Source organism: Arachis hypogaea, chromosome 4 (genome assembly GCF_003086295.3).
Source record: "Arachis hypogaea cultivar Tifrunner chromosome 4, arahy.Tifrunner.gnm2.J5K5, whole genome shotgun sequence".
NCBI classification, from domain to species: Eukaryota; Viridiplantae; Streptophyta; class Magnoliopsida; order Fabales; family Fabaceae; genus Arachis; species Arachis hypogaea.
Genome location: NC_092039.1, coordinates 39,197,677 through 39,269,765, shown reverse-complemented (window position 1 = coordinate 39,269,765; position 72,089 = coordinate 39,197,677). Strand labels below are relative to the sequence as shown.

At 32.1% G+C, this 72,089-nt stretch overlaps 3 protein-coding genes and 1 long non-coding RNA gene across 4 annotated transcripts; all 4 read right to left on the bottom strand.

The window, feature by feature from the left end:
* Positions 1-14,734: 14,734 nt before the first annotated feature.
* LOC140184114 (uncharacterized) lies at positions 14,735-15,322 on the bottom strand. The gene has a single exon (XM_072234401.1). The coding sequence runs from the start codon at positions 15,320-15,322 to the stop codon at positions 14,735-14,737; it is 588 nt and encodes a 195-aa protein (XP_072090502.1).
* A 10,171-nt stretch (positions 15,323-25,493) lies between these two features.
* Positions 25,494-35,690, bottom strand: LOC112796710 (uncharacterized). Its single transcript, XM_029297849.2, has 9 exons — positions 35,668-35,690; positions 35,409-35,598; positions 29,815-29,974; positions 29,099-29,182; positions 28,665-28,719; positions 28,078-28,528; positions 27,553-27,825; positions 27,157-27,348; positions 25,494-25,896 (listed from the first exon to the last, which is right to left on the bottom strand). Exons 1-8 carry the CDS (start codon positions 35,688-35,690, stop codon positions 27,175-27,177), a joined length of 1,410 nt encoding a protein of 469 aa, XP_029153682.2. The 3' UTR covers positions 25,494-25,896; positions 27,157-27,174.
* A 3,824-nt stretch (positions 35,691-39,514) lies between these two features.
* Positions 39,515-40,418, bottom strand: LOC112794829 (heparanase-like protein 1). Its single transcript, XM_072234400.1, has 4 exons — positions 40,405-40,418; positions 40,163-40,288; positions 39,974-40,073; positions 39,515-39,790 (listed from the first exon to the last, which is right to left on the bottom strand). The coding sequence occupies exons 1-4, from the start codon at positions 40,416-40,418 to the stop codon at positions 39,515-39,517; spliced, it is 516 nt and encodes a 171-aa protein (XP_072090501.1).
* A 4,186-nt stretch (positions 40,419-44,604) lies between these two features.
* Positions 44,605-46,957, bottom strand: LOC112796709 (uncharacterized). The gene is made up of 6 exons (XR_003199339.2): positions 46,734-46,957; positions 46,533-46,656; positions 46,339-46,407; positions 46,032-46,106; positions 45,263-45,943; positions 44,605-45,095 (listed from the first exon to the last, which is right to left on the bottom strand). It is a non-coding gene; the product is annotated as an uncharacterized lncRNA (long non-coding RNA).
* Between the last annotated feature and the right edge of the window lie 25,132 nt (positions 46,958-72,089).

Sequence of the window (72,089 nt, the reverse complement as noted above, 5' to 3'; positions counted from 1 at the left end):
AACTTGCGGTATACACACTCATCTATGATATTCACCTCAAAACCATATGAGATAATGACTTGATGAAACTTATGATACCATTGACGGGAAGCTTGTTTGAGACCATAGATGGATTTCTTTAACTTACAAAACATGGATTTTGAATCACCTAATACAAAATTTTCTGGTTGTACCATATACATCGTTTTATCAATGTCACCATTGAGAAACATTGTCTTTATATTAATCTTATATAGCTCCAAGTCAAAATGAGCTACTAGTGCCATTATGGTTCTAAAAGAGTCTTTCGATGATACTGGAGAGAAAGTCTCTTTATAGTCTATCCCTCTTTTTGAGTAAAGCCTTTAGCAACTAGACGAGCTTTATCTCTCGACATTACCCTTAGAATCCCTTTTGGTTTTAAATATCCATTTACAACCAATTGGTTTCACACCTTTAGGTAATTCTATGAGATCCCAAACGTCCTCATCTTTCATAGACTTCATCTCTTCTTTCATGGCATCGATCCACTTTTCAGAGTTAGAACTTTTCATAGCTTGAAGAAAATTGATTGGGTCATTTTCTGTCAAACCAATGCCATCCTCATTTTCAGAGTTAGAACTTTGCAGTATTTCATTATTATAGGAATTTAAGTCAAGCCTATATAGATTATCCACCAAATGACCAAAGCAAATATTCGTATTATAGAAGAGACTGACTTTATTGTCTCCGAACGAACAAAAATAACCTCATTTGTCCAAACGAGAAATAGAAACCAAAGTCCATCTAAATGACGATACATAAAATGTCTCTAATAAATCCAAGTAAAATCCACTCGTGGAACATAATCTAAAAGTTCCTATAGCTTTGACTGCAACTATAATACCGTCTGCCACATAGATGTATCTTTTAGCATCACTTGGCGGTCGGCTCCACAGGTAACCTTGCATAGTAACACTTACATGAGTAGTAGCAGTAGAATCTACCCACCAAGTATCAATAGGTGCATAACTTAAACTAGCCTCGGAACAAACGAAAGTAAAAATTATACCCTTCTTTACATGTCAGGTGACATATTTGGTATAATTCTTTTTCATGTGTCCCACCTTCTTACAAAAGAAACAGGTTAAAACTTGATACTGTTTCTTAGCCTTTTTCTGCTGAGAAGGCACATCCGTAGTAGTATCACACTTTCTTTTATACTGAGAAGATAAAGCCATATGAGCACTTTCAGTCTTATCTTGTTGTAGCCTCTCTTCTTGGACACAGTGAGATATAAGCTCATTTAAGGACCAAGTGTCCTTCAGAGTGTTATAACTCACTTTGAATTGCCCAAAGTGTGCAGGAAGAAAAATCAAAATGAAATGCACGAGTAAATCTTCAGACAACTCTAACTTTAATGCTTTCAATTTTGAAGTAAGATGAGACATTTCCATAATGTACTCCCTTATATTCCCTTTACCTTTATACCTCATGGAGACAAGTTTGCTCAAAAGGCTACTTGCCTCCACCTTTTCATTCTTAGCAAAGAATTTTTCAACATCATTTAGGAACTGTTTGGCATCTTTATCCTTAGTAATTGAGCCCCGAAACGCCTCGGGAATTGAGCGTTTCATGATCATAATGCTCATTCGATTGGATCTCTCCCACTTCTTTATTTTAACCTCATTGAGGTTTTTCGGAGTGCAAGTGGGTTTCTCCTCTCGAAGAGCTATATCTAGATCCATACAACCGAGGACAATCTCCACGGTATCCTTCCAAACTTTAGAGTTTGAACCATTCAGCATAGGAATACTGCTAATTTGTGCAGAAATATTAGTAGCTAAAGCCATAGTTTCTGGATTAGAATAAAAACATGCAGCAAACATTAGTTAAATAATGGGAAAAATCTAGATTGAGATATCTAGAACAACAATAATTTTCAATTTTTGGATAGAAAAATTAACTATAAGTGATTCTCTTATTGCAGTAATCAAATATTGTCAAAATTTTTGTCACACATTAAGCCTTTCTTTGGACCGACTTAATGCGCACATGAAAACTTAAACTTTGCAACCTATTTATTACCGCATATATTTTCTATTAATTGGCCAAACAATAGCCTTCCTTTGGGCCGATTATTGACCGCATAATTAATAAAAAAATAAACAAAAGTGTGCAATACTTATTATTTGGCCAAACAATAAACTTCCTTTGGGCCGATTATTGTCCGCATAAATAATAAGCATTACTTTATTCTTTATTTGTTACCCGGACATGTATTTACCATTAATATGTGTATGTAATTCGGCCAAATATAGACCTTCCTATGGGATGACCAATATTCGCATGAATTACATATTACCATATTCCTAATGTTTTGAATAAATCAATTTTCACAAAAGAGGCTATTTTGACAGTATAATGTTTAATCAATTTATTTTTAAACCAAATCTTTATAAAATTAGTCGGTATAATAATCCTTATATCCCAAGAGAATAGTCTATTAATTTTATACCAAATTAATGGCACACACAATTAAATATCAATTATATACGGTTACAAAAATATATGAAAAACACATGATAAAAAATATCTATTTGACCGTATATATATATATAACTGAGACAACATTAACCTTTAAAAAATAATTACATGTTATATATAGTGAAAAGTTGTATATATTATCTAACGAATAATAATATACATATGCGTAGCATGTAATATATGTATATCAGCGCGAACCAATACGGCATAGAGGGAATACGTTATATATATATATATATATACGTATTGATGCAGACACATAACGGGAATAATTTCATTAAGTGTGCAACAATTTCATATCTAATGTAAACAACGCATATGTATATATACTAGCTGATAGCCCGTGCAATTGCACGGCATCAAAAAGTATTTTTTTATTATATTATTTATGTTCTATAAAAGATATTAAAATGGTAACATACAATATTAACTGGTTATTTGTACTAACAAAAAATATTAATTATAGAATAATTAGAATATTAAATTACAGATATTGTATATTATGAATAAAGATCACAAGTTAAATTATATTGACAGTAAATTCCTATATATTATTCAACTTTATTAGATTTTCATATAATTATCTATATTAGAATGATTTTGTTTTTTAAAATGATTCTTTAATATGTAACTAAATATATCATTTTTAATTTGTCTTTAGATACTAATTGATTTTTTTATGAATAATGCGGAATAAATTGAATAAACATTAGATTGATTATACTTGGATTTAATAATTGTGGATCATTTACACAGAACTCTAATATCACTACAACAATTCCTTAAGATAGCGACGGTTATTTTGCGGCGGTTTAAAATTGCATTTAATCATGGATGTAAAAGAAGAAAATATAATAAAATTTTGAATTTATAAAGTTAAAATAAAGTTCTACATAGCATAAATCAAAGTTACTCCTCTTTGAAGTTATGCCTTACTAAACCTAAATCAAGAAACTCTAAAAGTAACTAAACATGTACAACTGCGACCCAAATTATTAAACTAAGGGAATCAACGTTATAGTTACAACAAAAGATCAAAATTTTTTTCCAACATTGTATTGACCTGGCAAAAAATATTATGTCAAGAATCTATGGGCTTCACGTTTTAGAGGATCTGATATTTCATCTCCATATCATGCCATTTTGTTCAGATCAAAGCACATTTTCTTAACATGTATATCATCTTGTTTATCTGGTTGGTCTTCTAAAGTTCACTGTCTTCTTCCGGAACCATATTGAGATCAAACTGCATAGATCTGTCGACTGCAACAAACTGGTAAAATTTTGCAACCATCAAAATTATGACGATATAGTTTTAGCTAGCAACTTAGGTTTAGCGAATTACAGTTGATATGAAATTTAAAATGGTTTGCAAAATATAAAAAATATGTTTCCTTCGCTTACTGTCATAAGGGAAATTGTGACGAATAATACTCTCATAAAATCCAATAATGATTTCAATTTTTATTTTAAAAGAAATTATAAATTCAAATCAATAAATTATATTTTATTCTCAACCACTTTTTAATTTCGCTTGAAAGATCCCTTACTGATTCAATTTGGATTTATCGATCATTAGTTGATTATCAAACATTATACATTTTTTTGTTAAATACCATTTTTAATTATACTTTAACATATGATAAATTTTTGTGATTTCCTCCGTTTGAAATAATTAATAAAATTCAGCGTTATACAAAAATTAAAGTTTTTATTCATATATTTAAACTAGAAATCTAAATTTAAGAGTTGAAATTAAATTATAAAAAAATAAATAAGTTTATGTTATCTAACTTGTAAATAGAAAGGGAGAGTATTACATGTATTCCGTAGAACAAAAAAAACCGATGACAGTATAAGTAATGTGAAAATAAAAAATATTGTGAAAAATGATAATTACATTTTTTACCAAAATTTAAGATAATAGTTATAGTTATTATTGTTTAGTAATGGGAACAAGATGTAAAAGTGAAAATTGGACACCAAACTCTCTTAATCCCTTTATATATTGTGGTAGAAATGGTTTCAACAACCAAAAATTGAGCGAAGACAATATTTACTAAATTTTTATAACTTGCAAAAATTAGCAATACCATATAATAATTAATAACATAATTTTATAATAAATAATGCTATTAATATTAAAATATCCTTATAATATAATAATGTTATAGGTTATAAATTAATATACGGATATTTTAATAGTTATAAATTATAAGCAATTATTGTGATAAATTATAATTATTATAATATTTATAATTATATTAATAAGGATATTAATAGTTATAATATTTATAATAAACATTATATAATAAATTATGATCATTATAATATTATGTTCATTAATAAGGATATTATTTATAAATATCTATAAGGATATTAATATCCTTATAAATATCTATAACTATTATAAATTATAGCTATTATAAGCAATTATGATTTTAATATATTTAAAGGTATTATAAGTATAATAATAGCGATTTATAGTATAATAAATATCATTAATTTATAATTATTAATTATTTATAGGCATAACATAATAAAGATTGCTAATTATGTACATTACTTACATGGATATTTTATTAATTTTATGAAATCTTAAAATTAATTTCTATCATTAATTTTAGTTTGCCTGGTTTGAATAATCCCCCAAAACATTAATGTTTTGATTTTTATTAAGGAAAAAAAAACCATAAACTTAATGGACTACCCACAAGCCCCCACTCCTCCTAGGCTCCAACTCATCTCCCCTCTTTTCTGAAAATTGAAATGACAAAGAAACAAAACCTAGCAGTCACTGCCCTCTCTTAACCCCTTCCACAGCCATCGCCCAGCGCAACCACTGCAGCCCCCACCGCTTTGCAGCATCGCGTCAACCTCATCGCCGATTAGGTTTGGATCTGTGTTCGTCGGCGTCGTCTGGTCATCGGACGCATGGTTGAAGATTCCTCACCGTCGACATTGTCAAGCTCTCTCTTCTCTTTGCCATTGCCGCCGAGTTCACTCTTCTCGTCGCCATCAACGCCGAGTTCTCTCTTATCCTCACCGTCGCCGTCGAGGTCTCTCTTCTATTCGCCGTTGCCATCGAGCTCACTCTTCGTCACCGTCAAGCTCGTTCTCTGTCTCTCTGTCCCTTCCTCTGGTTAGCTTAAACACTGCTTCCTGAGTTTGGTTTTTCTTGTTTTGTTGATCTATTCTTAATAATAATGAATGCTGATTGAGTTACTGGGATAGTTCACTGAAATTGAGTTGCTGAGATTTTGTTATTTTCTGCGTATTGTGAGTTGCTGAGATTGCCATAATGATATTGTTGAGTGTTTTTCTGATGCCTCTCTGTCCCTACCTCTGGTCATCTATTCAGCATTAAGCATTTTTTAAAAAATTTGATATTGACTTTTTGCTTGATTTGTTCTCTTAATTTGTTGTTGATAATATTGTTTGAGTTGCTGGGTAAAGGTACTGATCATGAATTGCATTAGATTTTGTGAATTTTGTTCATTTTTATATGCTATTGTGAACAGGTTTTTTAGTTATATACTTTTTTCGGTTAAAGATTTAATTTTTCAAGGGGCTTTTATTTTGATTTAGACTGAAATTAGAAAAACTATTAAAAAACGGTTTTAAATAGTACATACATTAGACGCAGAAAAACAATGTTACTTACCTGGTAAGATCCATATAATTGGCTTTTGGTGTGAAAATTAAGGACTTCAACAAACTGAAAAATAAAAACCGAGTTTCATCGTGAGAAATCAAAACAATTTAATGTGAAACAGTTCAAGGTTGCATATATAAAAATATTTACAGAGAAACCTAAAAAGAGGAGAACCAGATAGGTGTATTTGGCTTCAGAAATAATTTGTGCTAAACTTGTGTAAACTGATTGTATTGCTTATTAGTGAAATTTATTTAATTGAATAAGCACGTTTATATACCTTTGAGAATCACAGATTTTTATAACTGATTATTTCAATAAACTTTTGAAATTAAACCAATATTCTCTACTTTTTTGTTATCCTAATCGTTTAAGTCCATTTAAATTATGCAGGTGGTTCAGTTTATTTTTTTAAAGAAGCAATATTTAACTTGTTTAAGTTAATACCGTAACTTCATAACAGATTTGGTGCAACAATGAAGAAACAGATACATTGCATAATACAAATTTAAAAGTGATTTGAAAATACATGAACAAACTATTTGAAATTATTAAGTTAAATCAATTTGTCAAATATTGTTGTGATCTCCTCCTATTTCTCCTCATTTTTCTGTTTTATCCATACACCCCAAAATTTCTATATATCTCAAACTCTCACATCAGTTGCACGTCCTTCTCAGCAGGTGAAAGACTTCTCCATTTCAAACCAGTTACGTGAGTTCAATTCCCTTTTTCTTCGAGAGATTTTTCCGTTGCTGGTTAAACATAAGATTGTCTTTCCACAGTTAAGGTGCATTGTTTTTCTTCTTTTGTTTATTTTATTTTGGGTTTCATTTACATATCATTCAGCATTAAGTAATGTATAGTATCCAAATTACTCAAATTTAGCTCTATGAACCTCTCGTGTTACATTTCTGAATTGTTAAACTTTTTTTTGTAAGATAAAAAATTCATTTTTTTATCCTTAACTTGTATTAATCTTGTCCACTATTTTTTGGATATATTATTACTTGTATTAATCTCATATTAATTCGACTTTCCATAGGCTACGAAGGACAAGAATATTGATTTCTGTTCATATGAGTTCATGTTTGCGGGGTTTTTTTTAATTGATTTACTTTGTTTAGGACATTTTTTGTTTTAATTATTTAAAGGGGACCAAATTTGATAATTTAATTTACTTGAGTCTGCTCTCTCGCATTATGCCTAAGTTCTGATGACTTTTGAGTGTTCTATTGATATTTATCTTTGTACATTCTTTATGTTTACACAGTGCACCCGTGTTTTATCCACTTCTGTGCCAGCTGAGATTGCTGCAGAGCTGGTTTTTTGGGGCGGTACACCAGACTCGTCAAGCGCAGGGTCATCTTCATCTGGCAATCACAACATACAACAAAAATTTTGAATTTCAATTAATGTTCTTAGATACTTTTACATTTAAGTTGGTTTAGTCCTTTATGCTTATTTTATTCAACTTAAGCATTTTTACTTTATTTTGGATGATGTTATGACAATTTCGTTATATATGTTTTGTTTGCATATATGTTTAATTTGGTTTGTTATGTTAATTGAGCTTTTTTACTTGGTTGCAATTTCTTTAAGTTAATTGAAAAGTAAAAAAAATTAAAGTTTAATAAACATACTTTGTCAAAATAGGTAAAATAATAGAAAATCTAAAATTTTAATGGGAAATTTGAATTTGGCGGCGGTTTTAAAACCGCCGCAAAAGGATAATATGTTGTCTTCCTGTTCCACATTTAGCGGCAGTTACAAATCGCCGCAAATTGGGAAATAGCAATTTTCCTCCACATACTGCGGCGGGTGATAACCGCCACAAAACCAAAATTGCATTTTGCGGCGGTTATTCCAGCAATTGAATAAAATAGCCGTTATCCGTTTTGCTGCACCCTATCTTCCAACGTTTCATTAAACCGCCGCGAAATATTTTGTGGCGGTTTAAAACCTCGCTAAACGGCTCCAGGAACCGCTGCTAAATGCCGCTTTTGTTGTAGTGTATAATATAAAAAAAAGAATAAAACAATATTAATAAAACTTTAATATACTAATTCATAGTGAAGACTTACTTTGTCTTAATGAAATATATCTATACAATAATACTTTTTCTTAGAAATAAAAAAATCAAAAATCTAGAAAACAAGTTAATTTAATTGGTTAACCGTCAATTTGACAAGTTCTTTGACCAATTTTCTCCAAGCAAATTTTCACTTCAACTTAACTGGCCAGAAAGCCAATTCAGATTTAATCTAGTTGAAGCTGCCAATTTGGTTTCATTTTTAGAATCATGATGATGATCATGAAACCTAAAAAATACTAACAGATTCGAAAAAAATATGGATTATAATCTAACACGAAGACTGCTAAATAAAGAGACAAAATATAAACACCATGAGATAAAATAGTAAAATATAACTTTGTCAAATTTAAAAATCTACAAATTTGATGGTTACATTTATGTTTATTTTTTTAAATCATAAATTCGAAGATCAAGTTTGTGTTTATAATTTTTTTAAAGCACAAATCTAAAGGTCAAAATTTTGTTTATTTTTTTTAAAATCATAAATCTAAAAATCAAATATGTGTTTGTAATTTTTTATTTTATTTTTAAATCACAAATTTAAGGGTCAATTTTGTGTATTGATAAATTTTCATTATAAAATTGACTCTGAAATTACTTCACGTGAGAAAATACACACTAACAAATAACAAATCATATTTCTCCATCTTAAAAAAAACTATCGAAGACATAACATAAAAATAGTAATAATCCACAACTCAAATCCTCATTTTTTTTTCTTTGCCATGTTTTTCTCATTAAAATTGATAATTAAATATGGGGCTCTAAAAAACCAAATATATCGAGTAGTGTAATATGTTAAATTTATTAATTTTATTATTTACTGTGTTTCTTATAAGTTTCGTTATAGCAATAATTTTTAAAATATGAAACAAAAACAAGTATAACATTTAAAGAAACACAAACATAAGAATAAAATATTAATAACATCAACAAAAAATAATTAAATTTTATCAAAGACTTCTTTAAAGACAACATTTTCAGTACAACAAGCATCATTAATATTTTCATTACATAACATAATTTTAAGATTATTTCGATTTCTAACTATAGAAAAACATAAAGCTGACCATGAGAGAAGACCTGACGTCGCAAGAACAAACCAACAATTGATAATGTCTGGCGTTGACTTTTATTAATTGTCATTGCAAACGACAAACTTATAGGGAACTGCCTTCGTTGGAATTTAAAAGGAATGCTAGCATCACTTAGAATTAAATTCATTCGAGGAATGTAGACTCTATCACCAATACTACCAGAGACAATTTCAGCTGAAATTACATTCCTTCCTAGATCACGAACTATTAATCGAGTTCCATTACACAAACCACCAGCTGGATCAATATTCCTTAACAAGATAATAGGAACATCATTTTTCCACTTCAATGAATGGTTAGGTAAACCAGAACATTTTATTTGATTCAAGAATTCAGTAGTTATCCAACCAAATATCTATATCACAATAAGCATCACTACCACAAATAGAATCAACACTTAGATATTCTTTTTCTTCACCTGGCAACATTGCAACAATATAATTGTTAATTTCCTTAACAACGTCAACAGTTGGAGCCAAGATTGCCTTGTTTTGAAAGAAAGTTTGACTCCCATAATTTTCAACAATGTTAGGATATACTATGTTGACAATGTCTGCAATTGGATCACCAAAAATAGGGACAATCAAGTCAGATGGAATTTCAACAATATTTTTATCATTCTCCATTATTCCACATTGTCCTTCTCCAATCTGAAAAAAATTTTAACTGTTCAATACTTCTTTCATCGACACCCCCTTGTATCCTCATATTTCTTGTTAATGTTAACACCTGAAAATGTCGCCATAGAACTAAAGAATTAATTGAAGCTATAATTATCTCAGCACATGAAGCTTTTGGAATAACAGGCAATACTTGTCTAAATTCTCCACCAAGTATCATAATTTTTCCTCCAAATGGTACATCTCTATTAGAATCAAAAACTGGTGACATTATATCACAAAATGTTCTATCTAATACTTCAAATGCTAATCTATTTATCATTGGTGCCTCATCCCATATAATCAACTTTGCAGATCGGATTAAATCAGCTTTAGGACTGTTTTTCGAAATCCTACAAACAGTGTCTTCATTCAACTCAGTTGGAATACCAAACATGGAGTGAGCCGTCTTACCACCAGGTAATAATAATGCAGCAATCCCACTTGAAGCAACATTAATAACAATTTTCTTTTCAAAACACAATCTAGCAGATAAAAGTTTATATAAGAAAGTTTTTCCGATGCCACTAAAACCATAAATGAAAAAAATACCACGTCTTTTGTTAAGAACACAATCTATTATCTTATCATATGCTGCTCTTTGTTCTACATTCAACTTTGGCAAGTTCGAATCATGTTCCTCAACCAACAAAGGAAAGTCATACTGCATTTCACGTAACACCATTGAATTACTGTATTGGGCCACTAACCGACTATTAGGAAAAGGCATACCATTAAAATCTTTCAATGCTTTTCCATTATTCAGAAGCAACTTCTCTAACTCAACCAAGCAAAAAGTACGCAATTCTTCTTCTGTCATTGTTAAATCTACAATAAGATATAAACTAATATGAATTCAACAATTGAAAGTATAAACATTATATATTAAGTTAAATGTAACTTAAAAAATTTTTAGATTTATATGCAAAAATTTGAATATTATAAAACATAAATGTATATGTCGATAACAATACTCAACAAAGAATTTATTACCTGGAAACTGAAGCTCATTTCGTCTAGAATAGAGAATATCATCAGCTAGATATGTAACACCCTACTACGCAGAGTTTTATGCTTAAGTCATAGAACAGAGGTAGTGTAGTGTTATGGACCTCTAAACAACAAAAATAAATACATAATAGAGAAGAGAATAATATACTAAGAGCCTTGAAACGAAACGGGTAAGCAAAAATCGCAAAATGAAAAGCGCAATGCTCAATGAAACGAATAACTTGCGTGCTAAGAAACCTAATAGAAACATGGTAAGGATAAGCAGAAGAATAAAGGAAAGCAAAGGAAACGGCATAAGTAGCCCCTGACTCAACCTGCGAAACTAAGGCTGGTCAGAGGATATATATAAACATACATAAGTATCCCCAAAATACATCAAAATACCAAAGTAAACTCCTATCTCTCCCTCAACCTCTAAGAGGAGTAGCATACATAAGTTACTTGGAGAGTAAGCTAAATACATATATACATATATACAAATAGAAAATCAAAATCTACCCAAGGATTACTTCGCTTTCCAGGATCCATACGCCTAACGAGGAGTCTTTCGACCTACATCTAAAAAACAATAATACAATATGGAATGAACCGGAGGTTCTCAGCATGATAAAAGTGCCACGCGTATAATAAATAAGGTCATGTGAATGCCAGAGGCAATCCTAGAACTCCGTTATCGCAATTATCCAACTTAATTACTAAACAAAAGCTATAAGCAGGGGTAGGTATTCTAAATCTGCCTAACTTACTCAATTTCAATCCTAATCTAACTCCAAACCATTTCTCCTTTTTCTCCGTCCCTCCATCATCCACATTGCAACAGAAACAAGCAACCAAACAAGTTCACGCACAAGTAATGAGCAGATAATACAAATAGCAAGTATAACAGGTAGCAGGTGATATATATCAATTAAGCAAACCCAGGAAAAGCTTAGCAATCAAAACAAACAAATGCATATGATGCATGCCTACCCTATGGCTGATAGGGCCCATCTGTCGATTATCCAGCTAACCCAACAAGTCCGAAAACCTTAGACTGTCCCCTGTCGTGCATCCCCAAGAGTCTATGCATAGAGTTCACATTCAATCACCATATAATCACTCAATGGGGGCTATCTATACCCAGGAATTTATACGTGCCCGGTCACCCTTACGACGTAGGGTCAACAGAGTATCGAGATTCAACCTGGAACACGTGGTGGCGAGCCACGGTTCTTATCCAGGAAAACTCGTATCTTAGATATCATTTTTCATAAGCCATTTCACATTTATAACCAATATGTCATCACTTATCAAGCCATGGCATTAAACTTCCTTTAACATTCTCATCTTCTTTATAAAACTCCTTATTTTACTTCTTACTTCACTCTCAAGTTATCTTATTTTCCTAGCTCCAATTAGCTACTGGACTTCGTACTATACTCTAAGTCTAAAAGGAAAGAAAATGGAGGTTTAGAAGTGAAAATTTGGTTTAAAACAGCCAAAATCCGGTTTTGCAGCAAATAGTGGTCACGCGTGGTGCAAACAGCACGTCACACGTACTCGTGATCATGCGTTCACGCGCACGCATGGCTACTCGCGCATGCATTGTTCAAATGTCACGCCACGCGTATGCATGTGCCACGCGTACGCGTGGATATGCGTTTATTCAAAACTAACAGTTTGCCCAGAAGCTGCAAAACCATAAATTTCCACCTGCATAACACAGTTTTTACACCAATCTTCCGTCGTCCATAACTTTCTCTACAAAATTCTGTTTTTCTCAAACTTTATATCAATCTCAAGCTTATTAAACACACTTTAATTTAGAACAAACCTCATTTGTATTCAAAATTTAAAGAGCAAGTTATAGACCATCAAAGTTCATTAAAAATAACTTTTTACCAATTTTGCCAAACCTCATTTTCTTACCAAAACCCTATTCCTTACCAATATAACCTGAACATTTAGCACACAACAAACTCCATCTTATTGATACTATCTTCCAACACTTTAATATCCACATCAATTCATAAAAATCATATATTATTCAACAATCCACTCCTTTCAACCATAATCATCCATTTCAAAAATTCATTAACCCATTCCTTTCATTCATTCATAACCAAGCATAAATCAATTTCAACCAATTAAACAAGCCATAACCACCAAATTCCATCAACATAATTCAACCCTCATTAATGATCTCAAGCATACATATTTAACACTAACAAATCATGACCATAACTTCCATCACTAACTCAATTTCAAGAGTACACAATTAACAATTTCAACACCTCATAAATTCTAATACATGTTCATCCACAATTTATGCCAACATCATCACAAGACTAATCATTAAATGCAACCAACCAATTCAACTTATCATATGGTTCTTCTAGCCTAAGTTTATTCAATCCAAGGCAGACTCACAAGCTATAAAACAACCTCTCAAGCTTATAGTAACCAGCCACGAACTTAGTGTCAAACACCACCAAGCCTCCAAATATCCACCTTTCAAGTTCAATGCTTATATACAAACTTACTTCACACCTAACACACATATATATCCCAAATCAGATTTTTACATAATGAAATCAAGATTAGATTAGGGTTTTGGTCATCCTTACCACACCCATACACGTAGTAAGTCAAATCTAATAAGCTCCACAAGCTAAATCGAACCTAGAACACCAAATTGGGCAAAATCTCACCATAGGATTTCAAATTCAAGAAAAGAAAGAGAATAGAGATTCTAGAATAAAAATGGAGCTTACCGGTCAAATTACTCCAACAAAAGTGTAGAGCTCAACGCGCTGGACGCGTGGCCGCAAACGGTGCGGCAATCGGAACTCGGATGAAGAAGATATGTTGGATTGAAGTGAAAGCTAGGGTTGAAAGCTTCTTCCCCCTTCTTCCTTTGCTGTGCAACGTTAATGAAGAAGAAGGAGAAAAGGGAAGCTGGCTCATTATAAGTGAATGGGCTGAGTTGGGCCTTGGGCCCATTTTGGGCCCGGTTCACCCGATTCGGCCCGTTCGGCCTAATCTTTGGTCAATTTCTTTGAAATTGGTATCAAAATTTTTGTTTTGACGAGCTCTATCTTATTTTGATATTAGTTTAACATTTCTAATTTTCCTATTTAAAATTCGATTTATTGACTAATTATTTACTGATTTTAGTGGGGTTTACAAGATACATCCAAAATTGATCCCAAACAACAGAAGGTCTTGAAATAAAACCAGATAATAATAATGTGACAAAAAGCTTCCTTAGTTGTGTACCGGATGATAAGACAACAACTTCTTAAATAGCCTGAACAAATTCATTATCATCTATCAAGAGTCCCATAGCAGAGCATGCCTCTTAAAATGTATCATATATTACAAAATTAACTATTCATATGCTACGAAAGCTGGTGCAACCTCTCTGTACATTCAAAAGCATTCGCATATAAAATAATTCACCAGATGATGGATGATCAAAACTCAATCTTCCAACCGAAAATCCCCTTTGTCTTGGCTTCCACTCTCTAGATTCAGCATTATAAACAAATTTACTTGGAAACTCAACATATGTTAACAATAGACCTTCAGAATATTCCCTATTAGCTAGCATCCACGCAGTAAACATTGTTTTCAAATCTCTATCGTCAAACACAACATGTTGATTTGGCAAATGAAAACTCAATATTTGCACTGATGGCCATCTTTGATGAATTTCATATGCAAGGATTCTCTACATAGATTCAGAAGGAGAAAGATAACGACAATCATAATACTGCTTGATTTCATCATTAACACGAGGATATTGAACAGTCTCATTTGAATTGCCAATGCTTGCAGTGACATGATCAGGGCCTTTGTTAACATACTTAAACAAGTAATTGATCACATTTGACTTGTTGCAAAATTCCAAATTGATATGAGTTTGATATTTCATCAACAATAATGGATTATATGGAACAACAAATCTATTGTCAATATCAACACCATTGATGTTAACAACTACACCCATGTCACGACATTTATATATAGGATAGCCTTCTGCAACAAATGTTGTTTCATTCTGAAATTTCTTAGGATAAAATTTTGAACACTTGCCATCTTTCATACAAAGAGAAGTTGGTCTTAATGTAACACATGGACCATGGATCATATATTTTGTCACCACAGCATATAAAGATGGAAATTTTCTAGGATTAGGAAGTTCAGCACAAATAAACTCATCAACAATCTCAACATTCTGCAGCCTATTCCTCTGACTAAGCCAAAGTAAAATATGTGCATGAGGCAAACCTCTTTTCTGGAACTCAACTGTGTACATTCTTAAAATGAATCATGGATAAATTAAGAAATAAATGAAATAAAAAAGCAAATGCGTAAACCACAAAAAATACACTCGAAAAATTTTACATTGGAAAAAAAAGTATTCAAATTTTGTTATTGACAAAAATACCCTCAAATAAATTTAAACTGCGATAAAGATACCAAACATTAAATCCATGTACTATATATTACTAATTTTTCAACGAAAATGTGCCATATGTCATTATTTCATTATAATTGAAATCAAATTTTTTTCTCCAAAATGAATAGTTCTTTCCTTACCTCTCTCCCTTTATCTATCTCTCTCATTCCTTTACTCACTGTATCTCTCAAATATACCCTTATCCATGGTCCCTTTTAGAAAAAAAAAACTTTTAATTACATATATATATTGAATTATTAATTATTTACTTCTAGGTTTTTTAGTTTATTGAACATATTTACATACAACATATTATTTTATTTTTGTTATTTTTTAAAATAAAATTAAATATTCTTCTTCATTTTATGTAAAAAAAAAACTTTTTAAGTTAGAATTAGGTAAAATATATTTCATTCAAACTTATTGAAAATATTAATTTTTTTACTTTTTTAATGCGTTCATGTATAAAAAGTTCTAAAAGTTTTTATTAGTATACATTTAGAGTGATTTTAGAATAAGTACGTTATAAAAAAACTAAAGATAAAAATATTATAGATTTAACATTAACTATAAGAATTCGGTCCCTCCTAATGTTAAAATTCTAGTTCTGTCTCTACAATTATCAATGACTAATTATAAATTTAATAATCAAAATATGTAATATAATTTTTTTAATTGCAATTAAACTAAAATTAAAATTGAAATATAGATATATTATATTACTAATTTAACAACTAAAACATGTCACATGACACTGTGTTGAGATAAAAATTTTTGTCCAAAATTAATAAACTCCATTCTTCCATTCTTTTGTCTATCTCTCTCTCCTTTTCTATTTTTCTCTGCTCTTCCCACTTTATATGTAACTTATCAATTATATTTTATATTACTAATTTGATAAAATAAAATATGTCATGAGATATTTTTTCAATACAATTAAAAATAAAATTTTTTCTTCAAATTAACAAACTCCCTTTCCACTTCTTCTTAATATTTCTCTATCTTTTCTCAATCTATTTTTACCTATTTGTTCCACAAAAAATAAAACTAATAAAATAAAACAATTCAAATAAATTCATAAATTTTTAAAAATAGATTAAATTCATATTTAAATATAATAAAAAGATAATTCTATAATATTATTCACATTAAAAAATATATGATTATTATTATATCCATACTTTTTTTAGTTTTTTATTTAGGTTTAAATTTTTACCGCTTATTTTTTAATTTATATTTTTATTTCTCTTCTTTTAAATATTTATTACAAAGAATTTGGAGAAAATATTAATATTGTGATTAATAATTATAATCAAAATTCAATTATTTCAAAAAATAATAATTTTGACTTAATTTTATAACTATCAGTATAAATTTATTTTATAGTAATATATAATTATATTTTTATAGAGAGAGAGCAATATTATTTTTAAATAACAAATATAAAAATTAATTATTTTTGTTTTTATAACAGACTTAAAACTTAATTATATATAAAAATATACAAATTAAATTCTTTCAAGTTTTAGATAAATTAAACTCTTTCGCATGAATAAAATGATTAAAAAATTGATTATTTAATTTTTTTTATCTACGGAGAGTTAGGGACTCTAGTCTTCTTAGCCAAGAAGGATTTTTGTACCTTGTGACTATTTTATAGAAGTAATTTGATTTTATAATTTGTTTTCTGTCATAATCAAGATTGTTAGGGAAAACCAACGTAATTTCAAAAGTTTTATATTCCTGTAATGTTATTACAGTAAAAACAATAGTATGTATTTGGAAAAAATACTTTAGATGTTAAACTTTGGTGCGATTTTTTCGCAAACATGTTTAGAAAAATGAGATTTTTTTTATCCTTAAAATTTGGTGATTTTTCGATAAGTATATATTTTTTTGTGATTTTTTTGTCAATAACCAATACTACTTTAAAAAAATAAAAAATATTGAGATGAATTTTTTTTTTATGTTTTGTGTGTTTTTTTTAAATAGTTATCTCAATATCCCTATAAAATTTTGGATCAAATGCATAATTAGTTTGTCAAATACGAAAGTCATTTACCACTTACAAAAAAAGTAATATTCTTTTTGGACAGCTTTTCTCGAGATTTTAAATTTTTTGAGGACATTTTCATCGATAACAAAATTTGAGTGTATTTTGGCCAGTAACAAAATTATTTGGATGCATTTTTGATAGTTTACCGAAAGTAAATATAACATATCAATGAAAATTAAACATACATGCGTTAAGGGGACCAAAGAAGATGCCATGTTTAAGATCAGTAAAAAGACATTTCAACTTCGCATAAAAGACTCAACAAGAGATATTTGGACGATCTGCAATCGGAATTTTGTCACAAGCAGTATAACGATGAAATTCAAGCCAGCTCGGGTTACATGTAATGGTCATGAATAAATCTGGATAACCAAAATGTTTACAAATTGCAATGGCATCCTGACAATTATTAAACATATAATGTTTACCTCCCGTGAAGGAAGAAGGTAAAATAACTCGTGTACCAATTGATGATGCATCAACATCACCACGATGCATAGCTTCTTCTATTCCCTGAAGAAATTTACCTCTAATTGTATTTTGTTTATTCCTAATTTCGTAAAGTCTTTGTGATTCAATCATAGAAAAAGAGTCAACCACAAATTGCTGAAACAACCTTCTAGATTTATGAATAATGCTTTCTTCATCTTCTCTCATCTGCAACCGAAAACACAAACTCTCGCAAAGACACTCTAGTCCTCCTCCGAGAAACATGTAGATCTCGTACTCCATGAAATGGTATATTCAACTGGAAACCATCCTCACCATACGGAAAAAGCAATGGATATTGTAATGGCCAATACAAAGCATGAGTTTCATAAATTCATTGAAATTGACCAGCAATAGACTACACAATAATATCACAGCCACAATCAGATGAATCAAAATCACCAACAATCAAAGTAGCAACCTCATCACACGAAGGATAACCATAAATTCTTTGATCATATGCTCGTTCACTAAATAATCTCAAACAGATCACTTGGGATGAGTCTTGCTCATAGAATTCTCTTGCTCTACGAAATGATTGCGCAATGACATTATGTTCATATATCATTTGCATCAAATCAATGATCACCTCTCTGTCAAAACTATTAGTTTCCCTGACACAAACACAAAAGAAATAGAAATATATAATATAAAATGATTTTTGTTATAGATACAAAGTGAACAAAATAACAATATTAAAAATTAACATGACAAATGATTAAAAAAATTACAAAGATGTATATGATAATATTAACTAAATGAAACATACCCAAAAATTCTTTCTATATGGATCACTTTGTGTTCTGTATCATATATATACAATTGAGCAAATTTTGAAACCTGACCAAGGTCTAGCAATAAACTACCAATCTTGTGATAATTCTACCCACTTATAATGAATTGTGGAGGACCACTACCATCATTCAATGAATCATGTACTTTAGCACCAAGAGATGTGAAAGCAAACATACTATTATATGATCGAATTCTTTTTTAAAAATGTAAAGACTTAGCATCAGAGCCATTAATCAAGTTCCATAATAATTTTGGAGGGCTCTGAATATATGGTAACTAAACCTTTCTTTTAAAACAACAAATTGTAAAAATGGGACGATTTTCTCTAGATTCTCTTTCTACTCGCTCTGATAACCAAAAACAGGCACCACAATGTAACAACCCTGGTTTTCGAGTACGCGAGATCTTTTCTGAAAGTACGGAGAACTCCAGAGGATCAGTAAGGGGAGAACCTCTGATATATCATCAAGTATCTCAATTCTCGTTGTCATTACGTCTTCTTTAAGCTAGAACTTTCTGAGGCAAGCTCGGTAATGCAATGATGAAGAACCTAGTCTTTGAACCGTATCGGTTAGGAGTTTTGATTCGGTTTTTCGTAAATAGTCTCAGTTTGATGAACCGGATTCGATTCATGAGAGAAGAGAGATAATAGGATAATATCATCATTATATGAGTATTAGAAACTTCTTGAATGATATTATAAGGTTATCTGGTCTGTTTTAGTTAAAAATAGAAAATCTGTTTAACTGGGTTCACAGTTTATTGGTGCAGCTTAGCACCAGCACTCTCTGATGACTTTAGAAATGCTAAGGCCTCATCATAAAATTTTTATTCTCACAATAAATATGTTACTAGTGTCATTTATGCTAGTACCTCAGAAAATAATTTTTAGAGATGTTTTTGCAAGTGTTCCGATACATCTAGTTTTAGTAGTTATACACCTGAGATATTTTAATATTATTTTAATCCACCTCCAAGCCAACCAATCACAACTCACCCTAAACCTCCAAGACACTCCAAGGCTGGTCATTTACTCCCTTTGGCCGAAAATAACAAGAGAGAAAAGAGAGAAACTTTCATGAACACTTAATCTTCAAAGCTTGATTTCTTCTGAACTAAAACTCAAACCAAAATTCTGATTTCACCAAAATGATCCTCTCTTCTTCCTCTACATAATCATGTAAATTATCAAGGCTGGAAATAAGGTGAGATGGCTGTTCCTTTCCCCTTTCAATTCAGTTTTCAAGGAAACATGCTTAAACATGTGTTTTCTTGATGTTCTTCCTTAGAAATCATGCTTAACTTGACTTGAGGGCCAAGAAATGTTAATTTCCAGCAAGTCTAAGGTGAGATATCCCTTCCTAACGTGCTGAGAGAGATTTGGTCAGTTGAGGGTTTGTGGATTTAAAGTTGTTTTTGATGTGATTTAGGAGGAAAAAGTGCTTTAAGAACACTTCAAAGAGTAACCGGATTTGGAGCAGCAAATCAAGGTAGGGTTTGACGAATTTAATCTTGAATGATTGTGTTTGAGTTGTGTGATTATGATATGGTTTGGATGTGTTTGAAATTGATTGTTTGTATGAGTAATTCTTGTTGAAATTTTGGTGAAAATTTGATGAAATTCAAGCTATGAATGTGTGTTCTTGTGGCTGCTGAAAAAACGAACCCTAGAGCTTAAATTGAGGTTCAATTTGTGTTAAAATCATGTAGAAAAGATAGAGTTTTAGTGGCTGGGAATTTATTTTGAATTTTGGTAAAAATCGGTTGCTGAAAAGACTGAAAAACGGGTAAAAACAGAGAAAGAATCTGAAGAATATACGAAGAACACGAAGAACACTTTGAGTGTGGTGAAGAACATTGAAGAACACCTTTTAGATCTTAGAAAGGGCAAGGTTGTAATTATTTTGGTGTTTGAGGGGTTATTTGGTAATTTTTGAAAGTTAGGGTGGTTAAAGTAGAAATATTAAAAGTTATAGGTGGTAAAAAGTGAATTTTAAAAGTTAAAAGTAAAAGGTAAGGTAGTTTTCGAAAATATATTAATAAAATAATAAATAATAATATTTAATTAAAAATAATATTTTAATAAAAATAATAAAATAATGCGGAAAAGACAGTTTTCTGTAAAAGCTTTAGAAAGAACTTTAAGCGCAGAATCTCATAATTACCTTCATAAAACACCTAGAGAGTGGTAATAACATGATAGTGAGGCAAAGATAAAGGAAAGATAAAAAGTTAAAGAAAAGATAAAAACCAAAGAAAAGTCTGTAAAGTTTTAATGACAGAATAACAGACAGAAATTAGTGAATGAACTAGGGCAACATAGTTAGTCCTTGAGTTGCGACTAGGGTTAGGTATTATATGAAAAGTTAAACTGTTTGAGTATAGACTTAATGAACCTATACTTGGGATAGGCTAACTATTCATACCGAAATTTACATAAGCTTTAAATACATACGTTAAACAGAGAAATTAGAGAAAAGTAAAGAGATACAGAGAAGAGAGTAATCAGAGCAGAGTAAAGAGACAAAGAGAAGAGAGTAGTATGATAAAAAGCAGAGGACCTGTTGAAGGGTCATTTGTTGCTTGAAGTAACCCAAGAGGTGCTTGTTTGTTTATTTGTTGTATTAAGGCAACTCCAAAGTTATTTGTTTGTTCATCTGCTGCATTGAGGCAGTCAGATAGATGGTGGTGCGACCACTGAGAACGCTTTCCTGCGGTACAGATCCATATTTTAATTCTGTAAGGCAGAGGGGTTATTTCCTGCTACATAAGTACCGTGACCACCTGTTCCATTTCTGTAGTAGCAGAGGGGTTATTTTCTATATACAGAAGGTGTGTCGGCATACATCCCTGCAGTGGCAGATGTGTTATTTCCTACGTGCAGTGGACCCTGTGGTGGCAGAGGGGTTATTTCCTGTACACAGGGGTATAGCCAACTGGAAAGCCATACCCATTTCAGCTGCTTTGGGTTACGTCAGGAGCGGGTAGAAACCGACAGATGAGTTCATTACCTGCACTAGGGCTAGACATGCATCATACTTGGTTGTGCATTTTCTCTATTATGATTGTTGCATGAATGTACGCTATCTTTGTTTGTATTCTATTCTTCGTGTTTGTGTCTGTGTTTTACTTTCTTGTATTCTTCTGTTTGTGATCTATTTTCTGTTTTCTCTATTTTCTCTATTTATCTGTCTTCTGTTTACTACTTCTCTATATTCTGTTAATCGTCTGCCAAACAACACAGAATTAATGAACTTAACTAATAACCCCGACCTTACTAAGAACTCCCCAATTCTTACCCCTTCTCTCTCCCTTCTCCCTCCAGATGAAAACATGAGTACCCTCCTGTAGTTCGCTGATGACCATCCGTAAAGAGGATTCCGCTCTAGGTAGTCTTCTGGGCCTAGGGAGAATCCTGTTCTCTGTTCATATGTATATACGATGAGACCAGCCAACGTCTGCATCCCGTTTGTACGCAAATTTTAACCTAAATCTTGTGTACGAGACTCTTGTTATGTGGCTACTTGATGAGGTACTAGAGTGACGTCATATGGCAATAACTGATCGTGCATAGGAGTGATAGACGACCTTCCACCTTTTGATGACGTTTCACCTGACTTGAGTTTTGAAGACTTAGAACGTACTTTCCCTCGCTTTAGTAGTTTAGAGGGACTAGGTGAGTATAGAGTCTAGGCTAGCCTGGGTGCCAGCTTAGGGACTTCTTGAACAGGTTAGGACCTGGGATGTAGTATGTATACATATGTATATAGATATTATTTAGCTATATCTAGGGGTGTTCTAACTAAAGATCTTTACTCTAATAAAGGCTGGTTCACGGAATGTTATCAACTGCTTGAGATGTATTTATGTGTGGTTGTTTATAACTGTTTTATCTATTATTATTTGTGAATTGCTTATGAATGATTCTGTTTATTAATCCAAACATTTTTTTTAAAAAAAGTACCTCGCAAACTAATTACGCTTTTAACAACGAATCAGGCTCATATAATAAATAATAGATAATAATTAGGATGACAAATTGGTAGCGCTCAGTTTCCGGTATGTCCTAGACGTATTGAAAATTGGGTCGTTACACACAAAATGCACAACTATGATCTAGATCACCAATATCAAAACAACCTAAAATAAAAGACAAGAAAAATAAATATCAAACTAATTGTGTGTGAATAACATTAGCGAACATTAATAATCTTGCATTTGTTTCTTAACAATTAATTTATTCCGAAAGCATGCAATTGATTTTAATTGTAAAAAGAAAACATTCATAATAATATAATCAAGATAACTAAAAAAATAAATAATCAAGTTACATTTATTCATATTTAACATTTGTAAAAACATTTTCATGTTCTAAATAAGATATATCTTAAACAATTGACCAAAGAGGCTAAAATATGTACCATATAATTATAATGACATATAATTTAAATATTAAAAGAAGATTTCGTTTATTACATCGAATATGCAAAAAAAGATTTTATTTTTTGTTTATCCAAAAAACAAAAATAATGAAAGCTAGGAATTTGAAGTTATAGAATAAATTTAACAAATAGATAACACATGAACATGAACACTTGTGTCAACACAAAATTAAAATACCAAGTAAACATTAAAAAAAATACGAATAAGATGAAGAAAAAAAAGATAAATTCAAATGAAATATACCTTGTGTTTCACTTTGTAAGAACAAAGGATGATCAATAGGAGATTGAAAATGATTGAAAGAATTTGTGCAAGGATCATATATCTCTGATTCATCTATTTAACATTTTAAATTAGTACTTATATATATATATATATATATATATATATATATATATATATATATATATATATATATATATATATATATATATATATATATATATATTGTGTAAAGAACAAGATGAAATACAATAAAGAATATCAAATATCTATTATGTATTACTAAATTTACAATAAAAAATGTGTTATATCTCATCGTTTTATTATAATTGAAAATAAATATTTTTCTCCAAAAAATTAAAGAATTTTCATCTCCTTTTTCTTCTTTTTTTATTTTTTTTCATTCTTCCACCCACTTTATTTCTTTTATATATTATTATCAATGACTAATCACAAAATTGAGAATCAAAATATACAATATGAAAATCTCTAATTATAAATAAAATTAAATCAAAATTGAAATTGAAATACAACTATATTATTGTATAACTAATTTAACAACCAAAATGTATCATATACCACTTATTAAAATTGAGATGAAATATATACTTTTCTTCAGAATTAATAAACTTTCTTTTTCTATAATATTATTTACCTGTTTTCCTTTATCTATTTTTCTCTACCCTTCTCACTTTATATATAATTTATGATTTATATTTTATATTACTAATTTGACAAATAAAAAATGTGTCATGAGATATTCTCTCATTACAATTAGAAAAAATCTTTCCATTCAGAATCAACAAACTCCATCTCTCTTTATATTTCTTTATCTTTCTCTCTCTTTTTTCTCTCATTCTCTATCTTTCTTTACCTTTCTGTTTTATAAGAAAAATAAAATAAAATAAAATAATTTTGAATAAATTTATAAACTTATAAGAAATACACTAAATTTAAATTAAATACAATCAAAAAATAATCCAAAAATATAATTCACATAAAAAATATATTATTAGTATATTTGTAAATTTTTTGCTACTTATCTTTCTAATATATATTTTCACTTATTTTTATTTTCAAATATTTGTTACATATAATTTGTGGAGAATACTAATTTTATGATTAATAATCTGAATCAAGATTTAATTGTTTAAATAGTATTAATTTTCTGAGTTATTTTTATAACCAGAAACATAAATCTTGTTATTGTAATACCTAATTATATTTCTAGAGAGAGAGAGAGAGAAAGAGAGAGAGAGAGAGAAATATTATATTGAAATAAGAAGCATGAAAACTAATTATTTTTATTGGTGTAATAAACTGAGCACCTAATTAAATATAAAAGTATACACTTTAAATTTTTTATGTTGGAGATAATCAATATTAAAATTAATTATGAGTAAAGAAGTAAATTCTATCACATAAAAATAATAATTAAAAAAAATTATTATTTGAATTTTTTTATATATAGAGTTACTGATCTTTTTAGTCAACAAGAATTTTTATCCCATATAATATTTTTGCAAAAGTAATTTGATTATATAAATATTTTTTGCCATAATTTATAATAAAATCGATTTAATTATTAAATATTTATATTTTTATAATGTTATTTCGGACAAAAACAATAGTAAATATCAAGTCACCACCTAATTTCTTTTAATCCAAATAACAGTGCATAAATTTTATTCCTTCTTTTTTAAGAAAAATTCAAAAACAATTCCATATGGAGATTCATGTTAGGAGCTGTCCATTTATTATTATAGTAAGATTGAACCTTTTAAAACAATAAATAACATATCAAATAAAAACAATTAATATAAAAGAAAGATATGAAAAAGAAATTCACTAATACTTGATGGAATATGATTCGTATCGATAACTTGAATATTATTCATCAAAGCAGACCATTCTACTAAATGGACAAAAAAAAGGAGGGGAGACAAGTTTATACAAACAACGTAGAACAATAAAAGATATATACAAAAACAAGACAAGATATAATTGATAAAATAAAAGATATTGACTAATTAATAGGTAATGAAATTATGATTAAAAGAATTAAACAAATTGAATGTAAAACAAAAAAAATATTTAAAAAATATTTTACCAATTAACATAAAATAAAAGGAACTTAGCATTACATATAAATTTCTAAAAATAGTAATAACCCGTAGAATTAGCAGATGAATCAAGAGACTGTTGTAGAAACAAGGGCTAAAACATACAAGAAGAAAAAATTCATAAGAACAAATATTATAAAGTTTAACAAATATAAAAAATAAAAAATCTATTACAAAAGATAAGATAAACAATGTGAAACCCCTTACTAACCTTCTGAACTGGACAATGAACTTCCTTGTAATCTTTTTAGAGACATTCGTCTATGAAATCTAGCAGCAGCATTTGACTGAGACTTACCCATCTATATGGTTGAAAACAAAAAATTGAAAATAAATCTAAAAATTATGAAAAACCGAATCATATAATAATAACACTATAATTGATGTTCATCTACAAAAACCAGAAAAGAAACCACAATTGATCAAGAAGGAGAATAAGGAATAAGATTCGAAAATATACACACACAAAGATATACATATACATACATATATATATATATATATATATATATATATATATATATATATATATATATATACTTCATTGTGTGAGTGTAACATAATGTGTGATTCATCTTTTATGGTATGAACATGATATAACCTATATATTAGGGTCAAACTGACACCTATGGAAGTGACAAAAAACAGGAAAATAAAATTTACAAATGTCAAATCAATATATTCGTTGAGTATAAATGTATAATAGAACTTGATTAAAACACATATATGTTCTTCTTATCACTATTGAAAATGAAGCACATGCAGAGTATTAACAAATTTGCATAAATAGTGCACTTGCATAATGAGTAAGAATTAAAAGCATATTGGAGCAAAAAACTAATTAGACATAGTGCAATAAATTATATATTATATATGGAAAAGTATAGGGTACCAACATATTATCTGCCAACTTCTGCCAACTCTTATTTATATTTGTGTTTTATGGAAGTGTATTCGTAGATGTGTCTAATAATTAATATATTTTAAATACATATATAAAGAGACACATCCAGAAAATATATCTATAAAGACACTTCTATTAAACATAGTTATAAAAAAGACATTTTTATTAGACACATCTACAAACACACTTCCATGAAACACAATTATAAATAAGAGTTGGCAGAAGTTGGCAGATATGCTGTTGGTAACGTAGCGGAACCGATTATATATTAATTACCAAAAGGAACTACTGCATTTAATTGATGTAGTCATATAGATTTTGTACATAATAGATAAGGATATGCCCAAGTCCACAAGCTAAAACTTTCTCTTAAGGTTATACAAAAGATACTATGTCCAACCTTTAGCAAATCAAGCCTAACAAATTAAGTAGTAACCCAAAAAAAAAAGAAAAAGAACCATTTTGTACTTGACATCATAGGTTAACAATTGGACATTGCTACTTCTTGGACACAGTTCCAAAAAAAACCACTAAATAGCATTATAAGTCACCATACTAACAATTCATCACAGGTGAAAACTTGGACTCCTCTATACATGATGTAAACGTATTAGCATACACTTAATCCTAGGAGCAGCAACTATATTAAAAGAGGTACCTCAATCATGATCAGTTTTCAACATCTTGTTACTACGCACGTCCTCGGTGTCAGCAATGCTGTTAAAATCAGGATTGAGATTCCTCTTAGCCTTCCCACTTCTACCACTTTTAGGTTTGGAACTTCCTCCGACATCACAATCAAGACTTTTTGTGGAACGTGGGGAATTCCAAAGGAGAGTTGACAGAAGTTCTTGTAAAAAAAAAAGGCTCTTTATATTTCTTTCGTTTTTATATAGAATGTTATGAATATATTAAGAAAAACATAATATAAAGAATTGGTTTTTAAAAACAAAAAGAGCCTAGAAAATATATTTATAAAAAATAACAGAAGTAAAAAAAATACTGCACATTATAGATCTACATTATATTACAAACAGCATAAAAAAGAGACAACCTGAATTTCTTTGACTGGTGAATTTATCAGTATATCAAGATCTTCAGCAAACTCCTCTGTAACAGTAGTATTCTGATGCAATTCATTGACATTTTGTTTAGCAATATCAACATCAGCAACAATATCTTCCAAACTGGTAACTTCAGATTCCTTTTTGGTTAGGAAATCAATTACAATTAGAGATTCTTTTTTGATATTTGTTAAATGTAGCTTATTGGAAATAGATCCTCCCAAACCAGAAGGTAAAAACTTGGTAACATTGAAGGTTTCATCCTGAGTAACAAAAAGTTATGAGTCAGAAATGGCAGAATGATTGATGCCGCTCAAATATTGACCCTCAGCAATAGAACATGTTGACAACCCAAAAGGGGATTGTTTCACAACATTTGAACACTGAGCAGCCGTAACATCAGATTTTGGTACATATGGCTACTAGGACAGAACAAAGAGAAAATTTACTAAGTAAAAACAATGAGATAATACAAAAACCACATAACATATACATCCAAATGAGCAGGAGGAAACCTTTAATGGAGTTGACTCATCATCAGCGTCATAATTAGGGAGTTCAAACATTGCAACAATAGTACTATCATCACAAACTCTCCTAACACGAAAAGTTCCAAAATACTTATCAGGACCAACAAGTTTAGTATCAACTTTAACAACAACTTCTTTCCAACCAGTTGTTGAAAAGTGACAGGATATGTATCCCCACATACAACCTACATGTAACAAAAAATGACACACATTAACATGGTAAAAGGATATACAGATAAAGAATAATAACAACAAATACATACATAAAGAATAATAACAGAACAGAAAACTCATAACCCTACTTACATTTGCATCAAACTGAAATTCAGAGAATAAGTTAGCACAAGACTTCTTTAATAGATAAGAAGCCTCATGATCAAATAACACAAATATACCATGACCAATTTGATCCTCCACTGATATTTTAATCCTAAATCTAGTAAAAAAAAAGGAAAATTATTAGCATTATACAATGAAAAAGTAAAACTAAAAATGACATTGAAATATTAATCCTCATCATGATATTAAATAAGGACACAATACTATATTCAGAAACAAAACAATATAGATACCTAGGAGTGACATTAGTGACATGACGTGCACAAAAATCACAGTAGTAAGCACCACCTTGAGGTTGTATAGCTCGACCACAAATACAAGAAGAGTACGACTAAGAACCTTCTTCCACAATATCTCTAATAACTCCAAATACCACAAAAGATCCTTCCTAAGTAGCAGCAGCCATTAGTGTGTAGAATTATGAAAAAAAGCATCTAGTTACTTTAAATAAAATTCACCTCATTGTTATCTTGAAGATCCTCAATACTACACCTCCTAGTAAGACGCATGAAAATGAGATACTTTTACCCTAATTTGCAATAAACAAAGGTTGGGTACCATGAATGCCCTATTCAACCATGTTGAAAAAAAATGGCACGCTATGAAAGAAAAGAAAACAAAATTTGAAAAAGAAAAATAAGATTTCAATTTATTGAACATCACTTACCTCTTCCTAAACTCAACAACTTAAGATATGGCAGGATTAAATAAGATTGAGTAGCATGCATCACATTTTGAAGGCCAACTTGTCCTAAACAAAATAATTAAAAGTTTAAGAGATAAATTTAACAAAATTCAAATGTAAATCCACATAACAACAACCAAAAATTATTTACCCCTAAAAATTTTGACTTTAGCAAGATGCAAGACCACAATAGGTTGCTCAACATAACCAGAACTAAAAAACGGTTAACTTCATCAACATACTCTCCAAATAAGGCACACCGCATTTTCAAACTGAAACAATACAGGAACTTAATATTATTAAGATAGAACAAAATAAGTTGAATGCATTAAAAGAATAAGTGAAGATGTGATTTGTTGGAAATAACTATTAGAAAGAGAGCAATCCAATATAGACATATTCTTTTGAGGCCAACTCAACAATAATCATCTTTACAATTTTGCCATCCTTAGAATACTCTTTCTCTTTACCCACAGAAATTAGAAGACCAATAACATCTAACAAAAAGTGCAAAAAAAATATTTAAACACCACAAAAAATATACAAAAACATTAGACGAAAGAATAAAAAAAGAGAAGAAGAACATACCAACTAAGTAGTTATAGTCTTCATTCATTTTTAAAAGCTCAGCAAAAGGAAAAAACTAAAACAAATTATAGCTTTTATGTTATCATCAGAAATATTGATAACAACAGTACGATTAAGAAAAACCAGCTTGTATTCATGGTTGGTAGCCCTATAACTACCTACATTTCCCACAACACTAAAGTATGACATTCGATAAACATGACCCTCAATAATATGCTCCTTAAACCTGTTAATTAATTGTTTTTTCACTGTGGCCTGAACTTTTGTACCCTGGAAATTAAACAGATGTGAAAATATATTAGTCTAAAAAATATACAATTTTTTTATTTTCATCTATGTTGAAAAATGAAACCCAAAGCACAGAAGAAAAAAAAATTACAAAGAACAGAAATCACATTGTAAAAAATAACACAAAGGATATGACTGAAGCAAAAGAAACATGAACAATGTAAATGAAGAAAATTATGCATGGAAAAAATAATTCGAACAAATCCTCACATTCTCATCAACCAAAATCATTTCCATTGAATTAGATACATCATGATTTTCAAAGGAGGGAATAACCCATAGCCTCAACACCCTTACTCTCGGTCTCCATGCCTCTCTAGGAGGATGAAGCTTAGAAATCATATCAGAAGGAGGAGGCATTACAACCAAGATTAAGAAAGCAAATATAGAGCAGTAAGAAAGATGATAAGAGTAGGCTAAAAAAGATAAACACAGTAGACAGTGTATACCGCAAAGAAACTTATACACAACATACTCAACTGCACTCTCCTTTTATAGACAAATTGAAAGAAGAAGTTGACATTTGAATTCAAAAAAAAGATGATGATGGAGAGAAAACAAGCTATATTGTTGTAAACATATGTGGCTATACAAAAGAGAACACATACTCGAAGAAAAAAGAAAGACCATTTTTAATTGGGATTAAATCATGAAGTTGATGCCCACCAACTACCACCAAATTCATAGTCTATTGATTTGATAATAACTACTGACATACTACACAGTATAGTGTGATTTAAATTATGAATGAGTTGATTTGGTTGAATTCAGAAATTGAAAGGAAAATAATGAAACAGGAAAAAACACATAATTAATCTAGATAAAAATCAGAGAACAATAATAAGTAAGAAATAAGCTAAACAACAAATAGGAAACAGAAGACAAACATTAAAGAGGAAGAACAATGAAAAATGTCTAATAATAAGAATTACTACCCAGAAATTTTGTAGAGAAGATAAGAAAACTATATACATGGAAATCCTTGTATAACAATACCTAGCAATAACCTTACTAATATTCTATCCAATAAAAGTAAGATACAACATACTTTACAAAGGATCTCTGTAAATAAAAGTTAACCATATAAAAGAAGATCCTAAGAGTTGATAAAAAGCAATGCACAGAAAAACATGCAAACAAGAAAGAAAGGTTGATTGATATATGAAACTTCTAGGATAAAAGGAATGATAAAAAGCAATTCATTGACAACTCAGAAACTATACTGAATAGAAATGATGTCTATTCAAGTAATAGGTAGAAACCCTTGCCTTGAAAACATAAAAAGGGAAGAATCACCTCATGATGATGACAAAAATTAGCATTGAGCATACCAACCACATGGTGCACCTTATTCAAGAAAAAAAAGAAGATACAAATTACATGAAAATCAAAGAACTAAACATCACAAAGACAATCTATCATAATAAGTAATCTTAGTAATTAATGGAAAACGAATACAAGGGATTTCTATTTTCCCCAAGAAATGGGGCAAAAAATCTGTTGAACAAGAACCCTTAATACCCGATTGATTTTTCTTGAAACACAAAATTGAATGAAAATAAGAAAGAATAAACATAGGGTTACGATATCAAATAACTAAGCATAACAGAAACAACCTTACCATAATCAGTAATCATAGTAATTAATCGATAATAAATACAAGGAATTGTATTTTCTCCAAGAAGCGAGGCAAAGAATCTGCTGAAGAAGAACCCTAAATTTCTTATTTCTCTTGGAACACAAAATTGAACGAAGATAAGAAAAATTAAATACAATGGAAAGTCATCAACACAAGATTACGAGATAAAGGTTCAGAGGAGTAGAGCCACCTTACCGATGACGCATGATAGAAGAAAAGTAAATCATTGTGTGTCCTGAGAATCACAATTGTACAAACCAGAAGCATCTGTCATCTCACAACCACTACGGATGACGAATTTGCAGAGAGAGAAGAGACCTAGGTTGTACCAACTCAAAGACTGAACATATATCAGTCTCCAACCACCATACTGTAGTGAATAATTTTTTTTTAAAGAAAACTCAAAATTCTGAGATAATTCCAAATAGGATATAAACTCACGACTATCCTGTGTTATATAATTGATTCAACAAAATAAAATTAAATATTTTTTATGACTAAATTATGGATGGCTCTAATACCACTTGTTGGAATAAATAATTTTATTAACCCAGATCATCCATATTGAATCATCAAAAATATATCATAATGCGGAAGCATAACTTTTCTCATAAAAGTCAGAAATTGATGGAAAGACTCAGTCTTGTGGTTCTTTCGATCTTCCTCAACCAAAGCCTTCTGTATCCCTAGGCGGCTGGATTGCAACTCTTTCGATGGGAAAAGAGCAACAAACACGACTTTGGTATATTGGGAACCGAAACCCTGAAGGCACTATTTATATTCGAGGATGGCACCTATTAAACCCTAAAGGCCAAATAAAATACTATCTAAAGTCCAAAAGATAATATATCTAAAATCCAAAAGATAATTATCTTAAGAATAAAAGATAATATCTGGTTTTATTCTCATTTAATTCCAAATAAAAAGTAATTATGACTTATTCAATTTAACATTTATAACAATAAATGAGATCAACATTATATAAGTAATTTAATTTGAAATAGCGTAATTTGTGATTATAATTAATATATGTATTTTCCACAAATAAATTAGGAAATTAAATAATTTCCTAACATACATGTCAAATTTGTAAACTCTACAAAAACATAGCAAACTATTAGTCAAATAATTATAATTACTAATTTACTACTAAAAGTTAATAATTTTCTAATAATAGTAACTAATTTATTAAACTAATGTTAAACTTACTATTAATTAGCTAATTCAATAACTAGCATGTATACATAAATACAACTAACCTACCAATTAATTAACTATCATTATTAAAAAAATTTCATATTTAACTACACAAAATATATTAATTAAATACCTAACAACTATTATTAATTATTGAAAATACCAAAAAACAATTGATTTTACTAAATCTAATTTACTAAACTCTAGAATAATAATAATTTAACTTCTAAATTTTATTAATAATACTAGAAATTATTTCGAATGATTTTTAATTTTTAAAAATTATGATATTATTATATACATATTAACCTAAAATTTTATTGAATTGTTCCTTATATGATTATTTATTTATTTATTTATTCATAAATAATTTATTGGATAATAATTCCTATTTCACTAATAATAAATACTAACTTACTATTAATAATAACTAATAAATAAATCCAATTCTTATTTAACTAACAATGCTCCACTTTATTTATTAAAATTTCAACTATAATAATATATTTATGTCAAGGAATAAAACTAGACAATATTTATTAGGGAGACCAATATTTTTTTAATTTTTTATTTTAACAAAAAAATTAAAAATAATAACTGGCTTAAAATTTACTTTTTATAAAATAACTGAACATATTGTATATTAAAATACTTAAACACAAATATCTCAAAACTAATTTCAAATATTATAAATATAGGTTGTTATATACTTGTTTTTAAAATCTTCAAATACTATTTAATTCCTTTAGATGTTCCCTACAAAATTATTAAAAAAATATATTATGCTTTATGTAAATAATCTAAATCACAACCATAACTTATGCAATGAAAAAATTAATAATAATATTATTAGAGTTGAAATAAATTAAAATTTATAACCTACATAGACAATTAAGCTCGATGCTTTTTCCTTGATTCAAAGTTATCTATTATTGAATCTGCACTAAAAGTAGCTACAATTTTTTTCTCAATGTAAATGACTAAATTATCTGCAAGAAATTCGTCTGTCATTTTACTCCGAAGTCTTGTTTTAGCAATTTTCATTGCCGAAAAAGTTCTTTCTATTATTGCTGTAGATATTGGAAGAGTTAAGACATTGCGAATCAGTCTATCAACCAAATAATAAGTTCTTGATTTTCCTGTTTCTTTCAATATTTTACATAACTCAGAAAGTGTCCCAACATCTTTTAGATGATTTGGTATATCAAATGCATAATGTTGCAATTGAGCATTCAAAAGAATCCTTTCATGATCAGAAAAATCTAAAGGATAAAACTTTTCAGCTAACTTGCATATATTCTGAATATTAAACAACTTAAAATTGTCTTTAAGGTCCAAAGCAATACTTAAAGTCAAAAGCTCCATGGTTTTCTCATTGAATCTACTATTTAACTCTTGAATTTGAGAGTCAATTGCTGCCAAAAACACATCTACTCGATAATAATGCTCGATTGTTATCTTTGGTTGATGAGATCAACCTCTTCCAACCATGTATTGTATACTCATACCAGGAATGTCAATTTCATATTTTTAACAAAACTTCTTAACAATTTCAAGTAAATTGCACCAACCACTATCCCTCAATTTTTGAAGAAGAAATTTTGATGTGGAAACAACATGCATTGCATTCAAAATATCTTGAGATTTTTGTTGTAATGCTTGACACAAAATATTAGTAATTTCCATAATTTTCTTCATCAATTATAACGAAAAAATAAATTCAAACTAGGATAGCACTTTGTTGACACCATAAGCCTCACCTCTTTGAGCAAAAGTTGTACCATCATCAATAATGTTATTAAGCACGGTATGAGTAGTTGCAAACATTCTTATCAAGTTACAAATAGAATGAAAGTGAGAATTCCATCTTGTATCTCAAATTCTTTGTAAAGTGTCCATTTGATTTGCACTTTGACTTATTTCTAGCTAATCATTGGCAATCAATTTTGTATTTTCAATTTTTTGAGCTTCTTGTAGTTGATCATGTCATTTGCAAGATGCACCAACAATATTGACAATAGCAGTCAATTTTGTAAAGAACTCATGAATTTGAAGTACTTTCCTTGAAGCAGCCACCAGTGCTAACTACAATTTATGAGCAAAACAATGGACACAATATGCTTGTCGGCAATCATTGAGAAATAAAGCTTATAAACCATTCCATTCCTCTCTCATATTGCTAGCACCATCATACCCTTGATCTCGAATGTTTTCAATTTGGACATTATAAATAGAAAGCACAGACATCAACTCTTTTTTCAAAGTCAATGCACTAATATCACTAACATGTACAAAATCAAAGAAGCGTTCACGAACAAAACCATCCACATCAACAAGTCTCAACAATAGCCATCTGCTTTTTTTTAGATTCATCACAAGCTTTGTCAATGATAATAAAAAATTTAGCATTTCCAATATCCTTTCTAACTGAGTTTCTCACCATTGTAGCAAGATCATGTAGAATTTTTTTCTGAACATCACTTAAAGTATATTTAACAAATCTAGGAGCATTTTTCAAAACAAGCTTTTGAACACTACTATTGTAAGAACCCAAAAACTTTGACAATTCAATAAAGTTACCTCGATTATCTGAACTTGAGCTTTCATCATGTCTCTATAAACGTAACCTTGAAAAGTCAACCATCTAATACAATCAATAGATGCTCCAAGTCCACGTCGATTATTTTCAATTTTCTCTGATGTTTGTCGTTTTATAAGTGTATCAAGATATTGTGATTGCTTCATCAAATTATCACATGATTTTGTTGCCCTACGATGGAACAAATTGGGAACTTTGCCAATGTGATTCAAAAAAAAGACCATCTTTTCTACTATTTACCTTCTTTCAATTTCTGAAGCCATTTTCGATAAAAGCATTTGAACTTGTGTTGATTGAAGATTCCATAGCAAATAGGTAGCATGGTAAACAATATATAACATCATCTTCAATAGAATACTCTAACCATGAAGGATATAATTCAAACCAAGAAGCTTGAAAATGATGACGATGACTTGTATCGCTCGAGAAAGGATAATTATCAAGTATTGGTTGATTTGGTCCAGCTTTAAGATAAGCTCGACGAATTTCATCTCTTTTACTTGAATGAAACTTCCAAATCATTGGTCGAATTCCTGGATCTCTTACCAAATGACATACTTCCATTTGTTAAGGATTAAGTCGTGGGCGCTTTGACTTTGAACTGTCTTGTTGAGGAGCTAAAGTACTCATATTTGATGCCTCAAGTATTGAAGAGGTTGGTATTGATGTAACAACATTAGAAATATTTTCACTCTTCTGGCTAGTCTTTTTAAAAAAATGTCTATTATTTTTATCTTACTCATGATTCAACTAAATTCCTACAATTGAGAATTTATATAGATAATAAGATAAACATTATGCAACTTAACTAAACTCATTTTTTTATTTTTGTGCAAATCAATAATATCAATGTCACAAACAATTAATAATGAGAAAAAAATTAAAAACAATACAAGGATAACATTATAATACATGATTATCATCTTCAATTCTTTTCAAAAACTTAAATTATTATTATAAGATTATAAACTAGATAAATAAATAAATATATAAATTATTCAAAAAATAAATAAAAAATAACTTACAAAAAAAAGAAGAATGAGATATGATAATGGAAGGCTAAAGACTACTTGCTATCTTTTAAGTTGTAATGATAATGGAAATATGGAGTGATGTTTTATTTTCTAATTGAAAAAAGAGAAAAGAATGGAAGAAGTGATTTGTTGGCTTCTTGTTGCTATTTCTTTTAATTTCTTACTTCTAATATGGATTAGAACTTTTTTTTTAACTAAGCATATGACTCATTCATAGCTCAAATAATACACTATTTTTCAATTATTTTTTACTACACTCATTTTTTGAATAAAAATTACGGACAGAAGAACAATTTTTTAAAGGAGGAGGCCATATATTTTTTAAAGGAGCCATTCTTTTATTTTTTATTATTTTTGTAAACAATTTTTTTTGGGGCACTGCCTCCTGTATCATACGTAGCTTTATCCCTGTTTAAGTTAATTAAATATCTAACAATAACTAAATAATTATTACTAGAGTAAAAATATATTATATTTTACAAAATCTAATTATTAATCATAATTTCTAAAATTATTATAAAAAATTCTAAACATATATATTTTACTAATCTATTACATTAGTCTAATTCAAACATTATCATTGATTAAAATGTTCACTAACTAAATTTAAACATATATTCCTAAATTTCTAACAATAATAATAATTCTGTAACATATATTTCTAAATTTCTAATAATAATAATAATAATAATAATAATTCTGTAACATATATCATTTAAATATATATTCCTAAATTTTTAATAATAATAATTTTTTAAGATAAAAAAATTTAAAAAGATTACATGATCAGAATAATAGAGATAATTGATAATATGAAATTCAAGACGATCAATATTTTTACATTTTTATTTTTTTGGCATTGTAATTTTTTTTAATTGAAGAAGAATAGGAGGAAAAATGGTGGCTGAGTAGATTCAAGAAAAAGACTTTGGAGGAGAGAGTGGGGGCTTCAGGAAGGGGTATGTTGGTATAATGGACACCGTTGTTCGGGCTCAATACATGCGCGACACGTGGTTGGAAGAACGCAAATTAGACCGTCCGATTTGTATAGATTAAATCGGACTATTTGATTACCTACCCTTAAATCGGACCGTTCAATTTCTTTAATACTGACACCACATCTGTGTAAAGTATTCATATATTCCATAACTCCGTCTTACATCAATTTCCCTTCCATATCTAAATTAAAAAGACTCATATATAATATAATATAATATAATATAAGTATTTAAGTTACTAATATTAATATAATAACCCTAAAATATTATTTAACTATACTATTATAATAACACATGATTCACCCTTTGTACACATATTGCATCCATTCTTTAAGAACACATTTAATATTGTTTATTCCATGGAATTCATAATATAATATAATATAAGTATTTAAGTTTACTAATATTAATATAATAACCCTAAAATATTATTTAACTATACTATTATAATAACACATGATTCACCCTTTGTACATATATTGCATCCATTCTTTAAGAACACATTTAATATTGTTTATTCCATGGAATTCATAGGGAATCTTTTAACTTGAACATTTCTTCTGCTTTGGATCACAGGTTAATGAAACTTATTTGCCGATATTTTATAGAGTTGGGTTTAAATTCAACAAATTTAGATGGCATGCTGGTAAAAAGTTTTATCATGATGGGGTTTAGAAAAATGAATGGTACATTTTAGTATTGTTGAAAAAACTAATAATTTGAGGTGTGCATGAAAATATAATACTTAAAATAAATTAATAAACAAAGATTTGTGTGACAATTATCTTGTAAATTAGTAAAAGTTTATGTTAAAGACTCTTAATTTCTTCTCTTAACATGCACAATTCCTTCTTTTTGGTAAATACAAGAAGTTTATGATTTTTGGCAACAGTCAAATCAATATAACTATAGTCAATATACAACTATTGTATTAACAATGTAAATTTTATATTTTTTTATAAAAAGAATTTAATTAGTAATTTTATTGAATAGCTAAACCTATTATTTTAATTATATTTAATATTATGAAACACAAATATCTAGGTCCAACAAGTGGATAGTTCAACGGATGTGGAATTGGTATTTTTTTTTATTTTTCTTTCTGTTTTTGGACAGTTTCGGGGCTGGGCAGCCCAACCAGAAGCAGAGTTGGATCCATGACCAGTGCCGCACCTAAACCCAGAAGATGACTTGCTCTCTGAAATCTATCCTCGAATTCTTTTTTTTTTTCATTCTTCAGGAGGGAATTTCATCCAATTCCTATCTAAGCTGTAGGTTTGCTAAGCCGTGAGCCCCTTCTTCTCTCGGTGTCCAGGTCATCCATCAAGTATTTGGATTATGTCTTTTAGCACACCTTCTATTTCACCAATTTTTTCTCTGGATTTTATTTCCTGTACCAAAATTTCCTTTTTAATTTGCTAATTGAAAAAAGTAATTTTATACTAATTTAATGAGGAAATCAACCAATTGCTATAGTATAAACATTCAATTGTTCAGTAACTTGTAAATGAAGTAAACCTTTATTAAAATTTGCATCAATCATAAAATTTTCGTATTTAACTTATCGAGATTTTCTTTACGAAGAAAAAAATATTTAATTACAATAAAAAAGTTAAAAACTTAAAACAGCTCAAGAAGATAATTCTATTACTAATAACTTAGTTAACGTTATTAAGAATGAAATTTGCTGACAATTTACCACAAGTATTATAATACCATATTTTTTATTATAAAGCAAATATTAAGAAGTTATCTATGAATAATTTAAATTATATTCAATTGTGAATTTAAATTGTTATATATGAATATATAGTGGCTATTAATCAATTGGTTTTCAATCATGTAAATAATATGAATATTGTTAAAATCATCAATAATAAAGAAATATATATAAATAAATATATATAACTAATTGAAAATAAAAAAAATTAAAAAAAATTAATCATAAACTATTTCCAGTCAAATAAATATATATGCCTATGCTCTATCTGTTTTAATAATTCTAAGTTCTATAAGAAAAATAAAAAAGAAACATTAGAGAACCCTAATAATAATTTATTTTGTAGGAGGTGCACATGCAAGTGCATTGAAATCATCCATTTGCACAAAAACTATTGAATGAGGTGCAACTTTGATCGGAGAAAAAGAAGAAGGATCAACAATCTTTGGTTTAAGCTCTGGAATTTTCTTTGACTTGGTGAGTTTTAATGGAGTTCCATTCAAAAACACAACATCACTTTGAATGTTTCCATCTTTAGGTGTCAAATGGTACTCTTTTCTTTTCAATGAATCCATCAAATTCAATGTGTTTATTTCTTTTGATGTCAATTCCTATGGATAAAGATTCATGTCATTCACAAGTGACACATCAAAGGATGTTGAATTCTCCATATTTATTAGTAGCAATGTGATTCCACTCTAAAATAATAATTAGATCGACAATATGTTATAACTTATAAAAAATTATCTTAAAATAATAAATAAATAAATATATAAATAAAATTACTAGCTTACCCCTTCTTTAGAACAATGAGCATATGTACATAGATATGGAGAACTATCATGAGAAATAGAGAGCACATTGGTTCCCATAAGTCGATGCCACAAAAGTGCTCTGTTCAAAGAAAATAAAATTGTTATTCATTCAAAAATCACATTTAATTTAACTACTTATATAAATATAAATGAATATATGTGACATACCCATAATAATCTGTATTAGGAATGAATGATGTGGTATTTAGCAAAGCATAATTTCCTCCGATCAAAGCTTGTCTACAATAAACTTTGTGGTTGAAGGTTGATGTCATACCCAATTGGTCCAAATACCTATAGTTATTATGAATTAAAAAAATTATTAGGAAAAATATATAAAAGAAATTAGAGAGCTGAAATTCAATTAAAAAGAAAATGTACCAAAAGCCATTAACAAAAGTATGGGATACATCTTTGCCTCCATTATTATAAGCTCCACTAAATTCCCCAACCCATGTTCCAGCTCATGGTGTGAATTTCTTCACTGCCGTTGAAACATCCTTAAAAGTTTGTGCAATTTTGCTCAAAAAATATGGGTCTTGAACCTTGCTAATAAGATCCTTATCAACACCTATATAATATAATTTATAATACAATTATATTATGAGAATTAAACAAATTAATCAAGCAACAAAAACCAGCACCAAGATTATAAATGTGATGTGTAACTCCGTTAATAATGTTGGGCCGAACGTGGAGGAATCAAGTGAGAGAACATAAGATGAGAAGACACCACATCCAACTCAAAACCTTAAGGTGTCAAGTAAATGGGTCTCTCATCTTATAAACTCATCACTCTTTCTTGCTTTCTTTGATGTGGGACTAACTTCGACACTCCTCACACTTGCAACACTAACAATCTCCCCCTCAAGTGTGAGCCTCCACATCAAGCATCAACTCCCCTCTAACTTCTCCACCACCACGAGTATTCGTCCATCACACCACCGCAAAACACCGCGGGACACGCCGCCCGAACCACCTTTGCCGGGAAGACTTTCGATGCTTCACCTTGAATATCCCTTAAAACCACTAGACCGATTAACCATCGGCTCTGATACCACTTTGTTGGTCAACTGTGAGGAGCTCTCGACAACCCGGGAGACTTCATGGTTGCAGCCTAGTCTGACCTTCCACATCAGAAAAGAATTTTGTCCTGTGCCTTGAGGTTGATCTTTGGTTGCTGTTGTTGTTGCTGGAAGGCAGTGTGACACTGTGAGAGTGCAGTTTGGAAAGGTTCTGGCTAAGGAAAGACTTGGTATTTAAGTGTGTCTATTGTGACCTACCTCTCTTTCCTGGGGACCCTTCCTAGTGCACGGTCTACAGTTGAATTATACTATTCCAGTATACGATTGCAACAATGTCAGGATATTCAAGTGCTGTGAAGCTTGAAATAGAGAAATTTGATGGAAGAATCAATTTTGGCTTGTGGCAAATACAAGTCAAGGATGTGTTGATACAATCAGGTTTGCACAAGACGTTGAAGGAAAAGATCTCTGGTTGCTCTCTCTATGAGAGAAGATGATGTTCTCTAGAAGACAAGAAGTATCCTCATGGTATTGCCGCACTGCCATGGATAAGGATAAGTTGTGGCAATCGGGTCCACAATTGCACACGGGCATTGGTTGGCGTTGAGATGCAAGGTGTGTGGCGGAGTTAGGCTGAAGAACTTCTAGGAAAAGCCAATTTGGAAGTTGCACCATGAATTTTCAGCAAGGTTTCGATCTGTACCAAGGTGAAATGCTTGGAGTGGTCTAATTCCAAGTGAGTATACTTTCATGGTGGAGTATGATAGTTCTCTAAACTATGTGCCTTAGTTTTGTGATATCTTTTACATATTGAACACTATCTACTCTTGCTGATACTCCTTCGGAGCATAGCTCGTTTCCTATATGATTAATTAACACAAAATATTAAATTTATAAAAAATTATGGGTGAAAATTAAATAGTTAATTAAAAAATTAAAGTGTTTTAATTTAATTTGGTACCTAATTCATATGAATCTATATTGTATCCTTTTGAGACAGTGTACTTCATGAGACTTATGGCATTGTTTGGATTCCAATCTCCTTTCCAGTTTAATTGGTCCTCCTTAGAATTTTTCTTGCCAATAAGTGCGTTTAAGCCAAATATAAATTTGACACTGCAAAATTTAAAGTAAATATCATAAGATAAGATAAGATTGATTGTTTGTAAAGTAATTATAATAATATTAAAAAATTAAAATAATATATATTAATTACCCAGTTTTGTTGAAAAAGTGATTCACTTCATTCTATCTTTTTTGGAAAGGCATCCAACACTGAATCCAAACAAGCCGTTATCTTTCTTTTTCATAGTTGAACATTGTTTTTGATTTCCAAATTGGTAAATAATTTGATCTTCTAGTGAACCTCCTAATCTAATTTTTAGAGAATTGAATGCTGCAACAATTTTAAAAGTAATTAAATTAGATGAACATTTAAATGATAGATAATAACGTAGAATACATCATTATTTATTTATTTATTTATTAAATATTTCCTGTTGAAAATACAATGATTAATCTTTTTGTCACGATACATTCACTTAAGAATTAATTATTAATAATATAATAATCGTTCAATTTTTGCTATTATTAACATAATATAGTATATATTATATTCAAAGTGACCGAAAAATAGAGGTTAAGAATTATAGATATAAATAAATAAATAAATAAATAAATAAGCATTATGATATTTGAAAATGCATGGTTTGAATTCAGAAAAAATATAATTTATCTTTGATTGCATTTGAGAGTATCTTGTTATTTAAGTCCTGCAAAAAGAATAATTAATTATCATTATGATGATATTTAAAAATGCATATAATATTCTGAATGGTAATATACGACAATAATATCAAACAAAATAATAAATAAATAAATAAATAAAATACCAAGTTGAGAATCCCAACTTTTTCTCATGAACATTGGTTATAATCACATTTATTAGATGGCCACCAATCCAATGTTACACATATGAAATTCTCATCCGTTGTAGCAATGTTCGTGACTCCTTTCACTTTAAACTTCACATCTTCTGATAAAGAAAAAGAAAAATAAAATAATACTAAGAGACCTAAAAAGAGAGCTACTTTCACACACTGATTCACACTCATTGTGGGAGAAAAAGAGAAGACACTATGAAAATTTTCTATTTCTGTTTATATGATTTATATCATTGGTATTTATAGTGTTAATAGTCTGATTAATTATAACTACTTTTAAAAAAATGTTATCTTTTTAAATTTAAAAGTATGCTTATCTTAAATAATTTAAAGTTTAAATTATATAATTTTATCTTTTATGGAACTTAAATTTAAATATTTTTCATCTAAATTTTTTTAATTTTAAATATTTGCTTCTTGAATTTAATTTGCATTGCTCCAATTTTCAATTTATTTATTTTTGTATGAGGTGTTATTTTATATTTTTCTATTATAATATTTGGTGCTAAACTTAACTTTTTTTCAATAATATTTTTAATTTATTTCCTTAAATTTTTTTAATTAAATAATGGGGCAAAAATCTGAAAAAAATTACAACAAATCACATTAGGATGAACTTTTTCAATATATAGATATGTTTTAATTTTTTTTTTATTTATTGTTCATACCCTTAACCAATGATCATAAACTATATATGTGTATTAAACATTTAATATAGGACGAGAGATAAGATAAGAAAACTCTTAAGATTAAATTAGTCTAAATATTTTAAAATTAATGATATTTTAACGTGTGTGCTTTTATAATAGGTAACTTGTATATCTGCAAAAGTTTAAATTGGATTAATCTTATCATATTGATAACAAATGGCATGAATAATGATTTAGACTAGATTAGCTTTCATATTTAATTTCAAACCAACTCATTCATATTATATTATATAATATAATACTATTTTTATTGTTAATTGATACTTTTATCTACAATAATTTTCTAAAAACAGTTTCTTAGCATAGCTTCTCCAACATAGATATCAAGGCTAATTGCTGTTGTATAAATATTTAATTATTCAGTGGCTTGTAATCGAAACAAACCTTTATTAAAATTTGTATTCAAGCATGATATTTTTATGTTTAGCTGATTGAGATTTTTATGAACAAAGTCTTGTAAATGATAATAATTTTTTTTAAAAAAATATTATTAGTTAAATTTGGTGTTCTAAATTTAAAATCACGTTGAAGCCATTTTATTATTATCTCTTTTTTAATTCCAAAGTTTTAAATTATTAAATCTTTTTTTAGAATCAAATAAATCAATCTAAGTCAAATTACAATAATTTAAATCTAATTAGATTAAAAAATTAATTCAAATCTATATAATATAACTTACAAGTGTTTGAAAAATAAAATAAAATCAAATCAATACAATCTAAATAGATACAATTTATATCAATTTTATCTTTTGAATCGATTTAAACTGTTCTACAAATACCTTCTTTTAATTGTCTACTCATTGTCAATGAAAATCATATTTACACATATATAAACGTATAAATACTCTCGTATCTGTATGTATGTATATATTATATTTATTTATTTATTTAATAAAAAATCATAGCATAATAACAGTTTATACTTGTGGATGTTCTTAACAACACCAATATATTTCATAATTATAGAAATATATATACACTTAAAATGTTGATCACGTTTCAGCCTTTAGCTAACATTTACAAACTCTTTATCCAAAAGTTCTATTTTCCTCTTACCTTGGATCTTAGAAGACTTATCTAAGCTCATGCTGATTGTTTATTTGTATATCTTCCGAGCTTGAATACATGTTGAAAACTTGATGAAGTTGATGGTTCTGATTCAGCAGCAGGGTCCAAACCAATTGAGTGCAATATGATTTTAATCTCTTTTACTACATCACTCATTGGAGGCCTGTCAGCTCCTGATTCTTCAAGACACATCATTGCAAGATCAACAAACTTCTCGATCTTGTCAATTGAATTCCTCACCACTTTCACATTCCGGTTATCAGCTCTAGCATCAGTACTCCCTGTGTATAATTGGAGGATCGGCGTCCCTTGCAGCTCCAAGGGCCACTTTTATCCTTCTATGCCTGATTTCCCTGCATATATCACATCACATGCATTTTATAAAATTACAAATTACAAAACATGATCTAAACTAATATCTGAAGTAAGTGTCAAGCTTGATGTGTAAAAGAACCTGTGATAGTATCCTTCAAGGTTCCATTTGGAACAAACTCATAAACCAGAATCCAACTAGGCTTACCAGATTCTTGTGGTGAACCCTTGAAAGGAGTTCAATCTCGTCTTTGAATTCTAACCCGCCCTACTTCGATTCGTGAAAAGTTGTTTGTGTATTTCTTAAGTTCTTTAAAAGAGAACTGCCTTGCTGCCTTTAACTCATCTACACAGACACAAATGCTCATGAATACATGTAGTCTGTTGGATTGTCATTAAAAACTACCAAAAGGATTGTTTCGAGAAATCGCTCTTTCTGCCCTTAGCTTCTGGCGGAAAGCATGAACATCTGCAAGTAGTAATAACACAAGGACAAAAGAGCCACCAACAGCCGCACCAATCAACATTGCAGTGTTTCATGAGTTACTCAACTGCTTAGGCTCTTGATCATGACAAAGAAATAGAGAAAATAAGTTAAGTCCAAAACATAACAAGTGTTGATGAATGATGATTCCTCTACGCTAGTCAATGGAGTGCAAATCAATAAGTTGCAACTTTTTGCTATAGTTAGGGCCAAGATTCAATGTTCTATTAAGATGATTCTTACTTAGCACCCTATCAACAAAGCAAAAGTAACAGCATTAGTATAATATATTGATTATAGAAGTGATAATGATAGTTTTTTTTTATTTGAGAGTGAAACTCACACATATTGCAAAGAGGGAAGGCTAAAGAAATCAGCAGGTATTTGTCCAGACAGGTTCGCCTCCTGCATTCGAGACAAAAACTGCATTGAAGTGTTGAAAAAAGCACCTTGATACAGAAGAGTGAAATAAGTAACAAAAAGAAAGACTTACAATGTTGTTAAATTCTTCATAGTCAAAAGCCATTGTGAAAAATCTGTGCTATCAAAGGCATCGCTGCTCAAATCCCTTCAACATAGATTTTAGAGAATTTCACCATTGTATTACAAGAAACATTCAATTCATCCCAACTCAAAGATTTTTGAGATGGGAACAGAGTTGCTCACCACTCGACCAACTCAATGTTGGTATGTTAAGAGTCAATTTGGGTACATATAAATATTAGACGCCTAAAACTAAAACTAAACTATCGTGATTAATAATAATGCAGTTATCTAAAATCAAATGCTTGTCTACTTACAAGTATTTCAGGGAGCTCGTTCCAGTAATATTTGGCAGGGGACCTTCCAGCTTATTGTTGCAAAATATCCTGAAAAGCATAAAATAAAATCTTGTCATGGAAATATTAGTCAAACTTTAGCCAATAACTAATTATTAAGCCGCGGTCAAACAAACCTACTCATTCACTATTTTATTTTTAAATTATCATTTTACCCCTTCTCACTTCTTTCTCCTTTTCTGAATACTGCAACTTCATCCCTCACCACCAACCATCAACCACCAGTTTTGCTGACTCGCACGGCCCCTCGTCAAGGCTTGAATCTGTTACCTTAAGGTCCTATGGAGACAACTCATCAATGGTTGCTCCAAAATTTTTATAGTATAAAAATAAAAAAGAAAGAGACAACAACTTACAAGTGCTGTGCTTTCAGGAGCATGTCTAGACTAGGGGATATTGAGATTACTCCTTCAAATTCATTTTCTGTTAAATCAAGCCAATTCAGGTTTGCTAGATTCCCAATTGAAGACGGAATTTTTCCACCAAAATTGTTCGAGTTTAAGGACCTTCAATTACAAAGTGTGCCTCTAAACTTAGACTATCATGATTAGTATCTACTTGCATGTAGTTCTTTGTATTCAAACTTTATTCAATGACTATTATATTCATTAATTTTTTTTACTAACTTAATAGATCAATTATAGGTAAGATTTCTATATAATTTCTCAACCTATTCATCTATAAATGCAATAGGAAAAAAATATGTTGGAGGAATAAACTATCAAATTTTATTTAAGAAAGTTCAGAATATTGATAAATTTATTCATAAATAAATAAAATTATATTTATACTCCTAAAAGATGAAAAAATATCATTTTTACTTATGAAAATTTAGAATATCAACAATCTTTCTATATATAAATAAAATTAATCTTTAATACTTTTGTCATATAAAAATTATTTTTGTGAGTACAAAACTAATTTTATTTATTTATAATTAAATTTATTAGTGTTTTAAAGTTTTATATCAGAGATAATTAAAAATAATAATTTACTCTATCTAAGATAAAAGAGTCTTATTATCAAAATAAAAATAACGAGATAATTCATTTTATCAATCATGATTGCATTGGCATCAAAATATATCAATTTTAAATATTTTAAGAATATCAATATCTTGAAAAACATATTATGTATTAAAAGTGTTAACTCAATTTTTAACTAGGTTTCTAGAATTTAAAAGTTTTTAATGAAATCCTTTTATTGAAAAAAAATATAAACAATGTCTTGTAAAAACTAATTAATATTATTTAAAAAAAAATTTCATATAATATGGCAGATTTGTTTAATTTTGCAAGGTCGAATGGAATCATTTTTCAATTTAACCAAATTTTTATTTCAATTAAATTTTAGGGCAAATGACCAAATTAAAATAAACATGAGAAAGATTTACCAGATTACAACAATGGAGAAATTGATACCTGAATGTCTTGTTTCGTTATCTATGTAAACCGTGGGAGTCAACCACGGTTTCAAGCTACACATAAACCGTGGCTGGCAGGCAGGTTTTACATGGAAGAAAAGCACAACGTAAATCGTGGTAGGTAGCCACGGTTTACTCTTTAAGAATGAAAGTAAGAAACCGCTGGAAGTAGCCACGGTTTATGAAGAAAGAAATGTATGAAACGTGGCTGGCAACCACGGTTTATGAAGGACGTCCAATGGGCATAAAACCCTGTAACCTAGGACGGTTTATGTAGATTGAAAATCTATATATAGTTGAGTGAGATTCAAGCTGGTGAGGAGATCATTATCACAATGTCAAGTGAGGAAGAGTGTGTTCTTGTCTTAGTACATTGCTCTGGAAAAATAAAAAAAAAGCAAAAAATATGGTGTGAAGTTCACTGACAGAGAACCGTTGAGTGTATTTGTTAGTTCATCAAACAGTTTGTCAGATGTGAAGAGTAGCATCTTGTAGAAACTTGGGGTTTTTGGGAGCAAGTTTGTGAAGAAGATCTTCTACAAGATTCCCATCGCTATAGTCTCGAGCGGTGTCATGTATGATACGTTGGTGTTAGCGGCTGACGAAGATATTAGGGTTCTGTTTCATTGCGTAAGGAGTTTTCCTGAGGTCAGAATACACGAACTGTATGCGAAGTTGGAGGTTACTCTAGATAGTTCTGGGGCATCGGCTCCTGTTCATAGCTCGACTACCGCAGGCGGTGCGTCTTGCTCGGTGCCTGCGATCCGGCCATCTGTTCCGCAGGTTGCCTCACCTTCCTTTGCGGATGATTTGGTACAAACAGAGGCAGTTCAAACTGTACCTTCCCCGAATCAAGGGGTCCTGCAGCAGGCATTTCAGGGGGAATTCAGTCGTGCCACAGATGATGAAGTTCAAGGCTTTGGGGAACCTGATCGAGTAGAGAATGCAATGCGGGACGATGACTCTGACCAGGAGCCTGTAAATATCTTTGGGGACAGCGATGATGACACCGGTGCTAATCCACATGCACAACAAGGTCCTTCAAGTTCTGGCACACAGCATTACCCTCCACACTTCTCGACGCTAAACTTGGAGGCTCTGGGTGAAGACCCGGCGGGAGTTGCTACAGTTGGCGGTTCATCAACAGAATTTCAGATTGGGCAATCCTTCCAGAGTAAAGATGAAGTTGTTCTTAATGTGAAGGACTATAGCATCCATCGAGGTGTTGAGTACCGAGTGTTGGAATTGGACCATCTGAAGTATCATGGAAAGTGCAAGGATTTCGGCAAAACTTGTAGTTGGCTGATTCGGATTTCGCTCCGTGCACGAAAGGGCACCTGGGAGGTAAGGAGGTACAACGGTCCCCACACTTGCTTAGCCACATCTATTTCCAGTGATCACCGTCAGCTTGATTACCACGTTATCTGTGCGAGGATTTTTCCGTTGGTTAGTGTGGATGTTGCAGTACCAATCAAGGTGTTGCAACAAGCAACTGAAGCTGATTACGGCTTCAAGCCCAGTTATCGGAAGGTTTGGAAAGCAAAACAGAAGGCAGTTGCACAAATATATGGAGATTAGGAAGAGTCTTGATGGTGTTTTTGCGGAAAAACAAATTTCCAACACACAAATCCAACCGGCAAGTATACCGGGTCGCATCAAGTAGTAATAACTCACTTAGAGTGAGGTCGATCCCATAGGGATTGATGGATCAAGTAACTTTAGTGGGTGATTAGTTTAGTCAAGCTAACATTGAGTGAATTGTGTGAAATTAATCAACAGAAAGTAAATTGCAAGGAATTTAAAAGATGCAGAAAATAAAATTGCAGGAAACTTAAAGAACAAGAAAGTAAAAGAGCTGAAACTTAAATTGCACGAAAAGTAAATTGCATTAAATGTAAAGGGGATTGGGTGCAGGAAATTAAAGAGAGCAATAGATCAAAACTCAGAAACTCTTGCAGAAAGCTTAACTTGCAGGAAAGTAAATTGGGATCATGAACAGAAATGTAAAATGAAGAACAAGTGCAGAAGAATTAAATTGCTTGAAAGTAAATTGAAAACCAATGAAACAGTAAAAACAGAAGAGCGGCCAAGAACTCAACTCAATTGCAAAATAAAATTGAAGATCTCAGGGAATCAAAGAGACTAGAAAACAAGTCTAGATCTCAAGCCCTTCCTTGATCCAACAGAGAAAATATTTGAAGAAGAAATAGAGATGAAAGCAGTAAAGAGAGCCTTGATTCAAATCACAGTTCCTTGAATTATGCAGAAGAACAAAGCAGAGATGTTGCAGATGGAGAATGAAAACAGAATTCCTTCCAATCTCCACCCAAAATTCAAGACAGAAATGAAAATTAAAGAGAGAGAGCTATCTACTACTACCACTCCTAATGGAGCAAGCCTCCTCTGAAATGAGAATGATGCCCTTTATATAGGCTTCTTTTACAAAATGAAAATAAAATGAAATTGAAATTAAAAACAAATTCACAAAAAATGAAATTCCTAATCTAGCTTCTCTGTGTGCCTTTGAGTCATGTTGAGTGGGCTTTTGCTTGCTTTGGATTTGAGGGAGAATGGGTCTTGGATGGCCTTGATTCAATTTGGTGAGGAATTGAATTTATATGAAATTGAATTTTTGGCCCATGATTATTTGCTCCCAGGAGGCTGCCCTCGTGCGTGCGTGTGGTGCGTGTTGGTGCTGCAGAATGCTGCCCTGCCCTCGCGGAGGGCAGGGCAGAACTTTTTGGTGCGCCAGAATGGTGCCCGTGCGTGCTGCTGGTGCTGCCGAGTGATGCCTGTGCGCCAGAATGATGCTGCCGAGCCTTCCCTTGGTGCGCCAGAGTGGTGCATGTGTGTGCATCACCAAAATGCTGCCCTGCCCTCACGGAGGGCAGGGCAGTGTTTCCAAAAGTGAAGTTCCAAGTTCGAAACTTGGTGGATGCACACGCTACTTCTTTTCCTTGGTTTTCTTGGCACCAAAGTAAGGCCTAGTTTCTTGCTTCCTCATGGCCCTTAAAGATGCCTTTCGTTCCTGCCTGAATTGTACGCCAAATATGGATTGCTATATATCGTTGGAAAGCTCTGAATGTCATCTTTCCAACGCAACTAGAAGCACATCAATTGGATGTCTGTAGCTCAAGTTATAGCCCTTTGAAGGAGGCATGGTCATGCTGTGAGCGCCCAGATTTTACCTTAGCGAAAATTCTTGCTTCCAACCTCACTTTGCATCACGATTCTGCCCTGCCCTTGGCAAGAGCAGGGCAGTGTGCGTGCTGGCTGCTTCCTTCTTTGATTTGGTCATGGGCCACGCTTTTAAAAGCGTGGCCTAAGGCTCCGAAGTGTACCCCAAATTCAAAGTGTACCCCAAAGCTCTTTTTTTCTCCTTTTTTTGTGCTTCTTTGCTTCTTTTTCTTCTTATTTTCTACAAGATTTATAAAATTAAAATATCAAGAAAATATATCATTTAAGTACAAAAACATTCAATATTTAAGCACAAATCATCAATTTCTTGTATGAAAAAGCATAGAAAAATAGGTATATGATGACTTGTCATCACAACACCAAACTTAAACCTTGCTTGTCCCCAAGCAAGAAAAGAATCATGCAATAGAAATTGACAATCCAAGGTAAGAAGAGTAGCAAGTTAATGTTCATGGCAAGCTAGTTTTCTATGCATGCTACAATTACAAAAGAGATGTAAATGATTGATGCTTCTATCTAGCTTATTTTATGAAATCTTTTTCTTATAATTCTTCCTTGAAACAAGCTTTTGATTTTTTTTTTTTAGCTTCTCCTTTTGGGTGCTTTGCCCCATGAGTTGATAACAAAGCTACGACTTCTAAATGCTTTGTTTTCAAGTATTACCACTTGATACATAAGCACCACAAGCATTTAATTAGAGGACTTCATTAAGCTCATTTTTCTTTTCTTTTCTTGACTCTCTAATCATTGATGCTCAGAGCCTTGAGTTTTGAGGGAGTGCTTTTGCACTTGAGCCTAGCCTTGACTTCTAAGTGTTTTGTTTTCAAGCATTTGGCTTGATACATAAACACCACAAGCACTTAGCAAATAAATTGCCATTGTTACTCAGAGCCTTCAGCTTTCTCATACTTTCCCTTTTTCTTTTCTTGCTTTAATTGTATTTGCTTCTTCAAGGTTTTCATGATTTCAAAAGATTTCACAAAATGTACTAGATGAAAAACTTCAATTAAATAAAATCCAATGCAATTGAGCAACAATCAATCACACTAGCTTTCCAATACTTGTATGCACATGCTAAATTCTTCTTTAATTCCTTGTTTGTTTATGATCATGATGCTTTTTGCTTTTGAATTCACAAAACTCAAGTCGGTAGTCATGATGTCACAACAACATATTTCAAATCAAATTCAAGCTATGCTTAGTCATACCACACATGTATACAGAAAATATAAAGACAATCATGCATTTTAAAGTGCTGGAAATAAATGAGAGGAAAAGGAACTTTACAACCTTGCAATTCTTCTTCTCTATTGTTGTCATTTTCCTCCCATTCTTCTCCTTCCCATACCAACTCAGAATGCTTGCTTATCCTCAAGCAACAATTAAAACAATGGCTATGGGGCTAAGATGGATCATGAATGTCTTACACAATGAAATGTTAGTAGCACATGTGTTTTAAGCAAGCAAAATTAAAGATAATAATCAAGGCACAAGAGACAGAGACATTGTGATTGCAAACTTAAGAAGGTGAGCACAATACATTGCATAAAAATATAAGTGGCACACCAAATTTAGTGTGACACTTTCACTTGGACTTGATGCAAGTATCTAATAGATATTGGAACCAAATTTTGTTGCATAGCAACACCAAACTTAGAGTGCAACCAAATGTCAATTTATTTGAACTAAAACTAAACAAGAGAAACTGTTATTTGTTAAATACAATCACCAAATGAATAGTCTGTCATGAATAAGGATGTCTTGGTGATGTATTTACAAAAACAGTTAATAAAAGAAAACAAAAAAAACTAAAAAAAAAGAGAATGCAAACGAAATGTCAAAAATAAAAGAAAAATAACAATGCAAAGGCAATATGATTATGCAGACAAGTGATGTTGCTGGGTGAGTTGCATAGAAAAATAAGTGGCACACCAAACTTAGAATCTTAGTGTGACACTTTCATGTAGAATTAATGCAATCATCCAAAAAGATTGAAAATAATTTGTTGCAAGGCAACACCAAACTTAGAATGTGATCATATGCCAATTTATTGAAATTTAAACAAAGCATGGAGAAGAAATGTACCTACTGTCTACCTGTTATTTACTTTCTTCCTCTTTTTCCATTTTGTTAAGAGGAATGACTTCAAGAGGGGAGAAGTTTCAGCTATTGTCCCCATGTCTTGGTCTCCTTTCAGCAAGCTTCCTTGTCAAATTGGCTTGATTAATCTTGCTTGCTGGATCAGGGGGAGGATTGTTTGCAGTTGACCTTCTCTTGAATGTTATCCTTGGTATCTTGGTCACAATCCTCTTCTTGGTACTTTTGTTAATTGCCTTCACTTCTTGGATGTCAAGACATGGTTGCTGTGTGATTATTGGAGTGATTTCTTCATTAAGAGCCTCTTGAATTGGTGGTTCCATGAATCCTTCTTCTATGCAACTCTCTGCTTCAATTGAGGGTGACTTCTCTTGAGTGTCTTCCTCACTTTCTTGATCCTCCACTTCTTTCCTTGTCACCTCAAGTGCAGTTTCATTTTCAACCACCTCATTCTTCATTGAAAGTTCACTTGATGCAGTGGCCTCCTTATCTTGCTCTTCCACTTTCTCCTTCACATCCATCAATTGGCCTTCATTTTCCTTGCTCAGTGGTTCTACGCTCCTCCTTGTTTGCTCTAAGGGGCTATTCATCTTCTTGAAGATGATTTCTTTCCAGGATTGGGGTTGTGTGTATCTTTCCACGAGTTTTCTATGTATTTCAATGGCTTGAAGGTAATCCTCATCTGGTGGTTCAAGAGATGAAGGTTGAGAGTAATTTTGGTGACGTGGATATGTTGTGGTGAAGTTGTGTTGAGGGGTGTGGAATGAGTTGTGTGATTGATGGGATGACTTGTATGGATTTTGGAGGAAACCTTGTGTTGAGGCATAATCAAGTGATGAAGAACTTTCAAATGAGCAACTGGGACGTGAGGGTGAATGCTCTTTCATTCCTTGGTGATACTCCCAGCCATCATTAGAATAATGACTTGAATTATTTTGTGGTGGAAAGTATCCCATATGATTCTCTTGCTCATCTTGTGTTTCTGAAGCAAATCTCCATGAATTGGAGTGCTCAGACTCTGTTAATTCATGGTGATATTCCCAGCCACCATTAGAGGGTGATGATGGTGGGCAACATCTCGTAAAATTTTGTTTGACCATAAGATGAGTTGAACTCCATTTGTATTTTGTAAAATGCAACATCAATGGAAATTGAAATTCATGTCACAGAGACAGAATTTCTTAGTGAGGCAATAACTCAAACACCTTGGTTTCAACTTAGAAAAGAGAACAAAAACAAAGAAAATGCTTGATCTAGACTTCTCACCCACTTAATCATTGTTGATCTAATCAATCCCCGGCAACGGCGCCAAAAATTTGATGGTGTTTTTGCGGAAAAACAAATTTCCAACACACAAATCCAACCGGCAAGTATACCGGGTCGCATCAAGTAGTAATAACTCACTTAGAGTGAGGTCGATCCCACAGGGATTGATGGATCAAGCAACTTTAGTGGGTGATTAGTTTAGTCAAGCTAACATTGAGTGAATTGTGTGAAATTAATCAACAGAAAGTAAATTGCAAGGAATTTAAAAGATGCAGAAAATAAAATTGCAGGAAACTTAAAGAACAAGAAAGTAAAAGAGCTGAAACTTAAATTGCACGAAAAGTAAATTGCATTAAATGTAAAGGGGATTGGGTGCAGGAAATTAAAGAGAGCAATAGATCAAAACTCAGAAACTCTTGCAGAAAGCTTAACTTGCAGGAAAGTAAATTGGGATCATGAACAGAAATGTAAAATGAAGAACAAGTGCAGAAGAATTAAATTGCTTGAAAGTAAATTGAAAACCAATGAAACAGTAAAAACAGAAGAGCGGCCAAGAACTCAACTCAATTGCAAAATAAAATTGAAGATCTCAGGGAATCAAAGAGACTAGAAAACAAGTCTAGATCTCAAGCCCTTCCTTGATCCAACAGAGAAAATATTTGAAGAAGAAATAGAGATGAAAGCAGTAAAGAGAGCCTTGATTCAAATCACAGTTCCTTGAATTATGCAGAAGAACAAAGCAGAGATGTTGCAGATGGAGAATGAAAACAGAATTCCTTCCAATCTCCACCCAAAATTCAAGACAGAAATGAAAATTAAAGAGAGAGAGCTATCTACTACTACCACTCCTAATGGAGCAAGCCTCCTCTGAAATGAGAATGATGCCCTTTATATAGGCTTCTTTTACAAAATGAAAATAAAATGAAATTGAAATTAAAAACAAATTCACAAAAAATGAAATTCCTAATCTAGCTTCTCTGTGTGCCTTTGAGTCATGTTGAGTGGGCTTTTGCTTGCTTTGGATTTGAGGGAGAATGGGTCTTGGATGGCCTTGATTCAATTTGGTGAGGAATTGAATTTATATGAAATTGAATTTTTGGCCCATGATTATTTGCTCCCAGGAGGCTGCCCTCGTGCGTGCGTGTGGTGCGTGTTGGTGCTGCAGAATGCTGCCCTGCCCTCGCGGAGGGCAGGGCAGAACTTTTTGGTGCGCCAGAATGGTGCCCGTGCGTGCTGCTGGTGCTGCCGAGTGATGCCTGTGCGCCAGAATGATGCTGCCGAGCCTTCCCTTGGTGCGCCAGAGTGGTGCATGTGTGTGCATCACCAAAATGCTGCCCTGCCCTCACGGAGGACAGGGCAGTGTTTCCAAAAGTGAAGTTCCAAGTTCGAAACTTGGTGGATGCACACGCTACTTCTTTTCCTTGGTTTTCTTGGCACCAAAGTAAGGCCTAGTTTCTTGCTTCCTCATGGCCCTTAAAGATGCCTTTCGTTCCTGCCTGAATTGTACGCCAAATATGGATTGCTATATATCGTTGGAAAGCTCTGAATGTCAGCTTTCCAACGCAGCTGGAAGCACATCAATTGGACGTCTGTAGCTCAAGTTATAGCCCTTTGAAGGAGGCATGGTCATGTTGTGAGCGCCCAGATTTTACCTTAGCGAAAATTCTTGCTTCCAACCTCACTTTGCATCACGATTCTGCCCTGTCCTTGGCAAGAGCAGGGCAGTGTGCGTGCTGGCTGCTTCCTTCTTTGATTTGGTCATGGGCCACGCTTTTAAAAGCGTGGCCTAAGGCTCCGAAGTGTACCCCAAATTCAAAGTGTACCCCAAAGCTCTTTTTTTCTCCTTTTTTGTGCTTCTTTGCTTCTTTTTCTTCTTATTTTCTACAAGATTTATAAAATTAAAATATCAAGAAAATATATCATTTAAGTACAAAAACATTCAATATTTAAGCACAAATCATCAATTTCTTGTATGAAAAAGCATAGAAAAATAGGTATATGATGACTTGTCATCAAGTCTTATGCCGAGTTGCCACGTTGGATGCTAGGAGTGCAGTTGACGATGCCCGGGACAGTTACTGTGTTGCAGACATCTCCTGTTCGAGTTGTGGACCAGATTGATGAGTCAACCGTGTATTTTCATCGTCTGTTCTGGACATTTCCACCTTGCGTTGAGGCCTTCCAGCATTGCAAGCCGCTTGTGAGTATGGATGGTACCCACTTGTACGGCAAATATGGAGGCACCTTACTGTTGGCGATTGCACAGGATGGGAACTCAAACATCTTCCCGATAGCATTCGCCCTTGTGGAGGGGGAAAATGCCGAGTTATGGTCTTTTTTCTTGTCCAACTTAAGAACGCATGTGACGCCACAAGAGGGTATCCTTGTTATCTCAGACAGGCATAACGGCATCAAGACTGCACTTGAGAATCCCGTGAATGGTTGGCTGCCATCACGTGCTTATCGGGCGTACTGTATCCGTCATGTGGCAGCAAATTTCAGCCTTTCTTTTAAAGGTAAAGATGCCAGAAGGATGCTGGTTAATGCGGCGTACGCAAAAATTGAGGCAGAGTTCTATTACTGGTTTGACATCATGCGTACAGAGAATCCGGCCATGTGTGACTGGCGAACTGGATGGAGTATGAGAAGTGGACCCAACACCAGGATAGCGGTAGACGGTTCGGGCACATGACGACGAACATTAGTGAATGTGTGAACTCCGTGTTAAATTAAGAATGTTTAATTAAGTGTTAATGTCATTATATTGTTAAATTAAGACAGCTTAATTTAGTGTTAATGTCATTATATTGTTTACACAAACTTAATCGAAACGACTACATCATGAAACATATTTAATAGTCACATACATCGCAATCAGATACAACACCGGATAGCAGAATAAAAGTTTAAACATTAATCCAACAACATAATGGAAGAAAGTTCATAGAAAAATGGAAAATACACAGCTAACTAATTAGAGTCCTCAATGGTGTCACTGTCGTCATCGTGCAACTGACCAATAAGGTGACCTCCAGTGCCACATAATGGAGCACGACGAACCCTCCTCGGTCTCTGATCCACCTGTGGCACCGGTGCCTGAGGAGGAACGACGCTGAATGCCGAAGCTGGGGTCCCTCCTAACGCGAACCATGGGTCAGATGGTGAAACTGCAGGCTCGTTCAGGTCAACCGGCAACTGTGGCTGAACATCCTGAACATGTGGCTGGTGCTCGGCAAACTGTGAATGAACATCATCCATCTGTGGCCTATAATGAGTGCCATCATCGTCCCCTAACATGTCTGTTATATCTCTGAAGAACTCTGACTGACTCACAGGATCATCGATGTCCATACCGATGGCCGTGGTAGTATAGTCGGCGAACGCCTGCGGGTCAACACTCTCGAACATCTGAGAAGAACCCCCCACGTCGTACGTAGGCTGATCCATCCCTGTGGCCACACCACCAATGTCCTCACCAACAGCATGCTCACCAGTGTGATACTCGCCGGATGCTCCTCTACCACGGGCCCGTCCACCACCATCCTGCTGACCATGTCGTCTGGCCCTACATCCAGGAACACGATGATCAACATCACCTCCATGATCATCACCAGCCTGGTCCTCCTCCAAGCGGTCGGCCAGCCATCGCCACTCTCGATCCGTAGTATGTGTGCCGATACGCCTACGCCGGTCCACGCGGCGGTTGTCTGGTCTGTCGACAACCTGCACCATCAGAGGTGCCTGGGATGATCCTCTATGACGAGCCTCCTCAGTCAACACAATAGGCCTGAGATCCTGAAATGCAACCTCCGGGGATAAAAATCTGTGGGCCACATGACACCACCAGTCCAGGTACTCAGCTGATAGCCCGGGATCAGCAACTCGGTCAACCGGTAAAACTGTGGCATGCCGATCCTCCCAATGCTGATGCCACTCCCGATAATAGGAGGGGAACCACCTATCTCCACCCCTCCCGTCCTTCGCATGAAGCCAATCTATGTTAAGAGCCAACTGAGGGAGATGCTGAACCCCGCCAAACTGCGGCATAACCCTATCCACCTGGTGCCACTCAATGGCGGCAAAATAAATGAGGCTGGTAACTGCCGTCCATAACCTGCAGTGCTCGTCAACTAGTATCTCCGGATGAACAATAGCTGCGACCTCCGGAGAGGAATAGGGCTCCCACACGATCTACATCGCATAATGAAACGTTACGTAAAACAAATATTATAACAAGGAAGACATAACTGTATCAACGATAACTAAATTACTTGCATCATGCACACGCAATCTATCCAAACAAAGGCGTGCAGCCACCACTCTTTGATCTACTGCATCGTTCCTCGGTAGATACTCAGCCCACCTACAAGTTCAATTTAAAGAATGTCATAACATGTAACGGGAGATGTAAATGAACAATTTGTAACTCTAAAATCATATTTCCTTACCTGGATGCAAGTGGAAACCCGAATATGTTGAAACCACTAGGCCTCAGACAAGGAAACCTCCAAAAGATCCAAAACTGTAGAAGCTGCAGTGGCCCAGCCAAGTTGACAACGTTTCTGTTTGTTCCACGACAAAGACATCTGTACAACCATGCCAGCGCGGCCGAGCCCCAGCTATATCTACCCAAGTCCTCCAACGATGCCACATAAGGCAACCAGCGAAGGTGGACACGGTTGGCGTTCTTGTCCGCAAACAGCTGAGATGACAACAGCATCATAATATAGGCTCTCGCGTATATACGCACGATGTCGTCAGTAGCATCTGCTGGCAAAACTCGAAACCACTCATGGAACCATGTGTAGCACACTGTCATCTGCTTCACTTTATTCTGCGGAGGTAACTCCCCAAACAACTCGCGGAACCACACCCATGCCGGTCTTCCGTTTTCCATGAAATTCTCAAACTCACTAAGGCACCCACTCACAGGCTCACCATCAATCGGTAAACCCAGCTGATAGGCCACGTCCTCCAAGGTGACCGTACACTCCCCAAAGGGCATGTGAAAGGTGTGGGTCTCAGGACGCCACCTCTCAATGAATGCGCTAAGTAAAGGCTCATCAACCCAGAACCACTGACTGTTCAGCCTAGCCAAGTGATATAAGCCCGCGGTCTCTAGATACGGTATGATACGCTCGTGTAAAGGCATATTCTGTTGTCTTCTCACACCGCTAATAACCCTAGTAGGCTGCAAAAAGATGGATAGCAAACTCTCAACACACAACAATAGTAACAACTTACACTAATATCAATAAAAACCCTAACCATAACAAGAACAACGAAAATAACACTAACAATATTACTAACACCTAAGACTAAAAAATTAATTCTACCAATAACAAAAATTAGAAATTTAATAAATAAAAAAAACTCACATTGATGATAACAGCAAAAATTTCTATTATAACTTTTAAAATAATAATATAACATCTACCATTAATAATAACAACATTAAACAAAAAATAATAATAAAAAGGCAGTTTAACCAACCTCTTGGTCGATAAATCCAGCCACATGCGCAACGCCATTTAACCGGTACATCCGAGCTTTTTCTTCCATTGGTTCGCCACTCAGCTGGTTCAAAATCTCAAACAAACTATTAAACCAAAAAACTATCTTTTCTCTCACCCACCAACCTTCTCCTAATTTTGAAAGCTCACAAATGATCCGCCCTCACCAGCCACGGCTTTCCTATTTATACTACACACTCATAAACTGTGGCTGCCTCTAGGGTTTTATGCACGAATCACTTCCTTCATAAACCGTGGCTGCCTACCACGGTTTATGTATAGCTTTCTCCTCACGTAAACCGTGGCTGCCTACCACGGTTTACATTCAAAATCATATCATCATAAAACCTGGCTACCAGCCACGGTTTATGTTGATTCTAAAACCGTGGTTAGCTCCCACGGTTTCTATATAAAATGAAACAAGACATAAAGGTATGCAATTTCCAATTGTTGTAATCTGGTAAAGGATTCTCCAAATTCTTTTAAATTGGTAAATTGCCCTAAATATTACAAATTAAGTTTTAAATTTTAGAGAAAATGACAAATCGATTTCTGACTTTTTGGTCTGTAGACATTTAAGTTTCTGAGAATTTAACAATACATTCAATTTCTTAATCTTTTCAAAATCTGGATATATCGATTCCTGAGTCGAATTTGTCCCATTTAAAAAAAATTTTCATGTGTGCATCCGTATCAACCAGATAACACAATGGGAGTCATGTTTGATTTTTTCATTAGGTCTGACAACTCAAGTGAATATGAAAGATCGATATGTTCTAATTTAAAAAAAGTTAAGAACTTAAATATATTTTTAAATCCTTGAAGACTTAAATGTCTGCGAATTAAAAAATCAAGGACTTATTTGTCCCCTCTTCTAAATTTTATTACGGTAATGAAAAACTTTTTTTTAGTACAAGTTAATTTAGTCTAGATTTTTTTTACTAGTTGTAAAAAAAATTAAGAAATTTTATAAAAAAAAAAATTAATTTAACGGTGATTATCCAATGGTTACTGTAAACAGCCAAAAATTCTAATGCTCACATTTTAAAGAATAGTGGTTTGAAAACTACTAATAATTTGTTTTACAACATTTAAAATCGTCACTAAACTTTAAAAACTATTTAGCGCCTCCTTATAGTGCTGGTATGTAAAATATTGGTTGGCAGTTGAGACTTTAATTATATGGTTCTAATTAAATTTATTGAGGTAGACGTGTGGATGTGTATATTCTCCCTCTCTATATTTAACTAGTTATAGAAAACCTGTTCAAGCCAAATATTAGAGATGTGTTACGGCCTAAAAACAAAGGTCATTCACTTGTACTATATTTCATAACACTGGTGTATTTTAGATCAGAATAAGAAATACCAAAGTGTGTACTAATTTATGTCTATTTAATTTGTTAAAAATTTTGACATAACTTATTCAATGTTCAAATTAACAAAGCATATGACCCTCTAAAATCTTAATAATATTTTTAGTTATTATCGAATTGTAAAGTGATTTTACGATAATAAATTGTATTTTTGATGTATAAAAAAATATTTTTAAATGGTTTGTATAATTAAAAATTAGTACGAAACAATTGTTTATATTATTTAATAGACTAAATCTCATTCGACTTTCACTATTTTAGTATTTCAAATTCAAAGTTTAAATATTGATTTTTGAAGTCCAACTCCGGACATCATATTAATTCTTAGACTCTTTCTAGTATGAATCAATAAATAAAGTGTTGAACTGGCTCTAATTTGTTATGTAGGACACATGACTAAACTACGTTTTATTTTAGTGCTTAAACAAGGTAAAAATGAGATTAATTTAGAGAATGAAAAGAGATAAAACGACATATCATATAAACTCTTATTCATTTTCTTGTTTTTGTCTTGTTTAAGCGCCAAAATAAAACGACGTCGTTTAACCCTATGTCCAGCGTGGTAGGCTAAAGCATGCTCAGTACTTTATTCATCGACTCAGCCGCACCAAAAAGAATTTAAGAACTAATATGATGTCGGAAATTAAATTTCGAAAATAAGTATATTAAATTTTAAATTTAAAAAATTAAAATAATAAAAGCTATAAATTTATGAGACCTACCACTTTTAAAATTTAATCTTATTTGATATTTGATACTTGATGTCAAATTGGTAAAATCATTAGAATTCCAAAATATTGGGCCTTTCACTTATAAATCATTTTCCAGCTTAAAATTATTAATTTCAATCATTATAATATATTTCACCTTTTTACCCAATTATACTCTCTTTTTCCCCTTAAAAATAACCCTTGAAAAAATCATTTTCCAGCTTAAAATTGTTAATTTCAATCATTATAATATATTTCACCTTTTTACCCAATTATACTCTCTTTTTCCCCTTAAAAATAACCCTTGTTTTCAAGACAATAAAAGTTACGACATTTCCAACGCTCTCGCAATAATGTTTTTTTTTTTAATTTTCAAAATTTAATTTGAAAAATTCCATTTGGCTAATAAGATTATGCTATGCACAATAATAAATGTATTTATAATATGTTTTCAAAGATATAATTAAATAAAAATTTAATTTTGATACAATGATAATGTAGAACATTTTATTTAATCATTTAATTATATTTGTTTTTCTAATTATTCATGTGATTGGTATAAAAAGATATATCATACATAACTAAATACATATGTATAACTACTTTATATTATATTAATATTAATAGTACATTAAAATTGAATTTTATTAAAAAGTTAAAAAGTTCAAAATGTGGTTAACTGATAATCTTTGTATGTGCTGTTTTGGTTATGCTATAATATCCTATGTGTTCTTGTACTATTTTTTATTATTATGTGAAAAGAAATAATGTAATAAATTATAGATTTTTTTTGAGTAATTTTTGACTATTTTGTTCAAATAATAAAATATTCTTCTATACTTTAAATTTCAAAAATAAAAAAAATCTTGAAAACTAGTAAGTTTTAATAATTTTGACCAGTATTTAATCAGCATAAATATTAAATTATCTTCAAAAAATAATTTTTATTAATTTATATGTGTAAATTTTGATAAATATAGGTATAAAATGTATTGACTAATTTGTGTAAATTCTGATAAATATTACTGTAAATTATGTATTTATTGTGTATAAATTCCTATAAATATGGGTGCAAATTGTTACTTGACTAAGTACTAATCCAAAATAATAATATTTGTTGGCTATATAACATTACTAATTAAAAAACTTCGAGGCGGTCTATAATCATTTAAAACTACAAGCTGAAAAACACTGAGTACTGTCGGATTTACCTTTGGATTGAATTTGCCATTGTAAATGGCGCTAGAAATTATTTACCGAAGGATTATTTTGTTTGACGCTAATTATTAGCGGATTTTTCATCAGTTTTTAATGAATTTGTCGAGACTAAGTTGCTGATTACTGTTGGATTATTCCGACAGTAACTTTGGCGCCATATTATGTGTTTTGGCGCTCAATTACCGTCAGATTTGTCCACCGGTATTTTTTTACAATTAAATCGCAATTAGTAGTCAAACTAAAATTCTTGTTAACATAATTAGGGCATAAATTTAAAATTACCGAAAATCAACTAATGATTTTATTAAATATCAATTGTTTGAATATAATAAAATGTCACAGAAGTATAATACAATAAAAAAGACATAAAATAAATTAAATTCCTAAATCCTACAAATCTCAGTAATCATCTCGTTGTCGTCTTCCCCCTGCTGAGACGGCAGAGTAGGTGCTGATGTCGATGCCCTATCAGCAGCGTCGATGTCTCCAGCGTGCATCTGCTCGTTGTACACTTTCAAGTGCACAAAGTGATTTAACAACATTAATTAGTCGAAATAAAATATAGTTCAAATATAGTTAATTCAATAATATTGGGTTCTTACCACCCACTTCTGAAACCATCACTCTCTGATCTCAGCAGAAATGTTCATGTAGCTTGGCCATGGGTGGTCATGCATAGACTTAATCACCTCGGAGATCTCCTGTGTGTATGCATTCTTGTTCTGTGAAAACCTATCAAAAAAAATACTTAAGATTAACAAACACATAAAAACACATAAACCTGAATTTGTATAAATCTAATATTAATAACTCATGCTTGCATGCCATCAGACCAAATCCAAATTCATATGATGGGCGGTGGTGGAGAGGCATCCTACTAGAACGCATTAGACGAATCACTCACAATGGGCTTGATCGCTGAATTTATAAGGGGCATAACAGAAGAAGGCACATAGTTCGAGTTCGGGACCATGATGAACTACTAGTCCGGTGGACTCACCTGTGACATAATAGGGGTCAACGGGGTAGTCGGGGTAGAGGACGATGACTAAGGGTGTTCGCGGATCAGATCGGATCGGATATGGCTGAAAATTCGATCCGATTCGACAATTTCCATCGGATCAGATCGAATATGATATCCGTGCTTTTTAGTGTCGGATCGGATATCGGATATATCCGCATAATTGAATCTTCTCTTTTTAATCATATTTCTATGTATAAATTCAAAAAATATTTCTTTCACACTTTTAAACTTATTTATTCCTAAAATATTTTAAATCAAACTCTTTTTAAATAACAAAAATAAAATAATACAATATATGAATAATAATTACTAACTAAAATGATGAGTTTGGAAAACTCCAAATTAATATTTGTGATAAACAAACATTATTAAAATATTTAATTGCAAAATTATTAATTCAATCTTCATTAATCATATGTTAATTAATAATTTTATGATGCAGGTTTTATAATTGGGCTGGAAAAACAAAATGTTATCACAACTGAGCCCATATTTATTTTTGATGAAAGCTTCCTGTGTTTGATCCGAAACCAAACTTACCAGGAAAGCAAATGCTTTTAATGGACCAAAATTCAAATAGCCCAATGTGTTTTATGCATGCTATGGTCCGAAAGAAAAATGATATTGGGCTAAAATGAAATCTATAGCTACCAAGCCCAATGTTGATGAATGTTTCCATGCCTTATTCGAATCCATGAAGCAAATGAAATGTCTAAATACTTCCAACGGATTCCACTTCATTATTTTGAAGGATTTCAAATTTAATTAATGCATTGGAAACATAAGAAAGAAAGAGAAGATTGATTTGATGGCTATTATGACACTACACGCTACTCAACAAAGGGAAGTGGGAAACTTGAATTCACTTTTATTCTCTCTCTTTGTTCATTGATTATTGTTCAAATCCATTGAATATTTTCTCTCTTCTCTCTCATCTCTTTCCTCTTCTTTCTTCGGTTATTACACAGGAAGCCATGGAAGCTACTTGGAGCTACCAAAAGGAAAGAAAAGCAAGGCTAAAGACCATCGAGTTGATGGCACGAAAAAGAAAAAGAAAAGTATGCTGTGGCTGAGATTATCACCTAATCTGGTAAGATTTGGTGAGGTAATCTCGGATCCTTCATACTCAAAAAGAAGGATGAAGATTCGGCCAGTAGGGAAGATCCTTGGAGGCATGGCTTGTCTTTGATTCTGCTCAACCACCACAGGGAGTAGCTAGAGTGGCGAAGTGATGGTTGAAGGCAGAGATTGAAGCAGATGAAGTCATCATCATCATGAAGCATCAAGGGCCAGAAATCCATCTTGGAGAGGAAGCCAAGGATGGAGAGCTCGGATTGATGAAGAGTGATGATCAAGAAAGGACTAGAGGTAATTGCATGTTGGGTTTTGCATGGTTATCTCTTCTCTCTCTATGTGGCCGAACCGGTTTTGTTGAAGGAAAAGAAGCTGAGCTCGGGTTTATGTTTCAACTGTAAAGGCTTCACTTCTCTATAAAAGAGGTGAACAGTCATGGTTTGATTCAAGGAGTTAGAAGTAAGTTTGAGAGTGCAAGGCACAGAAGTCTCATAGCTACCTAAGCTTACAGATTTTCTTCTCCTTCAATGTATTCTGTTTTGTATTTTTCTGTTTAATTTTGTCATGTCTTGAGTCTCATGGAAAAAGGCAAACAGTGAGGTTTGTATGAAAAAGCCATAGAGCGGAAAAAGGCAGAGAGTGAAAAATTAAAAGAAAAAGCCATAGATGTCTTAGAGTTCCTTTGTACATCTGTGTTGTGTTTCATGATTCTGTAGGAATCCCCTTATAAGTTGGGTTAGCACTTTACAAGTTGTAATCTGGATGATTATAGTGAAATTCCATCATTGTTGTGATGGAGACTGGATGTAGGCTGCACTGCACTTAGCAGCTGAACCAGGATATATCTGGGTGTAATCTTCTCTCTCTCTTCCTACTTCAATTCTGTTTTTTACTGTTCAGATGAAAAATCAAAAAATGTCTCGTGTCAAGTGACGAGACAAAATGAAAATGTCTCGTGGCTAAGGACGAGTTAAAAACAGAAAAGTTTCTTCAAAGTCCAGCAAGTGTTAGCAAGCGAAAAAGGGGCTAAGATTCAACCCCCCCTTCTCTTAGCCACTGAAACCATCAATTGGTATCAGAGCTTGGTCTCAAAGAGATCAAGCTTTGCAGCTTGGAGTAAAGATCCTCATGGCGGAAAACAGTGGCTCAAATGTGGTGTCTTACAATCTGACTGAAGGTCAATCAAGCAACAGACCTCCCCTTTTCAATGGGAAAAATTATACCTATTGGAAGGAGAGGATGAAGATCTTTGTACAGGCAGTAGATTACAGACTTTGGAAGATTATCCTTGAAGGGCCTCAATTTCCAACTACCACAAGTGCTGAAGGGGTAGTCTCTCTCAAACCCGAAGCAAGATGGACCGAGGAAGATAGAAAAAAAGTAGAGTTAAATGCCAAGGCAGTAAACCTGCTTAACTGTGCTATCAGCTTTGAGGAGTACCGACAGGTATCACGATGCACAACGGCAAAGGAAATCTGGGACAAGCTACAAATCACTCATGAAGGAACCACTATTGTAAAGAAGACTCTGACAGATATGTTGAACAGAGAATATGAAATGTTTACAATGAAGGAAGGAGAGTCCATTGATGAACTGTTCGAACGGTTCAACACTATCATTGTTGGCTTAGATGCTCTGGGAATTACATATTCTGATTCTGTGCTTGTGAGAAGAGTGCTGAGATGTCTCACTAAAGAGTGGGAAACAAAAGCTTTAATTATTTCTGAAAGCAGTAATCTTGATTTCATGACACTTGATGATTTGAGAGGAAATCTTCTTGCTTTTGAAAACACTTATTTGAAAAAAGACTCAAAAAAGAAAGGAATTGCTTTTTCTTCTGTGACTAACCCTCTGGATGACGAATCCAGTGATAATTCTTCTGGTGAGTTTGTGTTGTTTGCAAAAAAATTCAGGAAAATGGTGAAACTCAGAGGCAAAGGCAGCATCTCAAGGAAGATGAAGAAGGACCTTAGTAAAGTAATCTGTTACAATTGCAAGGAAAAGGGGCATTTTAAATCTGATTGTCCCAAGTTAAAAAGGGAAAAAAAGCCAAAAAGGGAAAAGAAAAAGGTACTGATGGCTTCATGGGAAGATTTGGAAAATGACTCAGATGATGATGATGAAGAATCTGAGACTAAGTCACAGCCTTGTCTCATGGCAAATGAGGTAGAGCAGGTATCCTTTCAAAACTCTAACACTGAAGACCTTCATCTTATGATAGATCACCTTTCTGAAAAAATAAGATGTTTTCTAACTGAGAATCAAGATCTTGAACAATAAAATTTCATTCTTAAAGCTGAAAATGATTTCCTCAAAGAAAAACTAAGAGAGGCCGAAACTGCTTGTGATCTTGTGGAAGAAAATAAGCAGTTAAAAGCCCAAGTTAGAAGCTGTGAAAGTGACCATTCTGTTCTTGCATATGTGAACTGTTTTAAGCAAAATGAAGAGTTGCTCAAAGAGGTTAAAAGACTTAAAGAAGACTTAGCTAAGTTCACCCAAAGTTCTGAAAATTTGAACCAAATCTTGGCTAGTCAAAAACCTCTTTATGATAAAGCTGGGTTGGGATTTCATAAATCTGAAAAATCACATTTTGAAAACATTGCTTCATCTTCAAATGATGTAAAGTATCAAGACCCAACTTACTTTAACAAAACAGCAACTCCAAGATTTTGTAGACTATGTAACCGAAGTGGTCATTTTCCAGTTCAATGTTTCTTTGGTGAAAGAATGATTGGTGACAGAGTTTACAAAGTTGTTTTTGATTACAATGATTTGGGACATAAGAGATGATTTAACGTGAAAGGATCCAAGAAAATTTGGATACCTAAGGTCACTTGAGCTTATTTTGTAGGTATGCCTAGCGTCCAAGAAAAGGGAAAATATGTGGTACATGGATAGCGGATGCTCTAGGCATATGACCGGAAAGACAACCTTCTTCATAAAGCTTGATGAATATGATGGAGGATTTGTCACTTTTGGAGATGATGCAAAAGGAAAAATAGTGGCTGTTGGGAAAGTTGGTAAAAATTCTTCATCTTGTATAAATGATGTGCTTCTTGTAAATAGATTGAAACATAACTTACTTAGTGTTAGTCAATTGTGTGATTTAGGTTTTGATGTTATTTTTAAGAAGTTTGTTTGTTTGGTTGTTTGTGAGAAAACTGGGGATATTTTATTTGAAGTCAAGAGATGCAACAATGTGTATGGATTAACTCCTGAGGATTTAAAGGAACAAAATGTAACATGTTTTACATCTTTTGAATCTAAAAAATGGCTTTGGCATAGAAAGTTGGGACATGCTAGCATGTATCAAATTTCTAAGCTAGTTAAAAAGAATTTGGTTAAAGGAATTCCAAACATTAAGTTTGATAAGGATCTTACTCGTGAGGCATGTCAATTGGGCAAGCAAGTAAAATCCTCTTTTAAATCAAAAGATGGAATTTCAACCAAAAGGCCATTAGAAATGTTACATATTGATCTTTTTGGTCCTACTAGAACTCAAAGTTTAGGAGGTAAACACTATGGTCTTGTGGTGGTAGATGATTACTCTAGATTTGGTTGGGTACTTTTCCTTGCTCATAAGAATAATGCATTTTATGCCTTCTCCACCCTTTATAAGAAAATTCAAAATGAAAAGGATTTGAAAATTGCCCATTTGAGAAGTGATCACGGAAGAGAATTTGAAAATCAAGACTTTGAAAAATTCTGTGATGACTTAGGGATTTCTCATAATTTTTCATGCCCTAGAACCCCCCAACAAAATGGGGTGGTTGAAAGAAGGAATCGAAGCCTTCAAGAAATGACTAGGGCCATGCTATGTGAGAATGAAATTCCCAAATTCTTATGGGCTGAAGTTGTGAACACAGCATGTTATATTTTGAATAGAACAATCATTAGAAAAGGGTTAAAGAAAACTCCTTATGAGCTATGGAAGGGAACCCCTCCAAATCTTAAGTACTTTCATGTTTTTGGATGCAAATGCTTTGTACTTAACAATAAGGAAAACCTTGGAAAATTTGATCCAAAATCCTATGAAGGAATGTTTGTTGGATATTCCACCACAAGCAAGGCCTATAGAGTTTATCTCAAAGAACATAGAACCATAGAGGAATCCATACATGTTACCTTTTGTGATTCTAACTTAATTCCAAGTATTGTAAAGGATAATGATTCAGATTATGAAGAGGATGGAACAAGTAAAGAAAATCCCAAAACTGTGCAAAATGAAGAATCTGTCAGCCCGGTTTTATCTCGTCAGATTGGAGCAGACATTTTCATTTTGTCTCCTGAGCAGGCACGAGCAACTGAAACAGTGAGACCACCAGAAGCTCATCAAAGCTCTACACCTGTCCGAAAGCCTAGAGAATGGAAGTCTATGAGGGGTTATCCTCATGACTTCATCATTGGTGATCCCTCTCAAGGTGTAACCACAAGATCCTCCACCAAAAGGCAACCCGAACCTAGCAACTTTGCTCTCTTGTCACAAATGGAGCCAAATAATGTCAAGCAAGCCCTTGAAGATCCATCATGGGTGAAGGCCATGCAAGAGGAGCTTGCTCAATTCGACAAGAATAAGGTTTGGACATTAGTACCTCATCCAAATGGTAAGAAGGTAACGGGTACTAAGTGGGTATTTAAAAATAAACTTGGTGAGGAAGGACAAGTTGTTCGTAACAAGGCTAGATTAGTGGCCCAAGGTTACGATCAAGAAGAGGGAATAGATTTTGATGAGTCTTTTGCTCCGGTAGCTAGAATGGAAGCAATTAGGTTGCTTCTTGCCTATGCTGCCCATAAGGGTTTCAAAATGTTTCAAATGGATGTTAAATGTGCTTTCCTTAATGGCTTTATTGATAGAGAAGTGTATGTGGCTCAACCCCCCGGTTTTGAACATAAAGATTTTCCTATCCATGTTTTTAAACTTTTAAAGGCTCTTTATGGCCTTAGACAAGCTCCTAGAGCTTGGTATGAAAGGTTTAGTGCCTTCCTATTAGAAAATCATTTTCAAAGGAGAACCATCGACACTACTTTGTTCATTAAAGTTTCTAATGATGACATCCTTCTTGTTCAAGTTTATGTGGATGATATTGTGTTTGGATCGGCCAACGAGTCCTTGTGTGAAGAGTTTGGAAAACTCATGACTAGTGAGTTTGAAATGAGTTTAATGGGAGAGCTAACCTTCTTTCTTGGCCTCCAAATTAAACAAACTCCTAGTGGTACTTTTATTCACCAAGGCAAGTATGCAAAAGAATTGATAAAGAAATTTGGCTTAGAAAATTCCAAACCAATGGGAACTCCAATGCATCCAAACAATAAACTTGAAAAGGATGATGATGGCCTAGATGTGGATGAGACACGGTATAGAGGAATGATCGGTTCACTAATGTATCTTACCTCTTCTAGACCGGATATTGTTCAAAATGTGGGTGTATGTTCAAGATTTCAATCTCACCCAAAAGAATCCCATTTATCGGCCGTTAAACGCATCATTAGATATATTAAGGGAACATGTGATTATGGCTTGTGGTATCCAAAATCTGATGATTTTTGTGCAGTAGGGTTTTGTGATGCAGATTATGCGGGAGATCGAGTGGATAGAAGGAGCACCTCGGGCATGTGTTGCTTCCTTGGAAGCTCACTCAACATGTGGTCAAGCAAGAAACAAGCCACAGTGGCTCTATCCACAGCTGAAGCTGAATATATATCCGCATCTGCTTGTTGTTCACAATTAATTTGGTTAAAAACTCAATTGGAAGATTACAAATTAAAAATCAATAGCATACCCTTATTTTGTGACAATATGAGTGCCATAAATATTTCAAAAAATCCTGTTCTGCACTCAAGAACAAAGCACATTGAAATCAAATATCATTTTATTAGAGAACATGTGCAAAAGGGTACTATTGATATTCAATTTGTAAAATCTGAAGAACAACTTGCTGATATTTTTACAAAACCCCTCTGTGAAGACAGATTCTGCACCTTAAGAAACAGTTTGGGAATGATAGAATTAAGTTCTGTTGAAAATTTGTGAACTTTTTTATTCTGTTTGGTTTTGTCTCGTAGGAAAGCAGGAGACAAATTTCAGGATGTGTTGAACGGGCCATGATACAGGGGGAGACTGAACTGAAGTTAATTATTTTGGGCCCCACCAAATCTCTTTGACATCACTCTGACCCGTTCCTCATTTTTTGGAAGTTGTCAAATCAAATCATTATTCTTCCCTCATCCCTTGATTCTAGGAACTATTTTCACTTGTCTTGAATTAGTATGGACTGCATTTTTTTTTCATTTTTGCAGGGTCGCTCCTTGATAAAAAAAAATGACTGAATTGAAACTGTTATGTTTCATTGATTTGTTACACTGTTTTGCAGACATGTTTTGCTCTATTTTATGCTCTAATCTGGCTCTATTTTGAGCACTTTATGCTAGTAGATTGATTTCGAGTTGAGCTTTGATTGTCATGTGCTCAAATGCATGTGTGCTGACTGGACCATTATGTTTTGGTGAAAAACAAATATTCTGCTTTTTGTATGTTGTTTTCATTTATTTTGCAGTGCCCCTTGATGCCAAAAGGGGGAGAAATGGTGCTGAAAATTGAAATTGAGAAAGAAAGTGCTGAAAAGTGCATTTAACAAAACAGGGATGAAATCCTTGTTTGGAAGGATTTATGATCTCTCTCGTTTCAAGTTTCAATATTTTGTTATGATTATGTGTTTGATGTTAATAATGCATCTGATTGATGCTTGCTGGTTTGAGTTGATTCTTGATACTTTAATTTTATCTTGGTAAAATGTTTACTGTGTTGATGATATAA

Excerpts from the sequence above, each read along its gene's own strand:
- LOC112796710 (XM_029297849.2), bottom strand. The coding sequence starts at position 35,690 with ATGGCTTCAGAAATTGAAAGAAG. Across the intron at positions 28,720-29,098 it reads GTTGTTGAGTTTAGGAAGAG|GTGGTGCTTACTACTGTGAT; the intron begins GTAAGTGATGTT and ends TACAACCTCAAG. Across the intron at positions 27,349-27,552 it reads CACCAGTCAAAGAAATTCAG|AACTTCTGTCAACTCTCCTT; the intron begins GTTGTCTCTTTT and ends TTTTTTTACAAG.
- LOC140184114 (XM_072234401.1), bottom strand. The coding sequence starts at position 15,322 with ATGTACACAGTTGAGTTCCAGAAAAGAGGTTTGCCTCATGCACATATT.
- LOC112794829 (XM_072234400.1), bottom strand. Across the intron at positions 40,074-40,162 it reads CCTAATACAGATTATTATGG|AGCACTTTTGTGGCATCGAC; the intron begins GTATGTCACATA and ends TTCTTTGAACAG. Across the intron at positions 39,791-39,973 it reads CTCATTGTTCTAAAGAAGGG|GAATTGACATCAAAAGAAAT; the intron begins GTAAGCTAGTAA and ends CTTTATCCATAG.